Raw genomic sequence first — 71,482 nt, 5'->3', positions numbered from 1 at the left:
TGGAATTTTTGTTTTTACCGGAATTCGAATCTTGCGGTATTGAAGTTTTGTTTTGAGGAGCATTTCTCCCGGTAAGTTCAAAGCTCGTTTTCTCAAAACGAGTTTTATTTGCCTTTGAGAAAAGATATCTCAAGAAGGATTTAAGTTTTTGACCTCAAATTTTCAGGATTGCTGGGTCTGACTGAGTTAATTGTTGCGAATAAGGGAATTCGCCATAGAATTCCTAGGATAGAAGTTGTCAAATAAATGTTTCACAATTTAGATTGCGCAACTTAAGATGGTTGTAAGAGCACAGCTGGAGCTCCGCATTTTCAAATTTCGCAAAATCCCTCATTCATTACAGCTGGACATTTGTTTACGCTAGAATACAAGTAAAAGGACAAGGAGTCTCCCCTCCTCCCTCAAGGCTCGACCACGCTCCCTCCTCTCCTATTATACACTATTCGTGCTTACCTTATAATAGATTAGACTTTTTAAGGCGCAACTAATTCTGATACTCAACAGCTCACATCTGTAGAAATAGTGGTGCGTACAAAGAGCTCCTATGATAGAATTTATGCACAAAGCAAGTGTACAACCGTACAGAAGATTATCTTTTTGTGGCTCAGATGACATCAGTATGGAAATAAGATATCCCAATAGCAATGGTTGAAGAAGGGTAGAAATTGAACGCAAAGCATCCGTGGATACAATAATTATGGCATCTTTTACCGAGATCAAATTTATGACGCATTTCCAAAGTCTAGGCTTTTTGTGATTTCTGTTGCACTTTGCTTTTTCTTTGTTCCAGTTTGCTTGAAGCTGATCGGTCAGAAAAGTGGAAGAATTCTCTTTTGAAAGGGGTAAAAGATCATTCTCATCTAATGGTCGTTCACTGCCTATCTTGAAGATACTATTCATCCATTGAAAGAAAAGAAGAGACACGAAGCTGACTTCTTCTTTATCTTCACTGGGAGATATCTTGTTGTATCCTTTTCTTGCCATAACAGTTAATCTGAAAACTAACAAAGATCCGCATCAGTAGAGAAGAAAATTCAAGTTTGACAACAAGATAAATTTGTCTTATTGAGTTCGCCGGCTTACTCAAAGTTGTCAAATTTATGCTGCGAATGCTACAATAGTTATCGGCTTGGCTATTGTTACTACCAGACGTCAGTAAACCTTGTCGAATGTAGCGCACAAGCTCCACCTGTTCAGTGGTACCAAGAAGCACAATTTTCAGAATCCATTAAGGAACTAAATTTTTTAAGAAGTAAAGTAAATGTCTTCTTTTTAGACTATTTGCCGGGAACGTTTTGCTGTTCCGCTCTCCATGCAGAAACCTATTCATAGCTTAACTTTCCAGGATAATCTTTTAAAATTTCCTAGCGAGCCAGCAACAAAAGCATCAGTTTATTTCCTAAGCCTTTAATAGGGCGTGGCAGGGCATGATATGATATGTGGAACCGTCGAGGTAAGACGTGCGTTAATACGTTCTACAGAGTATTTGTTTGTCGACGGGAAGTAAAGGAACGGAATAGCGAGTGTCGTTCATCAGAAGACCACTTCTCCTCGATTTATAGACTTAAGTAAGCTCCATTTTCAAAACATTCATTTTGGGTCCTATAGACTGCCAGCAGTCCCTTTCCTTTCCTAGCGTGGGACGGATGTGTTCATATATGCATAGGTAGTAGCCGGTAATATCGGCCTAGATGAAACGAGATGCATTGTCGCATTCTCGTGTCTAGAGCCTTCGTGTTAAATTTAGAGGATCTAAGTTGCTCATAGCCAGCAAGCAGGGTCGGCACGTACGGCAAAGCCGTGAGAGACGGGCTGGCGAGGGGCCTGGCGCGAGCCGGATGGCTTTGCTGGCTAGTTCAGTCTCTGAACTATACAGTCGACTCCCGATAACTTGAACCTTCAACGGAAATGAGAGGGTTAAAAGTATTCCTGCCTATACCAAATCACCTCTCCCCCCCCCCCTAAAACGTCAAATGGTCCACTCCTTACTCTATTTCTATTCATACAATGTACATTTCAATCAGATTTGATTAAATAGAGTAGTCGAAAGAAAATGGATTGCATAAATCAGAACATACGTAACGCGAAACAAAAAGCAAATCAGAAGTCAAAATAATGCGAACTTCGCAGCTTTCAAAGGAGGTTTATTATGCCCCATTTCAAAAACATTCATTGTTTTTCCTGTAGACTGCGAGAAGTCCCTTTCCTTTTCTAGCGTGCGACGCTAAGAATGCGAAGGATAAGAAGAACGCTCAAGCGGCGAGAAGTGCGAGTCCATTTCCTTCAAGTTTCTTTCCCTACTTTGCAGAAAGTATTTCAGAAACAGAAAGCGTCTGCTGTAGTCTATGGGTCCGGCACTCCTAAATGTTGGCACATGAGTGGATAGGTTAGGGTAGAGCCGCTTTATTTTTACCGTGTAAATTAAAACTTTTTGGCACATGTGGATTCTGCCGAATGCGGGACACTCTTATTTCGAATTTTCTTCCAGCTAAAGTCTGGAATGCGGACTAACTATTGGTGCTGTTTGATTTCTTTTCAGTGGTACCTTTCGAGGGAAAATTTTCGTATCATCTGATCGATTGCCAGACATCAAAACCTATTCCCGGACGCCTAAACATTTGTCTACGGAGTGACGTATTTCCAGGTGCAGTCAATCGATAAACCGATAATCGATATTAATCGATAACAACATATATTAATCGAGGAGTGAAATTGATTGCCAATGGGAATCGATAACGATTGATTCCTCGAGTAGTATCGATTTTTATCGATTGTTATCGGAAATTATTTTTGTCCTTTTACAATTTGCACTGATAAAATGTTTGACAAAATTTGCCTGTAATGGCTTTGTTGAGTAATTTTATCAACCATCAACCATCAACAAAATCACAACAACAGCAACAACTAACAGAAACTTTTGTGGGCTTTACATCTTTCTTTGCTTGTTTGCGACACCGGATAAAGCTCAGGCTATAGTAGCAGTGTAAAACCCTCCAGTCTCATGGTAGCATCGGAATTTAGATGAAGCAAAATAAACAACAGAGTCAGTCTTCTAGTGATTTCAATTATTTGCGTCTTGGAAACAAACGTGAGAATAGATCTCGGAGTAGGCCAGAAGGAAAATATAATCTGTAGTAGGATAGCAGTAATCACTTTGCCGCCATAAATATTGACCACGAACAGTACAGAAGAAGTTGTTTTCTGTGTTTCTCGTTCTCCTAAAACAAGGGTTCGACTTGTGAAGTATGCTTCTAGCTAGTTTGCCCCTCTCCTTCCCCTTTGAACGCCGGCTAGACGGGCTATTTCCTTGTGAAATAACAGCTTCTGCTGAACCAAGTTTAACCAAGTGTGTTTACGAAATTGAGGTAGACTCTGATTTACGCGAAATTGTCGATAAAGATATTCAGGATACAGTCAATAGCGCGGCGATGAACAGAAATGCCAAGATCCTGCTTTAGACCCCAGAGGACCTGGAGAAGAGGTCACTCCACCTGGACTTTGAATCCTTAGGTTTTAAACATCGTCATGTCATGTTAAGATGAACTCCTGTCTCGTGTAGTTCCAGGTATTATTTTACACAATAGCAAGGCCATCTGTAGTGTTTGTAAGGTACATTTCGGTGCATCATACATATTATACTTAAGCGCGCAATGTAAGTTGGGAAGTTGATTATTAAAGCAGCATGGCGGACTTCTAGATTGGATTCGTGTGTCGTATCCGTTCATTGCAATAATCCAGTTCCATCGGCTGTGGAACGTGACATCTGGCGACGAGGATTGAAGTTGCAACTGCCCAGACCATGGCGTCAATAAAGATAGACGATTTGACGAGTGTAAAACCCTTCGACCCACATGGTGAACCTTCAGGCGTGGGAAGGCGATGGCAGCGTTGGTTGAAAAGTTTCTCGATGTATGCCGACAGCAAAGGCCTGCTCATCGAAGCGGATAAAGCGGATAATAAAATCCAGAGGAGAGCTTTACTCCTTCATTCTGCCGGCGAAGCTGTTCAAGAAATTTTCGAAACGTTGGCTGACACAGGCGAGGCGAAAGATTACGAAAAAGCGGTGAAGGCTTTGAACGATTATTTCATTCCAAAGGTAAATTCGACATACCAAAATCACCTGTTCCGCGGCATGGAACAACAGGACGGCGAAACTGTGGCTCAGTTCGTGACGCGATTGAGGCAAGTGGCGAAGGACTGTGACTACGGCGAACAAGCCGAAAACCAGATTCGTGATCAAGTCGTGCAGAGATGTAAATCACATGAATTAAGGAAGAAACTACTGGAAAAAGGTGAGAAACTAACCTTAGAGCTGTTACTTTCGACGGCAGCAAATCACGAGCGAGTTCAATCACAGCTGGAGAATATGGAAGGCAGAAAGGATATGAATTTGGTCCGCGACAAGCAGGAAGACAAAGAGAAGGAGTCTGTAAAGCGAGCATGCTACAGATGTGGAAAATTAGGACATTTTGGACGAGACTCTGAATGCCCTGCGAAAGGAAAAACTTGCTATAAGTGTGGAGGAGCTGACCATTTTGGTTCGCAGTGTAGAACGAAAACAACCAAACCTCTCAAACCTAGACGGGAAGAGAAGACAAAAGGAAAGAAAAAGAAGTTAGTAAGGTATGTGGGAAGTGAAAGAGATGAAGATGAGTATGCATTTACTGTGAATTCCGCTACATCTCCTGAGAAAATAGATGTGACTGTGGGCGGAGTTGTAGTTGCAATGCTGATCGATTCGGGCGCGAGCACCAATGTGATTGACAGAAATCTGTGGTCAAAGTTAAAGCAAGACAAGATTAAGTGTGTGTCGAGAAAGAGTGATAAGAAGCTTTATGCGTATGGCAGTAAACAGCCGCTGAACGTTCTAGGAACATTCTCAGCACTGGCAAGAGTAGAGGAGAAAGAAACCGAAGCCGAATTTGTTGTTATTAATGGTGAGGGGGCGGCACTGCTTGGAAGAGAAACTGCCATACAGCTAGGCGTGTTGAAATTAGGAACCCGGATCTGCACTGTGACATCTAATGAGACAATCATGTCCGATTACAAAGAAATCTTTGAAGGTGTGGGAAAGTTAAAGAATTACCAAGTTAAGCTGCATGTGAATCCAGATGTACCTCCTGTGGCGCAACTAGTCAGGCGCACCCCATTTAGTCTTCGAGACAAGGTTAAGGAAAAGATTGAAGAACTGGTAGCCATGGACATAATTGAACCGGTAGAGGGCCCGACCTCGTGGGTTAGTCCAGTTGTAGTAGTCCCAAAGCAGAATGACGAAATACGCCTTTGTGTAGACATGCGAAGGGCTAATGAAGCCATTATCAGAGAACGTTATCCTATACCCACAGTGGACGAAGTGCTCCAAAACCTCAACCAAAGCACAGTGTTCAGTAAACTGGATTTAAAATGGGGTTATCACCAATTAGAACTCCATCCAGATTCCAGAAGTATCACAACGTTCACTACACATTGTGGTCTATACCAGTACAAGCGCCTTATGTTTGGGATAAGCTCAGCTCCAGAAGTGTACCAGCATGTCATTCAGCAATCATTACAAGGCTGTGAAGGTATTGCCAACATCTCAGATGACATCATTATTCTTGGGAAGAACACTGAAGAACATGACAGAAGATTGCAGCGAGTTTTGGAGAGGCTGAAAGAGACGAATCTCACGCTGAATGCAGAGAAGTGCAGGTTCCACATGACCCAGATGGTGTTCTTGGGACTGGTGTTAAGCGACAATGGTATTGGCCCTGCGGAAGACAAGGTAAAAGCGATCGTTGATGCAAGAGAACCGCAGAGTGCACCAGAAGTCAGAAGCTTTCTGGGACTGGCAAACTACAATGCTCGTTTCATTCCGGACTTTGGTACGGTCGCAGAGCCATTGCGCAGATTAACCAAAAAGGGTGTCCGTTTCGAGTTTGGAGAAGAGCAGAAGAGCGCGTTCAATGAGCTTAAGAGGAGGCTATCAAGTGCAGAAACTCTTGGTTACTTTGATAAAAATGCCAAGACACTAATCATGACAGACGCAAGCCCGGTAGGCCTCGGTGCAATCCTCATCCAGGAGCAGCAAGGCAGGAAAAGAGTCATTAGTTACGCAAGCAAGAGGCTAAGCGATGTGGAAAAGCGTTATTCGCAAACGGAAAAAGAAGCCTTGGCTGTTGTATGGGCATGTGAACGATTCCATGTGTACCTTTACGGCATTGAATTTGAACTGTACACTGATCACAAACCGTTGGAAACAATCTACTCAAGCAGATCAAAGCCGTGTGCACGAATCGAAAGATGGATCTTGCGATTACAGCCATACAAGTTCCAAGTCAAATACCTACCTGGAGAGCAGAACATTGCCGATCCGTTGTCACGCTTACTGCATGCGAACGAGCAAGCAGAATCTTCATCAGCGCACAAGGTGTCAGATGAATTTGTCAGGTTTGTCGCAGTAACTGCCACTCCTCAAGCGATGACAACACGTGAAATTGAAGAAGCCTCATCAAAGGACAGAGAGTTCGTGGAATTGCGTCAGCATATTAAAGATGGAAACTGGAAAGGTGATCAGCACAAGCAGTACATACCAGTATGTGGCGAACTGTGTGTTATTGGCAAGTTAATTCTTCGAGGTACCAGGATTGTCATTCCGAGCAAGTTGAGACCTCGAGTACTGAGCCTTGCCCATGAAGGACATCCAAGAATTGTCAGTATGAAGCAGAGATTGCGATCAAAGGTATGGTGGCCTGGGATTGACAAGGAAGCCGAGAAGTTTTGCAGAACCTGTCATGGCTGTCAGCTTGTAAGTAGTCCGGCAAACCCAGAGCCAATCAAGTCAACCCTATTACCAAGTAGCCCATGGCAAGATTTCGCCATAGACCTATTAGGTCCATTACCATCAGGAGAATCTGTCTTAGTCATCGTTGATTACTTCAGCAGGTACTATGAAGTGGAAGTCATGCGTTCGACAACATCAGAGAAAGTCATAGAGTGTTTGGAGAAAATCTTCACCACACATGGACTACCTCAATTACTTCGAAGCGACAATGGTCCACAGTTCAGATCAGAAGTGTTTGAGCGGTATTTGGAGGATAACGGCATAGAACACAGGAAGACCACACCATTGTGGCCACAAGCGAACGGCGAGGTGGAAAGACAAAACAAGTCCCTCCTCAAGAGAATGAAAATAGCTCAAGCTGAGGGAAAAGAATGGAAGAAGGAAGTTCGCAAGTATTTGGTAGCATATAGGTCAACCCCTCATACTACCACAAGTGTGAGTCCAGCAGAACTCTTGTTTGGCAGAAAGATGCGTACTAAACTACCTGAATTGAGAGAGGAGAGTACAGAGAGTGAGATGCGAGACCGAGATGGCGAAATGAAAGCCAAAGCTAAACACTGTGCGGACAAGAAGAGGAATTCCCAGGAGTCAGACCTAGCTCCAGGTGACAAAGTCTTAGTGAAACAAGAGCGCAAAAACAAGTTGTCAACACCATTTGCTCCTGAGCCTTATGATGTTGTAACCAAAACTGGGAACAGTGTTGTCGTTGAATCACCAGAAGGCGTTTAACTTATGCGAAACACAACCCATGTAAAGAAGTGCGAGGAAGCATCACAGAATCCGCAGGAAACAGCTCCATTGCTTGATGTTGCTGATCCTGTGGAACCGGAAGCAGAACAAGAAAAACTGAACAGCCCGGTTATGACGAGACCAACAAGGGCCAGGAAACTGCCGGAAAGATTTAAAGACTTTGTTATGACCTGAGCGTCATTTTTAAGGACTCTGTTTTGACTTGAATGCTATTGTTAGAGACTCTGTTATGAGTTTATGTCATTATTGACTATTACGGTTCAAAATAGGAGAATTAATTATTTTTAGGGCCAGCCGTTTTGTGAGTTTAAGTCGTACTAGGTTTTTAGTTGACTTTCAATTGTGTTGACATTTCCCTAAGATCATAGTGGTTATACAAAAAAAGGAAGGGATGTAGTGTTTGTAAGGTACATTTCGGTGCATCATACATAATATACTTAAGCGTGCAATGTAAGTTGGGAAGTTGATTATTAAAGCAGCATGGCGGACTTCTAGATTGGATTCGTGTGTCGTATCCGTTCATTGCAATAATCCAGTTCCATCGGCTGTGGAACGTGACACCATCTTTGACTAGTTCGGGTGGTTATTGTCGAGTTTTTCAATCAATAACAATTGATATTCCTGAAGACAGGGATTATCAATTTTTATCGATAGCTGCCAATCGATAGCAATCGATAAAAAATTTTTTCTGTGAGTTCGATTCTTATCGATTGCGGTTATCAATCGATAGCAATCGGTGATTGATATCGATTGAATCATTTTATTTCCGATATCGATTTTTATCGATTGACTTCGATTGACTGGTTTATTTCGGCTAACGATGTCAACAAAGAAATGCACTGGAGCTCGTCTGAACTGACCAAATACAACAGTGATGACCACCAATGCATCCTGCCGTATTGGGTGAAGTCACGTTAAACCATATCTACCAACTATGTTTCCCATTTCAGTTTGCTATTGAAGAGAGTCTCACTGAACTGCTGATCATGAGGGGAAAGAAACTAGACTTGAAAACTGTGCAGAAGGCTTTCACTAGTGCATCATTCTATATCGTCTGTGACTTGCGACTGTGTAAAATTCATATCTCCCGCAAAATATATGGTAGGATGCAAAATTCTATATTCCTAGGGTGTGAAGGAGTCTCAAGCTTGAAATTCTGTCTGTGATACACAATTCCTTACTGTTAAGTAAATTCGCTGCTAAAAAGATAAGACATACTATAAAGATAAGACAAATATACCAGGCTGTAGCTCCATAGCAATGGAGTTTGCTTTAGTTACATTTACACACGACTTTGATTAGCAGACATGCATATTACATGTTTAATCATGCACACCAGACCATTAAGTTTGCGTTCCCTTGTGGCCTTTTTACCAAAAGATTCATGGATACATTGCATACAAAATGGAATGGTCTACTTTGATTAGCTCCTATAAGGTTTTGAAGATAATGAACAAGGTCACGCAAAAAAGTCAAAATAACTCTGCTCTTCTAAAACAATATTTCTAGCTTTGTTTATTATAAGTTAAACGTTTATCCACCCCCGAAAATTGAATTCTTGAAATTTTTTTTTTTTGACACCTTGGCGGTCTTTACGAATTTCTCGGAGCACCTATTGCGGCCCATCAGGGACTTTCTGCGTTACCCTACCGTAGATAATTTTGTTGCTATAGTTTTCTGACTGCATTTCGTGCTTCTGGCTACAAGAGTGTTTTGTTCAGTTGGATGGACTGTTAAGTTGTGCTACTGACCTTTCCGATAGCTTTGTTTATGTTTGATTTAAAGACTCTTAGCTTCATATTCAATCTCTACACACAAAGTTACACCTTTTAGTCTTTCACTAGCAATGACTCGGTTACATACGATGTGCTGAATACAACGAGAATCAATCGAGGAAAGCCGAGGTGTACTTGAACGGGAGCGCAAGAAACCACGACGGCGACGCCGAGGACAACGTCGATTATAAAATTAGTTCATATTTTACCTTCGAATCTCGCCCCCTAAAGTCATTTACTATGTTTAATGTTTATCACTGTCAAAGCTATCACGAAGTAAATTTAAAAATTTACAAAGTTAGCTGTCGTGGTTCACGTTCTCCAGACAACACAGACAACACAGAATTTGGTCATTTCACCCGGAGTACCAAGAATTGTAACGCACGTGTACAGCCATTGTTCTCGTCATTAAACTGGCCTTTTGTTTAGCGACATTGCCGTTGCGGTTGCCGTCGTGATTTTCTTAAGCTCCCTATTGGTACGTTGGAAAATCTATATTGGTCGTTGACATATCGATTTGTTTACATCTAAGTGAGTGACAAATTGGCATGTTGTGAACAAATCTATATTGGTCGTTGTCATATCGACTGATTTGTTTACATCTTAGTGAGTGAAAAATTTGCATATTCTGACGCGTATCCACGACTAAAAATGCGAAAAAGACAAGTCCTTCGTGATAATGTGCACAGACCCGGAGACGTGAGGAATGCCTTGCTACAAGAAATATTTTAGTTTATAAGGTGGTAACACTTAATTAACTGAAACTTTCCACACCTCGGGATATTGATAATCCCTTTAGCACATTTATTGGAAGGCTTCGCGCGGAAAGTTAACAGCAAAGGATAAGGTGATAACTTTGACTTATTAGTTTACCGAACTTTCCTTAAGATATTTTAGTCGATTAACCAGCGGGTCAACGGAATAAGTGCGCGAGAGAAACCCTTTCTGTACCAACTTTTTCTGATCCAAACGGGCGAGATTTTTATTGTGAGGGCCTGAAATTCCCAAGACGTGAGATAAGGGAAGCTATGCATGTAAAAAATAAATCAATCTCAAAGAAGCGTTCTTTCTGTTACTTTCTTAGTAAAAATATTAGTCTGTCGACGGTCAACCACAAATATCTCATAGCTGTCAACTGGAACAATAGGGTTAAAAATGGCAATATGCTGAACTTGTCCATCGTTGTCTTATAACTGATTTCCCATTGGCTGAATATGAATGCAGCTGTCCTGTAGCACGAGTGTAGAAAAGTGTAACATGAGTGAAAAGTCGTTTACGAGGGCAGATTACAATTAAAGATATCCGAAGTTAATTCGGTGTAGCTCGAAAACTGCCGACGGCCATTTGAGGTCAGTTTCAAAGCAGGTCGAAAATAAATGAAAGATTTCCGAACACTTTGGAAGATCACGCCAACTCTTCAAACAAAACAACTCTATAGCTACCGACGGAGATTGTCGTGCTCAAAGAAGAATGCGCTTGTCAGTCAACCGAAACACAAACTAATAAGTGGAGGACTCCCGGGTTATTAGCGTGCGTAAAATGGGCATTTCATTCAAAATAAGAGTGAAGTAGAAATGTATTCATTTAACTGAAAGTATACTGAACCTCTTTTCAAGATCTTGCCGAAGGATTTCCATGATTTCACTAGTACGAAATATGCAAATTTGCGTAGCTTGTGTTCGTACACAGTAATTGACTATGCATATAACTACGTTCGGTCGACCATAACGAAGCGAAAAGTGACCTCACTTTCGAATATTGTTTGCCGACATCTCTGCTTATCTCTTATGTTAAAACTATTTTTAATCATTGATCTGGAGAAGTAGCCAGGAGTGGAGTACGACTGCATCGCATTTTAACTTATATTTCGGGGGAAATTGATGTTTGAATGTAAAAATGTTTTGACACTCCGAAATTTGTACGTTCCGTAAAGTCAAATTACCACAGTTCACTCGAAGTTGCCGGCATTATCGGAAGTAATATATCAAACACGAGAGACAGTGGTTCATCGGGATATCCAAACACCGAGAAGAGAGTTGAAAATACGACGCGTAGCGGAGTGTCAGTTTTTGACGAAATTCGAGGTGTTTGGATAGCCGATGAAACACTGTCTCGAGTGTTTGATATATCTTCTCAATCGAAACTAAAACTAACAAGTAAACGCAGAAGTAAAATCGTCAAAATCTATGCTAATTAAGACCGGGTATCCAAACCTCCTTCACGGTTGATGAATTATCAATGAGTTTGAGAACGTTTGTTAATACCTTCGAAACTTGCAGAAAATAAATGAAAGACCAAGGGTAATTGGTCTAAGTAATCAGTGAGTAGCGAAAGACGACATAGTTTTCTTTTTTAAACATGTAATCACATATGTTTTTCCCGTGCAAATTTCAATAAATAAGCACTTGTTAATTTTCCACATTATCCTTTGAAATTGCACTCGAAATTGTGTTATTGCGTATGCAAAATAAAATAATAAGACTCCTCTGATATTGATTATAACGCTCGCCGATGGAATTCACGACTGAAAGTAGCGTGAATGTTGATTAAAACTAAGATGGTTACGTTTTCTTAAAGAATGCCACTGAAACTTACACGAAGGCAATTTTGTTTTCTTGATTTCTCTCTGTTATGGTTCAGTGAGGATGCCGTGGGCGATGGAATGAATATTCCTGAAATCCTTTCGCAGTTTCTTGTGTCAAGTTTTCATTAACACAAGAACATCTTTGATGAAAGACATCAATTTTCGAAGGACTTCAACAATTCAACGACTGACCATTGTGAATATTAAAACATCAGATGTGAACAAAACGCCCTTCACAGTACATGTCTGATTTACATTACGTTTGACACCAATCAAGCGTAGCGCCGTTCTCTGTAAGAATTTCCATTCTACCAGACTTGATTCCAAGCTTGTTACGAATTTAGTTCTGAAGAGACGTTGAGAGACGTTGAGTACTTTGTCTGTTTATAATGGTGCCCTTAATGGAGTACCACAGTCTAGCTGATAGGACTTCAAGATCGATGTTGTCAGCAGCAAATAAGGGAATCGTTTACGCAATATCGCACTCGCTATTGTAATTCCCCTCTAAGTATGAAGATTATTTTTTTCTGATAATGGTAGATAATGAAAACCTCTCGTGTTAACTTTGGATTAGATATCAGGGCACGAATGATGCACTTGGATGCTAATAACTCCTTTCGCTCTTCCCTTCTTTGCTCTATCTTCTCCCTGTGCCCCGAGGAAATAGGAAAGCTTGAGATAGTCTAGATCTAAGTTGTACACTGGTTGGCTAGTTGGGTTTAGAGTTTTACGGCAAATTAAAAAAGGCTCGAGCTCTGATGCATTTCGTGAAGGGACCGTCCACGGGGCAGCAAATAAAAGCGGCTTCTAGCACGGAATCCTCGTCAGAGCTCAAGATTCCCTGCCGGACACAATGGCTTTTCTGGCACATTGTAGCAATCATCCTACCAATATGGAAATTTCATTTCGTAACGTAGAAGTGCTTTCCTTGATATCTTATTTCACTGAGATAGCAATACATTTAGTTACCTTAGTAGACGGCCTTTCAGACCTCATCTACAGTTTCGGTCAAGATCATCCGCAAAGCTTGCATGGCCAACACAGTTTCAAGAGATCTTCAAGGAATTTAAGATCATGAACATAAACAATAATGTTTATGGTTTATTGACCAAGCGTGAGGCCAAGATTGCTTGATATAAGCCAAGATCATTTGCGTGTTTATGAACCGAGACGCAGTCACGTACCCATATAACACGAAAAATAATAATAATAATAATAATAATAATAATAATAATAATAATAATAATAATAAGTTGAATTTTTTTTTCTTCATCCCGGCAAAAAATTGGTCAGCCTAAATTAAAGAAAACTGCTACATATGTATCCCTGTTAACTTTCTTTCTCAATCTTTTCACAGTCCGGCTGAGTTCAAACTCGTTCCCAGAGTCTTCGTTGCCCTTGGCCAGCGTCGGAAAACGAGAGCTCTGGGATCAACCATTTTAAAATAACCGAATTCTGCCCGTCCGGTTTCACTGCGCAGTCTGCATGTATGGCGCACGCCTGAAATGGTTGCTCCCAGAGCTGTTATTTTCCGACCGCTGGTCAAGGGAAACGAAGACTCTGGGAACGAGATTGGGTTGAGTTCTATACATCTTGGCGGATTTATGTGTTCACTTTTTTTATTTGGCGAGCGCGGGTTGCCGTGGTTTTGTAGGGAGAAATTATCTTACGGGTTCCCTGAAACGCTCTCGTTAGCGGAATTTGGCATGCAAGGAGTTTGAATTTCCTTTGTACCAACTCAGTTTGCATTGAGGGTGGTGTAATTGAACATGCTGGTTGAAAAAAAACTCGGCATGAAAACTGGAAAACTGTGGATATAAAGGCTTTCATTTTTCATCCTGTACAGTTTGTGACTTCCAACACAATATTAATTTCAATCTGTTTAGTTAACCATGTTTGCATCCCCCACCAGACTAGCCCTTTTCACGGTTAACTTTGCTCATTTGCATTACAATAAAATCTAGCATGTATGTGAGGCAATTTCGGGCTATTTTGTAATTTTAGCCCGAAATTGCCTCGCATCCACGTTGGATTACATTGTAATGCAAATGAGAAAAATTAACCATGAAAAGGGCTATTCCCTCGAGGTACCTATTGTTAAGGACGTTCGCGCCCAAAATGTTCCCACGCACAGATTTTTTAAAAAAAAACTTGCGATGTAGCGAGGTAAGGACAACCTTTTGTCAAAATAGCTGGAAAAAAACAAACAAACAAACAAAAAACAAAACAGGGGTTCACCGTGCTCGTTTTCAAAACAAGGCGCATTCAAGACCATGCGTTTTTAGACGCTTTTGTTATTTCTGAAGACGATCTTAGTTTACAACTATCACTGAGCAATGAAAGACGCTACATTATAACACCCCAACCACCTGAAATGAACGATATCATATGTCGTAGTATAGAAAAATATGGCTTTAGTTGTATTAGTTAATTTTCTGATCATAATGAAAGGGGAATGAATGTTTCTCTCCTTGACCTAGAAGAAGGCTAACATGGGTTTCCCGTTTCTTGCTAGCTTCCTTCCCCCAGTCCAGCTCGTTTTATTGGACATTGGGTAATTTGGAAAACAATCCTTCTTAAGGTTAACTGTAGCTACACCTATACTGTATACAGAACCAATCTCTCCCAGGTTTGGTCTGCTAACAGCTTTTTTGATCGCCTGTTGCGCTCACCATCATGACACTTTAAATATGTTTAATGAGAGTGAGATTGGACTTTAGCTTGCACACGTGCACCCTGCCCGCTACTATAAGTTCCAGAATCAGTCCATTTATGATCGCTGCTCCCCAACCTACCCATCGTAATGAAAATAAGAAAAGTGCCTTTCTTGTACGACAGTAACCGTTCACGTCTAGTTTCACCGGGAGAGTATCACCACTGACTGTTAAGAAGGTAAACTAGTATGAGGGCTGTGGCTACCGTTTCGTTTCCGGTTTATTTATATCCGGTTTAAGTCTCATCACGTCACGTGCCCCTTTGCACGTTGGTAAGATTAGTTCCTGTTTTTGTACCTTTTTGTGCGTTGGCAACGGCAGTGCCTCTGGTTGCACGTTGTGGGTCTGATGAAATTAAATCAGCTGGCGACTACCTAAGCTGCAAGGGCTTTAATATTCAGTCAACTTTTTTAGGAACAGTGGAACTAGTGGAACTATGAAACGAAACACGTTTTATGAACCGAGCAACGTCATGAAGCTGGTTGTACATTACTGTGAACTTTTGGGGCATAAGAGCATGGCGTGTAGGAACCGACCACTCAAATTTTCGTGGAAAATTAATTGCCTTCATTTTCTTTACACAACTCAAGTAACAATTGCCATGAACGGAAAATGGGCTTTATTTTGGCAGGTTTGGTTTCCGGCTTTATTATTGAGAAAGTTTTTTGTAGGCACCTCGAAAATCACACAAAATGGAAATTGAAACTCCGAATTTTGGGGATTACGGTATGTTTACTTAAAATTCGATTCGCACATTTAATGAAACGTTCAAATTCTTTCAGAATTACTGCGTAGTGTTTTCCTCTTTTCACACAGCTAAAAACTATTTGCTTATCTCAAACACAAGCAAAGTTATGACGTTTTTGCCTTATCCTCTAAAAACGTTTTTGTCAATGTTGCACGCTGACATAGCCTCCAAACAAAGAGATTTTGTTCAAAAGCGAGACCTCTACATGAATGATGACTGTTATCATCTTATTATACGAAGTCTAAGCTACAAATATCTGTATTAAAAGTTGTGGGCACTCTTAATTTTGGAGATCAAAAAACTCGAGCAAATAGCTGAAAATTCAACATTTTTTTGTAGAAATGACGAACCTCGTCCTTTTTCAGAAACGCGTTTTAAGTTTTCTCAGGGAATTTTTTTGACATTTAGAGTTATTGGTTATTAACGTTCGGAGAACTCAATGATACTTATATTACACCAAAAATATAAATATCGGAAAATCTTTTAAGCCTAGCCTGCGAACAGCTGGCTCCCGGCGAGCCCGAACGTCCCCCGTCTCGACCCGATCGCTTCGCTCTCCGAATTTGTCTGTTTTGAGCTCGCTTTGCTCGGCGAAATTTTTCCTTCATCGCCGGGAACCTGTTCCAGGCTATTCAAACCTAGCCTTGCTTTTGACCTCTAGCACTGATCACTAATCTTCGTCATTCCGTCACGCATCACACATGCTTGGTCGAAGAAGAAGTTGACTGAAAAATCTCGTATTGCCATGGAAATGAGCTGCCTACAAAGGTTTTTTTTGATAGCTTTATTTTACAACTTTTCTTTTCATTTTCTTTGTTTTTGTAAGTTTGCTATAATTTGAGTTGAGTAGAAGGACATAAACTGGCAATTTCGTATCAATGAATTTCTGGCAAAACTCAGTATAAAACTTAACTGCAAAACTACGATTGTAACAAAGCCGGTAAATCCGCGATCTACATCAGAAGCGCGATCGGGCATCCCTAACTCAGTAGACGCACGTCCGTGCTCCATAGTATGACGTGCGCAAATCTCCTCACTAAGATCGTTTTATTCTGCTCAAATTTTAGGAAAGACACTGCAACTGCAGCCGCAACCCTCTGCAACTTTGATGGGTTTCAAACTTTTGTGGAACTACTGTTTGTATCTATCAGCCCCAACTGAATATATATAAATTATTACATACAGTCGAACTTCCCGTGAGCGACCACCAAACTTTTAGCTCTAAAAGTGGTCGCAGTCGCTTACGAGAGGCGGTCGCTTACAATAGGTTCGAAATATAGAGAATTGACTTAGAAACTTTTGGTATTTTGGAAAACTGGTCGACGAGGAGAGGTGGTCGTTTACGAGAGGTGGTCGCAACCGGAGGTTCAACTGTATTAAGAGCCTGGTATAGTTTTTATTCACGAATTTTTAATACTATATCGCGATCGAGCGAGTCTTCGAGCGAGTGAGCACACATTTTTTGATTGATGATTCATCAAGTTAAAATAAAAGGAAATCAAAATAGTGAGAGTGCTCTGGATATCTGATTTTCAAATTAACCATAGAATTTGACCATCTCATCTCTCCGTTCACTTTTTAGGTCGGGTATTGGATGAAAAAAAAGTCAAGCAAAAGAGACAGTGTTTCATCAGATTTCCAAACGTCTCGAATTCGTAAAAAAATACTCGGAGATCGCTGTTTATATGGCGGCGTATCAAAAGCTGATAAGACGCTGTCTTTCGTGTTTGATATACTACATAAATCAAGGCGCAACATCGGTAAACGCCGGTGATCTTGTAACCCAGAGTTGCAAACAACTCGTTAACCAATCAGAGCGTCTATAATCAAGCTGTTGGTACAACGAAAAAAATCGTCATTGTGCCTACCTTCATAACTTTTGAAACGGAGAGATAAGACGGTAAAATTCTATGGTTAATCTGAAAATCAGATATCCAGAGCACTCTCACTATTTTGATTTCCTTTTATTTTTCCTTATTGCTTATCATTATTATTGTTGTTGTTGTTGTTGTTATTATTATTATTATTATTATTATTATTATTATTATTATTAACTTAACTGTATCATGGATAAATATTTTCTGTAATAATGTTACCAGCTGTGTTCTGAATAACGGTAATGCTTCAACTTTTTTCTCCCTACAGCGGGGAGTCAGACAAGGTTGTCCGTTCTCTGGCGTCCTCTTCGTTCTTGGCATAGAACTCCTCTCTAGATCCATAAAAAGTGATCCTACTATTAAAGGTATCCAAGTCAACAAGTATGAGCTTAAAATAAGTCAATATGCCGACGACACAACAGTATTTGTTCGTGACCTCGACTCCGTTACGAGTCTATTAAGGGTGCTAAATGATTTCAAAGGGCATTCTGGTCTAGAAATAAACACCACTAAAACCGAAGCAATGCGGTTAAGCGAATGGAAAAGCAGAACAGATGAACCTTTTGGTTTTAAATGGCCAAAAGAACCTATCAACGCCCTCGGTGTCTTCTTTTCTTACAACCAAGAAAGTACTAACAGACTGAACTTCGGTGAAAAAATACTTAACCTAGAGAAAACGCTAAGCACTTGGCAACGGAGAAATCTAGCTCTTTATGGAAAGATTAACATAGTCAAAACACTTGGGATATCTAAATTAATTTACTCAGCTTTCGTGCTCCCTGTTCCAGATCACTTCATCCAAGAAATAAATAAGATAATTTCCAAATTCATTTGTGTAGGGAAGCCCCTTAAAATGAAAAGAAACACCATAATTGGAGAAAAGCTTAAGAAAAACGGCGGATTGAAAATGTGTGATTTTAAGATCATGGAAAAAGCGCTTAAAATAACTTGGGTCAACAGAATTCAAGACGAGTCACAAGCCTCCTGGAAAATAATTCCTAACCAGCTCTTACACAAACATGGTGGTCTAGCCTTCCTAACAAAATGCAACTTTGCAACAAGTATATTTGACCTAGATGATGCGCTTCCCACATTTTATAAAAAAATGTTAAATTATTGTTGCGAGTTCAAAATCTTAACGGGCATCGATTCCAAAACAAATCCTGAAACAAAATACTGTGGAATAACAGGAAAATTCCTGTGGGAAAGAAACCTGTTTTTTATCAAAATTGTTATGACGCCGGTATTACCAAGATAAGCGACATATTAAACCAAAATCAGGATTTTTTGAAGTGGCACGAACTTGCAATAAAATTCAATTTGAAGGTTCCTTTCACCATATACTATGGCCTGGTTAACGCAATCCCAAAAAATTGGAAAGCTCGTCTTAAAAACCCTATTCCGAACGTCACACACGATACCACAGTCAACACCCTAAGAACCAGTTCTATTTATTCCTGTCCTTTAAACACCATCTTCGTTCCTCCCACTGCTGAAACCAAAATTCTACGCCACGGATTTACAGAAAATACCATCCAGAAGGTTTATCTTATGCCATTTGCTGTCACAAATGAAGTAAAAATGATAATGTTTCAGCATAAAGTGATTCATAACGTGCTTCCAACCCGTGTTACACTTCATCGAGACGGCATTTCAGAAAGCACCATATGCAACTTATGCAACGCGGAAGAACAAACGTTGCATCAGCTGCTAATAAACTGCACACAAACAGTCGATTTCTGGATTCTGTTTCAAGACTGGTGGTATCAAACTGAAACAATAACGTTATCCATAAGCCATATACTCTAAGGCTGGCAATATAGGACAAAGCATTGGCAAGTCCTAAATTACTGTCTACTGATAGGCAAATGTTGTGTTTTCTGCTCAAGCCTTCGCGGAGATGTTTTAGATTTTCAAAACTTTCTATCGTTCATTCCCAGAAAACTTGAAATTCTTAAAGAGATTGCGACTGCAAAAAAAGCACTTCCAAAATGTTATCGCACGTTGGCCTTTTTACTTTAATTTTATATGCTGCCGATGTTTATGGTTAATTAATATTTAATTTCATATTTATTATTTAACCGTAAGTTTGTACATATAAGGAAAAAAAAAACTACATGTTTATATTAGGTGTCACTGTAATATAATAACAATTAAGAAAAGAAAAAGGATGCAAATAGTGTAAGAATAGTATTGTAATTGACAGTGGTGTAAGTAACCAGTATTGCAAGTACCGTAAGTAAGTTATGTAATTAGCCGTATGTGACATAGTGTATTGTTATAAGGGTAAGTATGTAGTATTGTAAGTAATGTATTTTATTGTACTGTTAAAAACAAATAAAATGTCAAAAAAAAAAAAAGTAGCTAGTTATTACTTAACACTTGGTGCTCTAAAAAACATATGCTAGCGAGCTGCAATTGATCTTGGTGGCACAAGATTTTTAAGCCAATCATTTGTACGTAGTAATGCAAAATCAAAGCAGAAGCGTTTCATGTTGAAAACTCTAGTGGAAAGCGCCCTAAAGACTGTTAAGACTAAACCAAATCATCTGTAAAACTGATCCACGAAATCCGTTTGTCTTCGTCTGGTTCGAATCGTGTCCAGTCCATTTAGGGTCTCGGAAAAGTGAGAGAAGACTGGACTGCGGCATATTGACTCTAACCTTTTGAGATCTCTTGACGTCTTCAGGTAATACTTTGAGATATACAAGACTAGCACAATCAACGGAGTAACAAGAAATAGAAGCCAAGGATTTGTAACAGTTGGTACAATCATTGACGCAAACACCACCAACACTTGCTGGATAGATACTAGAAAAGTCTTGGGCAACAGCTCGTCAAGGCAGACTACATCTTTAGAAAATCGATTGAGTATTCTTCCCACGGGATTTGAATCAAAGAATAGAACCGGTGCTTGTAAAATTGCCAAAACCATTTTGTCATGAAGGCGTTCTGAAGATCTTAAGGAAACGAGAAAGAATCCATAAGTTCGAATGACGGCAAAGATGAGGGACGCACTGACGAGACAGCCATAGATAATGAGGTTTATGTTGTCTTTCTGATCTTCTGGAAGTTTCTTTGTTAATAATGACAAGCAGACATTGGGAGCAATTATCATCGCTGAGAAAAGAAAGAGGTGAAATAAATATAAGATCAAAACCCCTTGACAAGAAGCAAATCATCCATTTATCAGCTACTGAAGAAATACAAAACAAAGTTGGGTACATGAATGTTGGGTTTGAAGAACTAGTTAAAATATAAAGTCTTACCTTGCGCTATGAAGCAAAAACAAATTACTGCACAAATTGTTGACCAATGTACTCCGCTTCTAAAGTAGTTCCAATAAAGCTGCCATGAAACCACTCCGATGGAACGATCTTCTTGTGATATTTCCAGACCCCTAGCTTCATTGGGTAGTGGATAAACCGAACCATTGTTTCACAGCCATCAACACCTTTGTTTTTCTGTTCAATCTCCCAGGCAAAGCTCCTAGTAAAATTGCTATCTTTCCCAATTGTCTGATAGAGCGGATCAACAGTTGTGTTTAGGATACCTTTTTCTCGTAGTTCAGTGAAACTTCCCTTTTCCAAAACGCGGCCTTTGTACATCACAATCACCTGATCAGCTTCTTTCATGTGCTGTTCTTGATGTGATGCCAACACTTGGGTTTTATCGCCCAGTAGGTCGTTGATACATGTTTCAAAGATATGTTGGCCAACTTTAAAGTCCACAACACTCAGAGGATCGTCTAACAAGTAAAGGTCTGCATCAGCGTAAACTGCGCGTGCTAAACTAACTCTGGCCTTCTGACCTCCACTTAGAATTTCACCGCGTTCTCCAACAACTGTTTGGTCATAGTTAGGAAACCACTGGACGTCTTCCGTGAGCGCGCATGCTTCAATTACTCTGCTGTACTTCGGTTCATCGTATGGTTGAACAAACAGAATGTTTTCTCTTATTGTTCCAGAGAAGATCCAAGCTGCTTGGAGAACATAAACAAAAGAACCTTGGAAGGTTATTGTCCTGCTAACTTCAGAGATCTCTCCAGCGATGGCTGAGAGAAGAGTAGATTTTCCGCTGCCCACTGGTCCAGTTATGACTGTTAGACTTTGTTACTCTGTGGAAAATTCAATACCCTGCAGAATAAATTCATCTTGTCGCTGGATTTGTCTGTGCGTCGTATTCGACACACATAAAATACTGGGCTTGTCTTGCAGATTCTGTACAAGGTCAGCACTGAATACTTTTTCCATTTTCGCCTTCTGATCTGACAGAGTATTCGTTAATTTGCTTGAACTGCTCTCTGTATTACTGGTGTCCCCTTTGGACTGACTACGTGAGATGGAGGGAAGGTTTTCTAAAAGCAGAAAATCTTCTATTCTTCCTAGCGATGCATATGCTTCATATGTTTCTAGGAAAGCAGAAGAAATGAAACAGCATGTTTGATCTCTTGCCAAATGCATAAAACCTAGCAGCATAAAGATATTAACAGGTGTGATGGGTTGACCAGTAAGCACAAGAGTAACGACAGACAACAGGGTCGCCACTGATACTGAATTGTCCCACAAGGCAAGAACCCCTGACAGAACTGGCACTTTTCTTACGGATGGTGTTAATTTCACCTCTGAAAACAAAACGCAAAAGAACTATGAGGATATATCACTCAACAATGCTACAAGTGGCAAGTGGTATAAAGTAGTACAATAGAGTCTCTTACAACCGAGATTTACATGAGCAAATTGTAACGAAGCAGTTGCCGATAAATAAGGGTAAACAGTACCAGTACAATTGTTTTAGTGGACACTGAGAACAATAGCAGTCAGAAACCTACAATTTGAATAGTGTTTGCCAAAAACCAACAACGCTAATCCTTTTTAGTAAAATTCTACCTGAACACTAATGCAAATGCTGCAATCTGATTGGCTGAGCCATTGCACACTATCAGCCATTAGAGTAGAGTGGCTGGAGGTGGTCTTCGAAATGGCGACGTTTTTTCGTTGTTCCAAAGTTTTGAAAGAATATTTTGATGCAAATGGATAATTAAAATTCCTGAAACGACTAAACGAGTGACATTCACGGTTTCGAGACGTTAAAAAACTTGGCATTACTGAAAACATGATGCGCTCGTGCACACAACTGCAAGTTCAAATGACAATTCATTCCAAGCGATCTTTCTAAGGCACGAAGTTTATTAATACAACGAGAAATAGCTGGAAACAGTTATCTGAAATAAATTTCAGTTAGAATTCTACTAAAACAATTAGATTATTCGCTCTCGATTCCTATGAGGTGATAGTTGATGAGGCCAAAGTCAGAATTTTACTAAAAAGGATTAGTGTTGTTGGCCGAAATCTCGAGCTCATAATCTAATTGTTAAATAGGAGAACTGGCGTGATCGTGTTCTATAAGCAAAACGTGATCGACAAGGTAACTGATTAAACTCGCAAGTTGGCAATAGAAGACGATCAGTTGTGACTGAAATTTATTTTACAACTGCAGTGAATCCAATTGCACACGATCTGAGTCAACGTTAAGCACCACATTTGTTTTACCTACCTTCGTGTGTGCTCAATTTTTTTTCGGTATTCATCCTCCCACGTACGCGTTTTGATGGCACGAATTCCAGAAACCATCTGGTTCATTATGGAGATGCGCTGGTCGGACGCCACTGCTGTACGTAAGCGAAGTGCGGCGCTTATATAAGAGAATCCAGTGAAATATGGCACAAGAAAACACAGGTATGATGCTGCCATAAGAGATTGCCAGCCAATCGAAAACACAAGTAATACTGCTAGCACTACCAGAAAAAAGCACGAAAATATCGAAAAAGACATCCACATAACAGTGTGTTCCTCCAATCGCTGAACATCGTTTGATATAAGGTCGATCACGTGGCCAGTTGTAACTTTTAACAATGCATCCTTGCTGAGATGTAGCGTCTGTGAAACAAGTAATGCTAAATGTTAGGGTTTTTCACAAAACGAGGATTAAAGTAGCTCAGTCGCTGTCTTATGTTAATACTACTTTATCTTACGCTGCTTCAACTTTGCGAACAATCGATGTAAAGGAATTTTCCTCTTAATGCTATAGGTATATACATATTTGCCACCCCAGAGGGTAAGGTCTTTTGGCTGTTTTGTTCAGATAATAGGTCACTGATTTTTCCGTTTTGGTTTGAAGATGCGTATGATTTTGAGGGAAACCAGAGAGGCGTGGTTAAGTAATTTACTAAATATAAGATAAAAAGAGCAAACTAAGTAACCAAGAATGTAATTGGAGCAATACGCAAACGACCAGTTCTAGGGACCAGAATAGTCACCTCTTAAAGTCAATAAGCAAAATAGTCTAGATAGGGTCAGGATTCCTAGAACAGGGCATACCCCTTGGGACCTAAAAATGAGAGTATTGATTGTTTTACTGCCAAACGCCATTAGAGAATATTAAAATCAAGAAAGCAGAGTATATATACTAACAAAGTTCCTTCAGATGAAATTCCACGGCCTATGAAAAAGCATCAAGGTAAATAACTATTTCTCGTGGAAACAGGATCTATCCCTCTGTGTGGCTACTCCTACCTACGATCACTAGGATTGCTTTTTCCTGCGCTGTTAAGCTATTCTAGACTATTCGTGCTTACCTTATGGTAGACTAGACCTTTTAAGGCACAACTCATTCTGATACCCAACACCTTACATCTATAGTCGTGATGGTGCATACTAAAAGCTCCGATGAAGGAATTTATACACAAAGCCAGTGTACAACCATAAAGAAGATTATCTTTCTGTGGCTCAGCTGACATCAGTACGGAAATAAGAGATCCCAATAGCAATGGTTGAAGAAGGCGAGAAATCGAATAGCAAGCATTCGTGAATACAATAATCAGGATATCTTTAACCGAGATTAACTTTATGACGTTTTTCCAAACTTTAGGCCCTTTTCGATTACTTTTGCACTTTGTTTTTTCTTTGTTCCAGTTTGCTTGAAGCTGATCGGTCAGAAATGAGGCAGAGTTCTCTTTTGAAAGCGGTGAAAAATCGTTCTCATCTAATGGTCTTTCATTGCCTATCTTGACGATACGATTCATCCATTGAAAGAAAAGAAGAGACATAAAGCTGACTGCTTCTTTCTCTTCATTCGTGGAGATCTTTTTGTATCCATTCTTTGCCATAACAGTTAATCTGAAAACTGACGAAGATCAACATCTATAGATCAAAATTCATGGTCACAATGTTTGCTAGCTCATAGTGTTTAAATTAACGCAAATTCAGACGTCAGAGAACCTTGTCGAGTTTAGCGCGCAAGGCCTCAAAGGTTCAGTGGCATCCGACAAACAAACATTTTAGACTCCACCAGAGAAAAAACATTTTAAAGAAGTAAAAGAAAAAAACAATTAGTCTTCCTTAAGCTATTGCTATTTTCTGGAGGTTATTTGCTGTTCGGCAGTCCCAGCAGAAACCTACCTCTGGTTTTATCTTCCAGCGTGGTTTTTCAAACTTAAATAGCCAGAGAGTAGCAAAATCTAAACCTTCAATAGCGGCTTGGCATCAGGGCCATATCTAGATATTTATTTGTGGGGGAGAAGGAAGGGGGGTCCGTGAAATACCACAGTGGTGACCTATACATTTTATCCAGTGGAAGTCACATTATTAGAACCTCTTTAAACCATATCTACAAACAAAACATCCTCGCAACAGTGTCCTTTTCAACCCAACTGAAACCATTCTCATCAATAATTTCACTAGCTTTAGCTACAGCAACCCTGTACGGCTCCGGAAATAATTCCGGACTGCAAATAGGCCATATTTGTATTCCGGTATTGCACTCCGGTGTTTTAAGATGCAAAGTCCAAAATGTACCTGCTAGTTGTTTATGTTCTTGTTATTTTGTTGATGATTGTATAAGATACGCAGGCTATGAAAACATGACTCAATAAAACCACTAATGACAAATTTGTCAAACATTTTATCAGTGTAACTTGTGAAAGGACAAAAATAATTTCCGATGACAATCGATAATAATCGATACCAATCGATGATCGATCGTTATCGATTACTGTCGGCCATCGATAACTCACAACTGTCTTCTTCGATTTTCATCGATCGCTATCGACAATCGATAGCAATCTTCGCGGTGGTTTAGAGGAGGTAATATTATTCGAACTAATGTTTCCCGGTTTGATAAATAAAACAGCTGCGAGCATAATCAGTATTATGAGTTACAGCCTTTTCCAGGCGTTTACTTTTCGCGCTGCGCCCCAACTAAATGAACGCCTGGAAGAGGCTATATGAGTTGTCACTCTCATCCCAATGACAAATGGGTCAAGCCTAAAGTAAAGAAAACCGTTACACATCCTACTCCTCTGTAACAGACCAGGTTAAACTGAACCCGGTGGGTTATTTTGCCCTCCCTGGTGGACTTTTGACCTCCTTGGTCTATTTTATTTGTTCTTGGTGTAGAATTTAGTTTCCCTGCAAGAAAAAAGTCACGAGTTTGGAATTGCTGTCTTGTTCTTTCAATTAAATGGAACACACGGTAGACAATTGTCGTCTTGGAACGCTAGAAGTGACGTTTCAGAGCAACAAGATTTCAAAAGTTTATGTGGGGAGCATGCTTCCAGACCAGAACCCCTACCGGCTCGTGCCTCTTTGAATTTATCCGGATCGTTGCTGCTCTAAACGTCGGACAGTCAATCCATGTGATCATGAAGATTGTGATAACGGACAAAGGCTTTATTGGAGAATGCTGCTTAGTTCAATGGCTTTGACCGGTGATAAATTTGCTTTAGTTGACTTGTGAAGAATCACCGCAAATGGGCCATCCCCAAATTGACAGGGATCTCGTCTTTTATTAAATCTATTCATACCCTTTATTGTACATATCTTACTTTTTATTGTCTACATTCAGCTTTAATAATTTTCTAATGATTTTTTATTTTTATTGTTTTATTAACATTTTTTACACGGCCCCATAAGCTATATTAGCTTTAAAACCCACCGTGTTTAAATAAAAGATGTTGTTGTTGTTGTTGTGATTTACCCGTTTAACAATTCATTTAAACGAGGACAAGGACTAATCCCAAGAGAATTCAGGATCTTTTGAATACGCCCTTTAATCTCTAGTAAAGATTAGATCATTGTGTAAACTCGACGCGAATTAATTGCGGAGTACACGAACATTGCAGGACCCCAAGAGCGGACCAGAACTTTTGACTTTTTTCATAATATAAAGTGCAAACATTGATTTTTTTTCCATTTCATGCGTCGACGGCTGGCCTTCAATTTCTTCACTTCGACCGGCCCAAGCTTGAAACAACTTGCTTTCAAAGTCTAGGACAATACGCTTGCATTTATAAACATATCTGGTTAGATTTTATATGTTATTGGCATTTTTGTCTGCCCTGATAGAGATTTTGTTGAAACCTCATGAGCAACCATCGTTTTATACATAGTTAGTAAATAGCTTTATACATATAATGATATCCGTCACCACGGTTACTCAAATTTTTAACAGTCTGTTCCTATGCGTTCATTCTGATTGGACTTGTTTGTTTCACGAGTGTGGTATGACGCGGTTGCAGTAAATTGCATTTGTAAGGTAAAATTCTCTTCGGACCTTTTATGACAACTCTGAAAAACCCTCGCCCTAAACCCCAAACGTTTACTGTTAGATATAAATTTAAGCTGGAATGTCAAGTAAACTATTCACTGTTAAATTGAATGGACAATCCTAATACTTATACAAAATAATTATGAGGGGACACCTCCTGAGCGTAATGATTTGGCGTGCAGTGAGTTTCACTTTTCTTACCAGCTTATGATGTGCTGTTGAAGACAGTCCAACTGCTGGCTGGAAAAAACTTAGCTTGGAGACTGTACCTAAGGCTTTCACGTATCATTTTGTATGGTTGTTGACCATCGACTTAAATTTGAAGCATTGCTTATCTCCCACCTGAATTCCATTTTTAATTGAGATTCGAAATTCTCTATTGATGGTTTGCAACTAATCTCTAGAGAGTGAAATGACAAAAGTCTGGCGGCCATGTTTGATGATAAAAACAAAAGAAGCTTGGTACATGTACAAATCTTTTGTTAAAGTATGTCACCATGTTGGCGGCGATTATCAGTTACGTGAAAACTAAGGATTGCTCGACTGCGAAGGAAACTAGTAAATTCGCTGGTAACTTTTAAGGCAAATCACTAGGGTATGATGCAAAGTCGATCCCACGAAGATACTTTTATACCTGTTGGAACCATCTCAGTGGAGTTCTCTCCAGTTTAATACATTGCTGAAGGAAATTTAGTTTACGCTCGCGGCTTTAATTTACATACATACCTATTACACTTAATCAGGTGCCCTAGACCATAAAGTTTGCGTTCCCCTGTGGCCTTGTCACCGAAAGAAAAATGCATCAATAAAGATCTATCGTGGCATTAGACTTGCCACAAGTCGACCTTTTCTTAATCCTTGACTTATTTATCTCCCTTGAGCGAAGCGCGAGTGTAATCTTCCAGCGAAGAAATCGCGAGGGCGAGCGCGAGCGACGTAAGTCGCGAGAGGTCGACTTGTTTCGTTTGCAGGGATGTGAATCAAAGCGTAAATTTTTGGCGCGAAAAACACAAAATGGCGCGAAAACACAAAATGATTTCCATCAAAACGTTAACGAGTACTGTTCCTTTCATGTAACTCAAATGAAGTTTTTTGTGTACAGTGCAGTATGTAGTCAGCAATATTGACAAACGGCAAAAGCTTTTCCATTGAGTAACGCTTCCTGAAAACAAAAAACCGTGTTTAAACCGATCGGGAATTATTTGTTTTAGTCTAGATTAACCAGCGATCGACCAGAGAGCTGCCTGACAAATGCTATAAACTTATGTACATCTAGCTTGTACCGACAAGAATCGGAATAAACTAAAGAAGATGGAATTAGTCGGGGAGAACTTTAATTCTGTTAAGCTCTCTCGATTAAATAACGTTGAGAATCGAAGTTGCAACGAACGGCAGAAAATAAAAGGTCTTAAAGCGCTCTTCCTAAAAGTCCTTCATCGATCGACAAAATCATCGACGACTGTTTTCAACACGGTAAAATGGCCAAGGAAATTTGCTGCGATGCCCTTTCTTTATTGAGAAGAAACTTGGTCTTTCATTCAATCAACATAAAGTAAAACAATTACACAAATTGCAGGAACGGCTCTGTTCTTTTTGGAAAGGTCCAAACTTAATTCTCTCAAACGATCCGGATCACGCAGGAGCTCAGATCGCGTCCGTAAGTAAACAAACACGTATTGGTCGGGTAAATAACCTTCCACTGCTTTACCCTCAAAGACTTAAAATTAAGTTTGATAGACCATATTCAATTGCTTCCATAAAATTCATATCCTTTAGTATATCCGAGAACAAAAGCAAGATGAAAAAGATTTTTATAGTAGTTGAACTCAGCATGCATTTGCTCTGCAAGTCGTGTCGTTGATCGCGCGCGACGTCATGACGTATAGTCAATACTTGTTTGTTCACTGGCTAATGTATATTTACGTCACCGGTGGAAAATTGGTGCTCTGCAAGTGGGAAAAGTCCTTTCCAACGGCGAAACCAACAGGCCAGGGAAGAATTATTGGAAAGGACTTTTAGAAAATCCTTTCCAATAAACCGGGTTACCCTAGTACTTACTCTTCGCGTGTTTACAAGTCAGCTAGGGTTACCTCGAGCCGAGTAGGCGGGTTACCCTATCTGCGTGCTAGGGTTACCCTGGCAGGCGGGTTAACTTTCTCCCTGCTTGTTAACACTCCAGCTAGGATTAAGCCGCCTACCCGGGTTACCTTTCTAATTGTTTCCACTGAGACCCTTTGAGTGTAGCCGCGCGTCAAGTTGTCCCGGGTTGTAAGGTTACCCTACCTGCGAAATTTTGCTTGTAAACCCGGGCTATCTTTTCCCCTCCAGTTAGGGTTAACCCGCTTGCTAGGGTAACCCTACCTCCTTGTAAACAGGCCGTAAGTACACATGCAGTGTCATAGAGTCGAAGAACGACACGCTACAAGTAATATTTTAGTTGATGCGATGGAACTTCCTTGTAGTCATTTAACTGTAATCTCTGAGTACACAAAAGTGACAAGGAACACTTAAATAACTGAAACCATTTGCTGGTGTTAGGGATATTATACTGAAGAATAATCAATATACTGAAGAACATAGACAACAACAACCATTTTATTTTGCATAATACAGAGAATATCATTCAGCAAAAGAATACATTAAACTTAAATAAGCAAAAAAACTACTCAAAATAGTAAAATTAAACGACTAACCTGTCTAATAACTGAATTCTGATTGGCTAAAGAAGCAGAGTAGCTCTCGTGTGCGAATGTAGAAAACTGCAACATGAGTGCAAAGTTGTCTATGAAGGCACATTACAATGAAGATTTCTGAAGTTAGTACGGAGTAGCATGAAAACTGGCGACCGTCATTCGAGGTCAGTTTCGAAGCTGGTCGAACATAAAGGAAAGATTACTTAACATTTCCGAAGACCGCCCGAATACTTCCGAAAATTAATCGAAGTTTTTTGAAGAGTTGTCAGCATTATCAGATGGACTGCTAATACTGTCGAAACTTTCAGAAGATATTTAGCAGATCGTGAAAACAGCAGAGAAACAGCAATTTTCAAAAAGGAAACAACATTTTTCATTTTACAAAACATGTTTCCACATTCCTATGTCCTTCAGTTGCAAATGTTCGACGGTTGTACAGTTGAATTTTCACCGTATACATGATTACGTAATCGTGTATAATCATACAAAATTTAGCAGATCATATTTACAGAAAAGCAAAAGACGACATTACTTGCTTTTCCAAAGAACTAACCAGGAGGTTTTATTTTTCTAGCCTGCGAGCAGGCTCCAAATGTTCAAAAATGTTCAAAATGTTGTTCTTTATAGTGGTGAATGTTCTTAGCTACACCTAGCTAGTTCACAGGCATGAAGAAACAAATATACCAACTTAACATAATATTACAAGCATAACCGAGGAGTTGAATTAGGGTCTACCGAGAAACAACTCCAGCTTGTGGTCAGAGCGAGACTTGGACCCGCGACGTCCGGATTTCAACTTCGGCGCCCTATATAGAGTCTAAGAGTAAAAACTGAACTCGTCCTTCGGGCTCGTGCAATTTTGTCAGCCTCCGAGGAATTTCCTCATGTTTATTCATTCCAAATTGCACTCGAAATCGTGTGATTACCTATGCAAATTTGAGCATGGATGAAATAATACAAATCTCTTGAATAATAAACGCCCGCCGATAGAATTCATGACTGACAGAAGCTTGAATGACGATTAAAACTAAGATGGTTACATTAACCAAGCAAGTTTGATCAAAAAGGGTGTATTACGTGATACAACTGATTGAAGAAACGCCAGCTGTCAGAGCAAACTTATAAACCATAAACTATACGACTTTATAGACTAATGGGAAGACTGAAGAAGCATGCCGGCACGATAATGATTAATCAAGATTTTTTCCTCGTGGCATTTAATGATCAGCAGTAGTATAGGACGTTAATAGGGGTCGTAGCCAATCAGAAGGCCGTGCATATCATTAAAAAAGGCTCTCGACCAATCAGAGGGCAGTATTTTCGATTTGCATAAACAAGATGGTGGACGTGTTTTTAAATATGCGCCTGCAGTGGCGTCAGCAGTCTTTTGCATCCAGGTCATGCGCGTGCTCAAATAAGGCGCTAGCCAATGCCTGAAATCGAGGTTCGGAGGTGGAAAATAAAAGGGTGGTGAGTGTGTGAGTTTGTCATTGTTGTTTTTGAGATCGGCGACTAGAAGATGTCTTCAGAGGAGAGCAAGACGAAGGTGAATAGTGTTTCTGAAGAGGAGAAGATAGAAGAACTTGCCGCGAGGGTGATGGATGCTGTTCATGACGGTATTCTTGGAAAGATAATGAAATGCGCCGTTTCTCACGCTATGGATGCCCTCCTGAAGAAAGAGGTGACGAAGCTGACGGATGAGGTGATGAGGTTCAGAAAAATGCTGTCTGAGAAGATGCTTGCTGACCAGTCCATCTCGTTTAAAGACCCTGTGTGTTTGGAGAAGTTGCCGGAGGGATTTGAGGACGGATGGGAAGCGTGGAAGAGCAGTTGGGAGGACCGAGACGAGTTGGCGTACCGAGCATTTGTCAAACAAATTGTAAAAACACCACCACCAGAATCAGAGGAGTGAAAAAACATTTTTATTCATGCCTGTAACAAAAACTAATAAAGATCCTTTAACGAGAGAATGTACATGGTTTGTTGCGTGATTTTTTCATCGTCTCTATAGGGAATAAAAAAGAAAAAATTTAATGCCCCGACCAGGAATCGAACCTGGGTCTTTGAGGCCACAACTCAACGTCTTAACCATTAGACCATCGAAGCGCTTACCTCTTTAGGACTTGGTTTTGGGGTTGTCATCGGGAGGCAGTCCGAAATTCACGGCTTTGCAATGAGGGCAGAGTCTTTCCGAGGGTTTCAACCGCTCAGTGTGGAGGGCTTTACAGGTTCCGTGAAAGAATTGGTCGCAACAGGGTGTCAGGAAGTAGTCTCTGATACTGTGTTTGAAAGTGTATCCTTCCTTGCACCATAGACATTGAGGGTTAGGAAATCGAGACATGGAGTCTGAAAATAGAACAAAAACAACTTTTATTGGTCATTCCACTTATTACAGGGTGGGACGTGTGCACGGTCCTATTGACCGGCGCCCTCTTTTTCTTCGGGATATCAATCAATAAACGATTATTATAGTACTTTCAACCATTGTGATCAAGTAACGATGCGAACCATGATCGACGCGGAGGACAAATTACCCATCGTGTAAAAAAGAAATGTGAATTAAAAATGGGCGGGGCGAGGTTTCGATCCTCGGACCTCTGGGTTATGAGCCCAACGCGCTTCCACTGCGCCACCCTGCCTTTCTTAGAAACTGAAAAAATAATGTGAAATAAAAATCGGAGTGTGTTTTTTACAAAAACTGTGTCTGTCTTTTTCTTAGTTTGGGGTCTGTCCATGAATCAGTATGGCTTCGGCGACTCCTCGTGGGTATTCGTCGATCCATTGAAAGAACTTGCAGGTACGCTTGGGACACTTGAGATAGAGCCTGTCTGGGTTGGACTGGGAGTGGGAGGTGGCTAAGACCAGGGACTTGCTGCATAGACATCGGAAACGAGCCGGGTCGATGTTCCTGTAGCAGGGGTGGGTCTGTTCTTCGACGCGTCTCAGGTAAGTGCCCACCTCTTTGACGCCACAGGTCACATAACACTTGGTGTAGAATCTGGAAGAGGGGCATCGGTAATATTCCCAGGTACCACCGTCTGGGGTTCGCACGCTTCCGTATGTCAGGGGTACCATGCAACGTGGGCAGATGGAATCTTGTGGTTTCAGTTGGTTCAGGAACTGATCGGGGTCGAATTCCTTCAACACTTGGACTTCGGTGAATTCTCCTCGGTCGTCCACTTCAGGGGGTACTTCTACGAGGTCGTCTTTCTTGAATTTGTCGAGTCCCAGGGGTTCCAGGACTTGCATGGTTCGAGGAGGTGAGTCTCTGATCACGGTCATGCATCCGCCTTGAATGGCAGGTAGCTTTGAGTCTGTGAAGATAGAGAACGAGTTAGTATCCCAACAAGGTGTTTTCACGTCGCATGGTTTCTAGGATGTGGGTGGTTTTTCGCACGTTCTTGGGGGTCGGTCTTTGCCTTCGCTTGTCATGGTTACTTTTCATTTGGCTTTTGACTTCTTGGCGTTGGATCGAAAAGGCGCTCCAGGGTCGCGAGAAGCCTTTGAGAGGGACGGTGGTCCAACTGACCGAGTCCGGGGTGATTTCTTTGAAGAGGACGCGTTCGTTGAAACGGAGTCTGGCACGAGGTTTTTTGAATAACTATCTATCTAAAGTGGATTGTAGTTGTTTACCTCCTACTTCTCTTTCCACTCTCTTGGGTAAGAGCAGTTCCAGTTTCTTTTTGGACAATTTTTTCTTTTTCCTGACGGGTTCGACGTGTGAATCCATGACGACTTCTACTGAAAAGTGACTCGTGACGGAATACGCGGTGCTACTTTATAGGCAATTTTGGTTATCCAATCAGAGTCGTGTCATGTGATTGTCTTCATTTCGATTGGTTTAAAAAATGAGCGTGTGATCCGTGAAAGTACGCGTACTGAGTGAATGTGGAGGTGACGCGCTGGGTATAAAAGGAGCACGCACGACGCAGTGAAATCATTCGCGGTGATGAATCCTAGGATTTTGGATGAGAGAGACTTGCAAGAGATCCTTGAAGATCTTAGACAACAGTTGAATCGAGCTTCTGACGTAGTGGATACAATCGAAAAAAGAAGGCGAAAGACCGTTACACGCTAGGATAATTGAATTGGAATTACGTCTTGTCTCTCCTTTGTACTATAGGCTCCAGAGGCACTTGATTGACTGGGGCGTCCGTAGTTGCTATCCTCATTTGTCGGGCTTGGAGATCACGAAGCGAGCGGATCGAGAAGGAAAGAAGTTTAACGAGTTTGTCTGAGGGTGTCAAGATGACTTACTATAGCAACTCGAACCAGATTCGGGACCTCGTGGAACAGATCGTGGATCTGAAGGTACACACTTTAAGAGATCTCGACGCCATTCCAGATGCCAAGGTGGACCTGTACATTTTTGACAATCTCTTCGAACCGTTAGGTCAAATACCTGATAGTCTGTGGTCTTTTGAGCTCTTGATGAGACGTCGTCCTGACTGGGGGTGGTACGATTTTGGAGATGATGAAGAAGAACGAACACGTGTTTTTGTTCTGTGGTGAGTGGTGTCGCGTGATGTACAGAAGTGGTAGCGGTCAATTCAAATTCGTTCCTTGTCGTGATCCCATCCTGGACGCTGAGCGTGTCTGTTTGATCGCCACGAATCACCTCACGTATAGGATGAGCGAGGTCATCCGTGATCTGTTTGAACCCTTGCGTTTCTCTCGTGACCTATCACGACGGGTGTTGGAGTCAGACGAGAGTCCCAGGGTGGCAGAGTTACTGACTTTCAGAAAGGGAGATTACAGGGAAACGTGTCTGAAGTTGGAAGAGTTGATCTACGATCTCATGCGTCAGCGTGATCTGTGGAAGGATCGGTTTTTCTTTAGTGCCCTTGAAGCGGAGGAGGATGACCTGTGTGGTGAGTGTAAGGAGAGTATGCGACAAGCATTCTATGTGAAGGGGAACGAGGCTGAAGCCCTGAAGTGGAGACCCGGTGAATGTGATTGGAGAAATTGTAGATATTATGTCATGGATACCTACGAGGAAGACTGTGATAATGAGTACGGACGAGATCTTAAGATCAAGGAACACGTTGATTCAGATTCAGACTAAGTCTTTTTCGCCTTCTTTTTCGTGTTATCCAATCAGAGTCGATTTTTCGTAAGAACCAATCAGGCACGACGTTTTTTGTACATATAAGAAAGTGTGAATAAAGAATTGGATTCAAATCATTATGTCTCATGCTTTGAGTTGGTTGATCTCGAGAATGTGTACGACCATAGCCGATCGATGGTGTTGGACGACCTTGTGTTCCAAGTGCACTAGTGTCTACGAGCGATACGGTCAGGGTGAACCCATCCCCGACCATTTCAGCGATTCGCCCTTGGAGGTGTTTGACTATACCGACGTCGAACCCAACGTGATGCGTTTTGTGGTTTATATCTTGTGGTTGAAACGGCAACCCGATTCATTTAAGAAGTATCTCGAGGTACGGGAGCAACGTTTCGAGTTGTGGAGACAGTGCGTGTACAAACTTTATCGACTATGAAGAAGAAAGGTCAAAAGAAGAAGAAGCAAAAGCCGCTTTCGACCGGAAGGTTACTGGGACGGTATCGGGATCCTTCCAGACCCGGTAGTCTGGGCGGTCTGACGCGATTCGCCCAGGCCAATAAGATCTCGGTACGACGTGCTCGCGAGGTCCTGCAACGGGATTTGGGGTACACGTTGCACAAACCCAGACGTCGTCGTTTTCCCACAGCACCTGTGGTGGTGTTCGGCATCGACGAGCAGTGGACGGCCGACCTGATCGAGGTGATCAATATTTCGAGGTACAATCGAGGGTATCGTTACCTCTTGACGGTGGTGGACGTGTTTTCCAAGCACGCCTGGGTCCAGCCCTTGAAGAGCAAGACGGGTAAAGCGGTGACGGAGGCCATGGCTAAGATCCTGAAAGGAGGTAGAAAACCCCTCAATCTCCAGACGGACGACGGGAAGGAATTCTACAACAAGACGTTTCAGGATTTGATGAAGCAGAAAGGCATTCATCATTTTTCGACGCGTGGGGATACGAAATCCAGTGTAGTGGAACGGTTCAATCGGACCCTGAAAGAACGTTTGTACCGGTACTTCACCGTGAAGAATACGATGACGTATGTGCCCGTGTTACAAGATCTAGTCCGAGGGTACAATCGATCGTATCATCGCAGTATCAAGATGGCTCCCGATCAAGTGACTTTAGCCAATAGCGAGGACGTCTGGGAGACTCTTTACGGAAAAAAGAAAAAAGGGAAATTGAAGAAACCGCAACTCAAAGTCGGGGATCGTGTGAGACTGAACAAGAAGTTCCGTCAGTTCAAGAAAGGGTATTTACCCGGTTGGACCGAAGAGGTGTTTGTGATACGTCGAGTGCGTCCTGGGAAGGTCACCACGTACAAGGTGGAAGAATGGGACGGCACGGCGGTCGAGGGCACGTTTTACGCGCAAGATTTGCAAAAGGTGGACGTGAAAGACGACGATCTGTTTCGCATCGACAAGATCGTCAAACGAAAAGGGGATAAAGTCTTGGTGCGATGGAAAGGTTGGCCAGTCAAGTACGACAGTTGGGTGGATAAAAAGGGACTGTACGTGACCCAAAAGCCCAAGACGAAAAAATGAAAGACTTTTACGTGCAGTTGATGAGCAATGCCAGCACGAGCGAGTTCACGGACAACAAGGCCAACAGTTTCAAGAATCGTCTGCCGTATCCGCTCCTGTTTGAATCCGACAAGGAATGGAAAGTGGGATTGGCGAGCGTGTCTTACCCGATTCCTCCGTCACGACCGCATCAAGTACCCGTCACTCAAGCGCACGACTTTGAAGACGACGACTACGTGTTCGGTATGGATTGGACCATTGAAACGTTCAGGTTGCTAGACGACGGGATTACGTGGCGTCCTTATCGATACCCCGTCACATTTTACGTCAGCGGAAAGGAACTGAACCGTGACCGACACAAAGTGACGAGTGGCAGATCTCTCATGCAATACCTCATCCATCGTTTTCACGAACGGCTGTATCATTACATGGATCATGCGGGTGAAAGTCTGCGAGCACCGAACGGGAAAAAATACTACCCCGTGTTCCGATGGGAGGGGAACGATTTGATTATCGACAACACCGACACGTTCCTCGACGAGTCCGGAGACAGACATCGTCCCAGAGTGTATTTTGGTACTAAACTGGTCAAGAAGTTGGGTTTGATTCGCGAGGAATCGTATTACTCCGTTCACTTGAACGTAAATATGATCAAGGTCTTTCCCAACGACAAAGTCCCGTCTGATTTCAAGAAAGACTGGACCAACCATGACAGCAATCGATCTCGTGAATTTTGGAATTTGGACAGCCACGGGACGTTACAGCTCAGTCCCTATTGCAACTGGCGCTTCAGTTACTTGGACGAGGAATACGCCAAGACCTACAATCGTGGAGTCGTCGTTCATCCGAACCTCCCTCCGCCTCGCAGTCCCATGTACCTGTATTCGAATGTGGGTCGTAGCACCATCACGGGGAATCGAGTCACGGATCTCTTGAGAGAAGTCCCCCACGACTCGCTCAAGACGACGTACGAACCGACTCAGATTCAATATAAACCCGTGCGCAGCAACGTCTTGGATATAGTGGAGGTGCAATTGGCCGAGAACGACGGACGCTTGGTGGACTTTACCTCGGGCGTGACGACGGTGACATTGCACTTCAAGTATGAATGAGTCTGTCGACGACTTTTACGTGCAGCTGATGAGCAATGCCAGCACGAGCGAGTTCCCGGACAACAAGGCCCACAGTTTCAAGAACCGTCTGCCGAACCCGTTGCAGTTGAGAGAGTCGGGATGGAAAGTGGGTATCAGCGACCTCTCGTTTCCGTCCGCGACGCGTAAGATGGACTTGAAATATTCTCTTCTGTTTGAAATCTGGTGGATCAACATGGTGAACGCCTCCATAAACCTATACAGCCGGGTCTCTTCAGCGACGCGAGAGGGCGATTTAGAGTTCACGCCGAGGACCGGTACCGAGTTAATGAACATGATACGAGATCGATACCTGCGTAGGATGAGAGATCGAACGGATGCCGACGTGACGATGTACAAGAAAAAGAGTAAACCCGACGATCCCACCGAATTGCTGTACACGGTCATGCATCGGGCCGAGCATGGAGAATGCGTCCTGGACAATTCGAGAACGTGCCTCAGCCTCCTGATCAACGGTAAACGCGTCTACCCGCAAATGAACATCGGCATCGAATTGGCCAAGAAGATGAAATGGGTCAAGATGGGAACCTTGCCAAACGGTCGACCGGGTTACGTCTTGGGACCTCACTTGAGGAAAGAATTTCCCAAGGAAGTCGTACCCACGGCCACGGACTTGATCATAGCTCAGAATGACGGAGACGAGACGTTTTACAAGATCGACCCCGACACCTTACATTTGAGTTGTTTCATCAATTGGGTGTTCACGGATTTGGATCGCAGTTACGAAGAGGCGTTCGGTCACGAGCGTCGTTCCTTGTTCGTGTATTCGAATGTGGGACAGAGTATGGTGACGGGGAATCAAGTCACGGACCTGTTGAAACAGGTTCGTTACGATCCGGACGTGATCGACCTTCAACCGAGACACATCCTATATCTACCGGTGCGCACGACCTTTTTGGACATTGTCGAGACGCAGGTATCTGAGAACGACGGACGACTGGTGGACTTTGCGTCGGGCGTGACCACGATCACGTTGCATTTCAAGAAAGGATGAGTAATTTTTACGTCAGCTTACCCAGTCACAGTGGTAAGAGCGAGTTCCCGGACAACAAGGCGAACCATTTCAAGATCAGGTTACCACGTCCCCTACGCCTGAATGGAGAAGGAGGGTGGAAAGTGGGAATGAGTAGCATCGCCATGCCGGATGCGCACGTGACGTTGCCTTCTTTCACCGCTTCTGAGGATAAATCCATCTTGTCCTCCTTCTCATGGAGACGCATAGAATCGAGTAGTTTCTACACGTTTGGAGAAGCTTACTTCGACACGGATGACCTCAAAGAGGTATTTTACAACGTGGACGGTGTCGGATTCATGAAATCCATGATCTCCTTTTTCACGCGACAACGCATCTTCAAGAACTCTGGACCTAAATTGGGAGCCAAATATGTCACGAATGATGGGAAGAGAAGCTACGTCAAGTTCAAGTGGGAAGGTGATGAACTGGTCACGGACAATGAAAACACCTTTCGTCCGGTCACGCATTTCCCCACGTTCCACGTCAATGTTGAACTGGCTTTAAAAATGGGATGGCTCAAAAAGAACAGCAGTGGTTACGAACTGGGACCTAATTTGCAGTTGGAACTTTTTGACGATGTCGTTCCGGACATCAGCGTCGTCGGGGACGTCCACGACAAGGACGGATCACCTGTCTTTTGGGGTGTCATCACGGATAAAGGAGGAAATGGAGATTTTTTAAAACTCAGCATCTATTGCAATTGGCGTTTTCTAAACCTGAACAAGGCTTTCGAGGTGGTGGTGGGAAGCAGTTCGCGTTCCTTGTTCGTCTACTCGGACGTGGCTAGAAGTGGCGTGGTGGGAAATCAAGTCACGGATGTACTGAGAGAGGTCAACTTGATTAGAACAGGTGCGGGTGTTCAGTATTTCGAGCCTTACCACATTCAATATATTCCCGTGCGCAAAGACGTCATTGACATAATAGAGGTGCAAGTGGCTGAGACAACTGGAGAACTGGTGAGATTTGGACCTGGCAATACGATCGTGACGTTACACTTTAAGAAAGAATGATCGGTGGAACGTTGGTACGATTTCATCCCGATAAAATGAGGCAATCCGGAGACGGATTCGGCATGGCTTGGAGAGGTGTCAAGAAACGAGGTCCCGGCATTCTACGAGACTTTATCACCGAGACGGCCACGGAAGGTCTGAAAGGTTTAAATTCGGGCGGCAAGGGAGGAAAGCCCAATTGGAGAGGAGGTCTCGCCGGGGTCAAGAGAGGAGCGAAACGAGCCGTGAAACGTAAAGCAACGCAAGAGATCAAACGGGCGTTGTCGAAAAAAGTGAGAAAAGATCTCTTTGGAGTATGAATCCCATTTACTCGAGGCGCGTGAGACTTATTCCGATACGACGAACGTATAAAGGCGGATCGATCTTCCCGTCCCGATCAAAACGTCCGAACTATCGTTGGGTGCAGTCGGCCCTGAGAAGGAGACGAAGACGACGACGACGTAGACGATGACGGACCTCGTGGCTCATGCCCGTTCGGCGGGGGTTCGTAACCCTCGTCTGAACATGTTCAGTACCCCTCCCACAGATGTCAGCATGTCGTCTCGACGGTTGGTGAGAATCAACCCGTTCAATACGGGGATCAACCCCGTGACCTTCCAAGTCGATCCGCAAGAAGACTTTATCGACTTGAACGAGAGTTTCTTCGAAGTGGAATTGACCGTTAAGAAAAGTGACGCGACGAATCTGCTGACGGCGGATGTCATGGGACTCGCCAACAATCTGGCCCACACCCTCTTCAAACAGATCAATGTGAGATTGAATGGGACTCTCATCAGCCCCCAGACGGATACTTACCACCTCAAAGCCTACATCGAGACCCTGTTGAACCACGACCGAGACGACGGTGAATCGATCCTAACACCCAGCGGATGGTACAACTGTCTCGGTGTACCCGACGACGGAGATGCCGATGAATTGACAGCCAACGCGCTGGATTTTACTACTCCTCACGCTGAATATACTGCTTTAACCCAAGATCTCAAGAATTTGGTCCAGGGACGAGCCCAGTTTCTGGACGGAGAAGCCGTGACTTTGAGGTTCAAACCTTTCCTGGAAGTGTTTCATCTCAGCAAATTACTGTTACCTGGCGTGCAGATCCAGATCGACATGTACTTCAATGCCCCAGCCCTGTGGACCATCCGATGGCATGGTGCTAGTACTCTGAGACTGACTGAAGCCGACGTGAAAGTGAGATTGTTCCTGTCTCAAGTGAGAGTGACTCCCTCGGTGTACCGAGAGATCATGACCAGCCTGAAAGGAGGAAGAGTGGCCACTTACCCCACGGTGAGAGGTGAAATTCGCACTTACTCGCATCCCAACGACAATCGTCATTTCGAGTGCAGCAATCCTTTCCACAATAAATTGCCTAATCGGTTAGTGGTGTTGTTGATGAAACAAACTGCCTTCAACGGAATTGTGACGATCAATCCGTTCAATTTTGGAAAATTCAATCTGGCTTCCATCAAACAATTGGTGAGAGGTGAAGAATACCCCTACGAGACCTTGGAGCTCGATCACGATGGGGACAGTAAAGATCAGAGAGGTTACTACAGATTCCTCCAAGCCTCAGGAGCGTTGTGCAGGGGAAAAGGAAACATGGTCCGAAAAGTGGATTGGGGGGACGGCAAGAGATGCAACATGTTTGTATTTGACAACACGGCCAATGGATGTTTGGACAGTCCAGTGTTGAACCCCAAGCAAGAAGGTGAACTGCGTCTGGTGATCGATTTCGGAGCCAATCCGGGAGAAAACCTGACTATCTTGTTGTACGGCGAATTCGAGAATTTGCTGGAGATCAACGAGAACCGAGTCGTCATCTACGACGTGTACCAATGAGAAGAAAAAAAATGGAGAAAGTAGCCTTGAATAATATACAATTGGATCATTTGGCCCGGACGAATCCGTCCCTACGCTGTGTCTTTTACGGCACGGTCCCTTGCGATCGGCTTCCCAGGACAGTCCCTCAAGAAGGACCGACCGCTTACATCGTGAACACGGACCCTCACGACAAACCGGGCGTGCATTGGATCGCTTTGTGGGCCGACAAGAACAAGTGCGAGATCCTGGACAGTTACGGTCTACCGTTGGACGCGTACGGAACCGCCGAACCGATCCAAGCATGGTTGGATCGTCATTTCAAGTACCAGATTCACAACGGCAAGAGTCTGCAGTCCCTGTTCAGCCAGAGTTGCGGCGGTTACGCCCTGATGTTCCTGATCGACCGAGCCGAAGGTCGTGACATGAACGAGTTCTTGAATCGTTTTAAGAAAAACGAGTTTGTGGAGAACGATCGTAAAGTAGGACACATGGTAGAACGTCTGATCGTGGACGAGTTGGCCTGGCGCAAGATTTGTAAAACCCCGTGTCACCAGGACACGAGCGGTTCCTCCCGAGGAGTGCGTCATTTGTTATAAAGTAAGCTGTTCGAAATAAAAGAGGTTCATTTTTGAAAAAGAGGTTGTGTGGTAGTCATGGCTCTTCAGTTTCAAGGGCATAGACATTTGGACGACGTGATAGCCAGGTTAGAAAAACGCTATGGAAAAGCGGGTGGAAAGACGCCTCAACCCAGTGAGGCTCATTTCAAGAAAAACGAACCGCCAAAACGACAACTCAATCTGAAAATACTTCAACCCGCCAAAAGACAAGTGTCTTTTCAACCGCCGTCCGTCCTGGACACCGGTGCATTACCGGCGACGGTGACCACGCGTAGGAAACGCAAGAGAGCCGCCCCTGCCATGCCGAAGCTTTCCGAGAAGGAAGATAGGAAAAGAAGAATGAAAAAGAGGCATTGGTACGAGGACAAGTTCGGAGATTTGAGTAAATTCGCCAAGAAAAAACCTCGAAAAAAGAGATCGGCGCCTGCCAAGAAAAAAGGACGTCCCAAGAGAGCCGCTGCCAAGAGGGCCATGGCCAAGATCAGGAGTAGGGCCAAGAAAAAACCCATCTGTTTCAATCGTAAGGTCACCCTATTGGGTCTGTTGAAACGCATCCCGGCCGTCAAGACCCCATTGGCCAAGTTGTTCAGATAAAAACGGAACGTCTCGAGACCCTGTGCCATTTCATGATCATGGAACGACGCAAAGCGTTTCAATTTCACACGCCGTCGAGTTTGTTGATAGCGGGTCCGTCGGGGTGCGGCAAGACGGTGTTCACCACCAAACTGCTCTTGGAGAACGGCGACTTGTTCCAACAGACACCGAAGAGTATTCATTACTGCTACGGCTCGTGGCAAGACGGTTTCCAAAAGCTCAAGAAGGGTGGAGTCAAGTTTTACGAAGGCATCCCCGACAGCGAACAGTTACCCCGATGGTTTCCCGGAGGGGGTGTGTTGGTCTTGGACGATCTGATGGACGAGGGTGGTAACGACAAGCGCGTGTTGGATCTCTTCACCAAACATTCGCATCATCGGAACATCACGGTGATCTACCTGTGTCAGGATCTATTCCCCAACGGAAAATTCGCCAAGACCATTTCCAGAAACGCGCATTACATCGCGGCCTTCAAGAACCCTCGGGATCAGTTGGGGATACGAAATTTACTTCTGCAATCGTTTCCCACGCAATGGCAGGAGGTGTTGGACACGTTTCGCAAGGTCACCGATCGACCTTACGGTTACATGCTATTGGATCTTCATCCAGCCAGTCAGGACGATCAACGTGTCCTCAGCCATGTGTTAAAAGACGAAGGATTCGTCCGATGCCATCAGTTTGCAACCCCATCATGTTGAGGAGCGAGGTCGAGTGGTTTCCGCTATTCATTCACCTATGTAAAAACAGGCTCAAATACATCATGAACCCCCACGAGCTGGACTACGAACCGATGAGACAGGTCACGGAATGCGAGAGTTACCGTCAAGTACGGTCCATCATCAACGCATATAACGGTGAAGGTTTCGATTATTTGGTTCATAAACAACGAGAACTCGCCGAGAAGAAGATAGAAAGAGAAAGGTACATGGATAAAAATGAGCTCTTATGGTAGTGACGATTTCAACTTCTCGGCTCTGGAAGAATATTCGCCTTGGGGGACACCGGCTCGGACGAGTACTCCGATTCCGCCTGCCGCGGGTGTGGGTGCGAGTCTGCACACGCCTCCTTCACCGCGATCGTCACTGGCAACACCGCCCCTGCCCAATGTCTCGCCCGTCGGAGTGGGCACCGCTGGCTCGGGTGCACCGCAGACTAACGTCACGGTGGGTGTCGGCAGTGCTGGATCGGTGTCGCGCGCCAATGTCACGGCAGGTGTCGGGGCACCCAGGATAACAATGTCCACCCCTTTGGCACGAGCCGTTCGAGGAGGGAAACGACCGAGACGCGTCCCACGTCAAAACACACCAACGTCCTCCAGTGATTCCGGCAGCCGCAGACGAAGTAGCGCTAGTGGTAGCGACGGTGGAAGAGGCAGAGGCAGAGGCAGAGGCGGAGGCGGAGGCGGAGGAAGTGGTAGTGACTCCACTCCGCCTTCGTCGATTCGATCGGGTCGAGGAGACCGTGTTCTCGACCAAGCCCAGATGCAACAACAATTGGAAGAGATTTTGCGCCAACAACAACAACAGACGGCCGCGGGTCGTCGCATTGCGGGCATCACGACCACCAACACGATTACGACCACCTATAAAAACGGACAACGTCCTACCGTCACACGCAATTCGACCAGTGTACGTAACTGAGAACAACAACAACCATGAGAAGACGCCGTCGTCGACCGAAAAGGAGAAAGCAATGGGGCGGTGCTCTTGCGAATGCCCTGTCTGCGATGTTACCCATTGGTAAAGGGGCTGCCTTGGGATTGGCCAAAGCGTTGTGTGGTCGCGCCGTGAAAACAGGCATCCGAGCTGGAACCGCCGCTGCCATTGGTGGTGTGGGAGTGGGCGTGGGTCGCGGGATCCGAAGACTCGTGAGACTTAAGAAAAGACGACCCCCTCGTCGATGAAAAACCATTCGAATCAAGATGTTGAGGAGTGAAGTCGAGTGGTTCCCCTACTTTTTGCATCTATGTCGATGCTCTCGCTCTTACTGGGATGCGACCAGCATGGATCACGAAGACATGAAACGGATTGCGGACGAGTGCGATAGTTACCGACAAGTCCAGGACATCCTGAACCAATCCGTGGAAACCGCCTTCAAGGACGAGATCTGGGAATACAAGCAACAAGCTAAAAGGATCGAACGTCCCGACAGAAAGTCAGACTACGTTTGGCACTGGTTGGAAAAGAGTCATGAGTACTTCTGTCTGTTTATTGGATGAACCTTTCAACACCGTGGTGGATTTGGATTCCCTGAAACGTTTGGACGTCTTGTACGCTTTCTACCACAAGTATTGGTGGTGTCGAAGGCAGATGTTCGGTTACTACAAGTTGTGTAACGCCATTCTCAACGGACTGGCCTTACTGACGGTGGCCGTGAGTATCGTCTTGGGATCCGTGTGGAAAGATGGGTACACGGTGGTAGGATTGACGGCTTTCGCCACCTTACTGAAAGGATGGAACGATTTCAAGAAGTATTCGTTCAAGATGGACATGGCCCAATTCGCTTACACGACGTACGAAAAGACGCTGACAGAACTCAGGAACTACGCTCTGGGTGGCGTGGAGGAATTGGATGGGTTTTTGACCAAGATGCAAACGTTGGACGACGTGGTGACGGATTTTACATCTCCCACGTACGACCGATACGTTCGAGACTACGCCCTACGATTTAGGCACGTGCCGCTATAAAAAATGACATCACGGCCAACCTCTTCATTCAGAACCAACATGCCCAAGAGGTCGAGGAGAAAGAAAGCGTCTTCGAGAAGGCGTAAAACCGCTAAAACCACTAAAAGAAGACGGTACCAAAGGGGAGAAGGGATCGGCACTGTGGTGGCGGGTTTACCCAAGGCGGCTTGGGGTATCACCAAAGGCATAGAAAGCCTGAGAGCCAAACAAGAACGGGCGCATACCAAAAGGATGCAGGAACGAATGAGACGAGGTGAAAAAATTCCACACAAGGGCGAAGAGTTCCGATGCTCCATCATGTGAAAATAAAAGGACGAGACTAGCCGACGTACACCTCACTCGTCACCATGACAGCCCGAAGGAGGAGTAGGAGACGAAGAAGGAGACAGAAAGGGGGTGATTTGGCGAGTATGATGAGAGCCGCGGGTATGGGTGCTCTGGCTGGACCCTTCGGTTTAATGGACAGACATATCCATAAGAACAGGGGAAAGATCGAAAGAGTCTTACGCAGGATACCCTTTCAAACGGCCTTCAGGCGTCGAGGAAAGCGATAAAAGGAGTACGTCAATCCACTCGTGTGCATAAGTCCACGATGAAGCGGTTACGACGACAACGTCCTTTCCTGACGCGCGTCCTGAAAGAAGCCAATCGGAACAAACGTCAACGGATGTTACAAATCGCCGACAAAGATCAGATCAACGCCATCAGCGAGATGGTTCTCAATTTGCTGAAAAAGAGGATACCCATCAACGCAACGACTTATGGGAAACTGAAAAGACATAAAAGGGTTCTGCGCGAAGTGGGTAGACGCAAAAATTCTCTCAAGCGTCGAAGAGAACATCTCCTCACCCAAAACGGAGCGGGGTTCTGGAGCGGTTTGCACGGTTGTTTCAAAGCATGTTGTGTACGGTGAAAGGACGCAGTGAGGACGGTTACCCGCTGGAGGGGATCGACGTCATACCCAATTTCCCACCGAGAGAAGACGAGTCTCACAATACCATTCCTAAACTCGTGCAGTTGTTGCAAGACGCCAATCGTCGCGAAGCCCGATGGAAAGACTCGTACGAGTACTTGAACAAGAGGTACCACGACCTGTATCAAGAATACATGGCTTTAAAGTTCGGTGACTTCTGCCAAACCTGTCAAACGAAACGAGATACCACGCCGCCCGGTGGGTGCATCGAGTTGTGCAGGGAGTGCGGTAAAGGCAAGCGAACCGTTCGAAGTCTCGAACTCGAGTTGGAAAAGAAAGACGAATCCATACGGTACTGGCAAGACTGTTACGATACGGCCTTGAGAGAATTGTCCGAGTTTCCTGACACGACCTTGAGTCAGAAGGTATGAACGAAGTCATGATGGTGCCCGTTCAAGAATTCAATCGTCTGCAAGATTATTACAAGGGGAAGATCAGCCAGAATGCCTTGTTGAACAAAGCCGGACGTCTGGCCGCAGAAGAACATCTCATCCTGAACGACAAACGCATCCCCGACAGCATGGCCGTTAAGATGACCAAACCCATCGCCTCCGAGGAAGGGAAACTGGTGAAACGTATACGGACGGGTAAAAGCGGTCCCATCTCGTACCAGGGAACGACAGAACCCGAAGGCATGGTCGACGCACCCGTCGAAACTCTGTTGAAACAGATCCTCAAGGGAGTCAACCAACCAGCCGCAGCCCCCGTGATCATCCCGCCACAACCCCTTTCTACGACAGGACTGAAAAAGGAGCTGAAAACCCCCATACCCTCCACGTCGGGTTTTAAAAAGGAGAAGAAAACCCCCAAACCTACCATTCCACCCAAACCAGTCACGCTAGGTAAAACTCCCCTACCGTCCAAGAAAAAAGCACCCATCTCCGATAGAGCTAGACGTGTACTGAAATCACTCGGTATCGACTACGACGACGGTGGTTACAGTCCCAAAGGCAAGGCAAAGAAGTACAAGAAGGTCAAACCGTCAGCCGCAGAAAAGTTACAAGCAGGGTGGGAAGATTTCGAAGACCCCTGGAGAAGGGGACTGGACTATGACTCGGATTAAGAAGAGGAAAAAGGCACCTCCACCCCCGAGGAGAAGTACCCGACGTCGCCGTCGCCAACGAGGGTATGGGATCGACATCCAAAAATGGTTGGCCAAGACTGGGATCGAGTTTCATTGGCCCGGTTATCAGTACATGGGACCTGGTACCAAACTGAAGAAACGTCTGGCGCGTGGAGACCCCGGGATCAATCGTCTGGACAAACTGGCCAAACAACACGACATTGACTATTCCAGGGCCAAGAACTTACAGGACAAATGGAACGCCGACACCAAGATGATCCAGGCCATCGACAAATTACCCGGACGTAAAACCATGACAGAACGCATTGTTAAGAAAATCATGCAGACCAAGAAACGTTGGAAATTGTAAAACCTTTTATTGTTGTTGTTGTAATTAAAGTTACACACGCTTTGTTGTTTTTCAAAAAGAGTCTCTTTTGTCCTATAAATAGTGTTCCAACTGATTCATAAGTTCGGCGGTAATGTATACATTGCGCGAATATTCAAACTGAGTAGCCTGCTCTACCTTATCCTCGCGTTCAAATTGTTGAAACCATTTACCCATGTCGTGTAACATAAACGACATCTTATCAAGCTCAGCAGCTATTTCAGTTATCATTTTTTCTGTTTTCCGTCTTTCTTGCATTCGTCTTACTCTGTTTTCTTCTGCTTCCTTCCTATTTTTTCCTGATTTCCGAAAGTCTCCGTTTTACAGGATCCTCGGGTTCCGCTAACATGCGTTCTAACTCTGCTACCAACCCTTCATCAGGCTCAGAGTCAGAGTCAGAGGAGGAGGAATAAGACAACCACCTCCCACGGCGTTGCGGTGGGGGTAATGCCTGTGGTGCTGCAGTGGTATTGGTGGTCGTGCTCTTAGCGGCGGTGGTCGTGCTCTTAGCGGCTGTGGGGGAATAAGACACCACCCTCCCACGGCGTTGCGGTGAGGGTAATGCCTGTGGTGCTGCAGTGGTAATGGTGGTACTAGTGTTGGTTAGTGGTAGTGTTGCAGTGGTAATGGTGGTACTGGTGTTGGTTGGTGGTAGTGTTGCAGTGGTAATGGTGATCGTGTTCTTAGCGGCGATGGTCGTGGTGTTGGATGGCGTTAGTGTTCCCCTGAAATCCCTCAGCTCAACCCGACCTCCAAACAAACCCCGAAGAATTTCATCCGGATCGTAATCATGCTCTTCCCACTGTCGTGTTGCAGTGGTAGTGCTCTTAGCGGCGGTGGTCGTGGTGTTGGACGGTGGTATTGTTTTCCTGAAATCCGTCAGCTCAACCCGAGCTCCCAACAAACCCCGAAGAATTTCATCCGGATCGTAATCATGCTCTTCCCACTGTCGTGTTGCAGGTAAACGGGAGCGACGTTTGCGTTCCCTATAACGATTCAACGCGTCGCGCACCATGTCACGCATCTTGTACCGTGCACGATACCGTCTTTTCTGCTCGCGAACTTTCTCCGGATTTCTTTTCTTCCACTCTCGCACGAACTCTCTTCTTCTCACTCTCTGTCGTTTCAATGCTTCAGCGGAGCGGGCAGGCATGGTCTTCCGTAATGGACGCTCATACAAGTTCTAAAATGGGCGTGGAGAATAATCGTGCTCTATCTATCTACTATATCTCTCTATATCTCTATATCTCTATATCTCTATATATCTCTATATCTACTATATCTCATTTAAAAGAGCATAAAAAATACTCTCTAGAAAAAAAAAAAAAATCTCGCAAAAAAAAATCTCGCAAAAAAATAAATCTCGCAAAAAAAAAAAAAAATCTCACAAAAAAATCTCGCAAAAAAAAAAAAAAAAAAAAAAAAATCTCGCAAAAAATCTCGCAAAAAAAAAAAAAAAAAAAATCTCGCAAAAAAAAAAGAAATCTCGCAAAAAAAAAAAAATCTCGCAAAAAAAAAAAAAAAAATCTCGCAAAAAAAAAAAAAAAAAAAAAAAATCTCGCAAAAAAAAAAAAAAAAAAAAAATCTCGCAAAAAAATCTCGCAAAAAAAAATCTCGCAAAAAAAAAAAATCTCGCAAAAAAAAAAAAAAAAAAAAAAAATCTCGCAAAAAAATCTCGCAAAAAAAAAAAAAAAAAAAAAAAAATCTCGCAAAAAAAAAAAAAAGAATCTCGCAAAAAAAAAAAAAAAAAAAAAATCTCGCAAAAAAAATCTCGCCAAAAAAAAAAAAAAAAAAAAAAAAAAAAAAAAATCTCGCAAAAAAAAAAAAAAAAAATCTCGCAAAAAAAAAAAAAAAAAAAAAAAAAAAAAATCTCGCAAAAAAAATCTCGCCAAAAAAAAAAAAAAAAAAAAAAAAAAAAATAAATCTCGCAAAAAATCTCGCATTTCCGTCACCATGGCAACAGCCAGTTGAATATTAACTCGAATCGAGTTACGCGTCAGAGTAGTATAGGACGTTAATAGGGCACGTAGCCAATCAGGAGCCAGGGATTGTACCACGTGACCAACTTTTTCCCATACATTCTCTTAAATTTGAAAATCCAAGATGGCGCCTATTTATCAAAACATGGCGCCCGTGACGTCACACAGTTCGCGCTAACATTACTACTGTACTGTAGTAGTTTTTAAACAATTTAAATAAATTAAACTTCACAAAAAACAAAAAAACAAAAACAAAAAAAAAAAAAATCAGTATTTTCGATTTGCATAAACAAGGTGGTGCCTTTGGTAGCAAAACAAGGTGGTGCCTTTGGTAGCAAAACATAGCGTCCATGCCCAAATAAGGGTAACATGTCCAAATAAGGAGAAATATGAAATCGAGGTTGTGACGCGCATGTCCAAATAAGGCGATAGCCAATCCATGAGATCGAGACCAAGTCACGTGTTACCACCGACCCAGGGGATAGGTGGATATACCCCACACTCGGTCGGAGACTGGACACCATTATACCGTGTGTATAAAAAATCGAGTCGAACCGTTCAAGTCACTCTGAGTTTTGAACTTGTATCGAGCGCTGGAAAGAAGAAACCATGGCACAGGAGCTGACCGACGAGGAGATGAACCAACAGATGGATCAATATGAATCAGTGACCGATGAAGAGATGAACCAACTGATGGATCAATATGAAGCAGTGAGTATGACGTGTACCCTATGTAAGAAAGTCATCTTTAGAACTCTAACCCTAATCTTTTTTCATAGAGTTACTGGGATTGGTTACCGGAAGAACTAAAGCGTTACGTACTTGACTTGGCAACTTGGCAACACATACGCGATAGAAGAAAAAATTATCGACTGAGAAACCTTCACAGAGAAATCTCGAAATATAACCAACTGAAAAGCCAATGGTTTTACGGGCACATAGAACTACAACCGTCTAAAAGCTGCAAAAACTTCTGTACTTGTCGCGTGGATCCTGACATATATGGATTTTGTGACGTGGACACTGTAATATTTAGGCATTGTAAGGAGGATTATGAAATATATGGCCATTGTACCAACAAGCGTGGCGAGAAAAGGAGTTTCTATCTAGGAAGTAATTTCAGGAACGCATTACACAACTTAAAAAAATCAACCCGCGAAGTTGTCCGCTTCTTTTCGGAGACCCGACAATAAAAACTACCTAATTAAAAAACGTTGTGTTTGTTGTCTTTTACAGAACAGACGGACCTACGACGAAGCCTTCCCCTTCGACGACGACAATGACGACCGAGCGATGCTCCAAACCGGAGGTGGTGCAAGACCACCTCTAGAATTCGAATTAAGACCCATAGGCGCTCGACGTCACTGGAGAAACGTCCTCCACAAACAACGGTACGAAGCCACGCTCAGGCAACACAGAGACTTGACTCGCGATGACAATCTAGGCCAAGAATTGACTCGTGCCCTTCAACGATCCATCGAGCAACAAATCGCTCAGGATCCTACCCTGACACCCCACTCCACGGTCCATTTCACCATGCAGTCCCGTGCCTTCACGCACGCCTTTCAGTCCACCACCTTCACCGTGCAAGAATTCGAAGAAGGGAGTGAAAGACTAACCACTTATCTCCAGTCTCTCGCGGCCAAACTCAACTCCAACGAAGAATTCACCCCCGACGACACGTTTACCATGGAAACCACTTTCATACGTACCCCAGGTCCTGGCAGTGGAAAAAAACGATACAGGCCGAGTTGCGCCGCCGTGCGGAACATCGTCAAACGGTCGCGCGTGACCATCCGAAACAAAGACACTCTCTGCTGCGCCCGAGCCATCGTCACCATGAAAGCCTGGGTAGACGCGAACGAGAATTCACGTGACCAAGATTACTACAATCTCAAACAGGGTTATCCTGTCCAAGAGCGATTGGCCAAAGACCTCCACCGTCGAGCCAACGTTCCCGAAGGACCTTGCGGCATTCACGAACTGCAACAATTTCAAAAAGCGTTACCTGGTTACCAGCTCAAAGTCATGTCCATCGACCCACCCCACATGATCATCTACGCGGGACCCGAACCCTCGACCAAGATCATTCGTCTCATCAAAGAAGACGATCACTACGACGGATGCAATTCGTTCAAGGGATTCATCGGCAAATCCTACTTCTGCGACGAATGCAATCGAGGCTACGATCACGACGACTTTCATCATCATCCCTGCCTCGGTCAATGGTGTCCCGCCTGCAAACGAAAAGACTGCCCCGATTTCATCGAGAAAAAACGACCCCTAGCGCCAGGCAAGTTTCCCGAACCCACTGAGATCTGCCGATTGTGCCACAGACAATTCTTCGGTGACCGATGCTACAACGACCACTTGCAACGGCAGAGTCTCAGCATCCCCTCCATCTGCAACACTCACAAAAAGTGTGAGAAGTGTTGTCACGTCTACGAGCTTAAACGCAAGAACAAGCGAGGAAGATGTCCCCGTGGTCACAAGTGCGGATGGGGCGAATGCCGCATCTGCGAAAAACAAGTCCATCTGCCGAAGCACCAATGTTACATCCAACGCGTCCCCAGAGACGAAGACGAGCCCGAAAGGATACGCGTCCCCCGCGACCAAGTCAACGGGCGACCCTTCGAAGAACCCGGACCCAACGATCCAGACACGAGCGTCTGGGTAGACAAAGACCCTCCCCTTCAAGTGTACTGCGACTACGAAGCCATCACCGACGCCGAAGGGAATCAGACCCCCATTCTACTCTGCCTGGAAGACGACGAAGATGAGATATGTCACTCCTTCTACGGGCCCAACTGCACCGCCGACATGTTCGAACACCTCGAATCCCTCACCGTCGACCAGGACAATAAGGAACGGAACGTCATCGTCATCTTTCACAATCTCAAAGGCTACGACGGGATGTTCATCCTGCAACACTGTTACGCCACCCATCGAGAAGTCACGGACCAAATCCCCATAGGCACCAAGATACTGTCCCTGAAATCCGACAGACTGACTTTCAAAGATTCCCTCTGCTTTCTCCCGTTCCCGCTGGCCAACTTTCCCGCCACCTTCGGAATCACCGAACTGCGTAAAGGATTCTTCCCGCACAAATTCAACACCCTAGAAAACCAAGCGTACGAAGGACCCATGCCTCCGAGAGACATGTACGATCCCGACGGCAAGTCCGCCAAAAAGAAAGCCGAGTTCGAACAGTGGTACCAAGAGAAAGTCGACAACGACTACCATTTCGTACTAAGGGAAGAAATGGAAGCCTACTGCGAGTCGGACGTCAAACTCCTCAAAGCGGGCTGTCAAAAGTTCCGGCAAGAATTCAAACAAAAAGCCGACTTTGACCCCATGGAGAAATGCCTCACCATCGCCTCCGCCTGCCAACGATTCTGGCGCAAGAAACTCGTCCCGCTCAACACCATCGCCTCCAGACCCCCGCGAGGATGGCACGGCGCCCGATCCAATCAGTCCGTCGAAGCCCTGAAATGGCTAGCCTGGCAAGAACACTCGTTGCAACGCACGGGTCAAGGTGATCGTATCCTCACGGTACGAAACGGCGGCGAAGTACGACTAGCCAATCAGCTCGTGGACGGATACGATCCGACCACTCGAACCGTCTACGAATTCCACGGATGTCTATGGCACGGATGTCCTCGCTGTTTCCCGACCCATCGAGATCGATATCCCATCTATCACGCCGATCGCACCATGCAGGAAGTCTACGAGGCCACACTCCGCAAACACGACCTTCTCAGTCGCCAAGGTTACCAGCTCTGCGTCAAGTGGGAATGCGACTGGGCCCTAGAAGTTAAAACCGACCCTGATCTCAGCCAGTTTCTAGACACGTTCGAAATCGTCCAACCGCTCGAACCCCGAGACGCTTTCTTCGGAGGACGCACGAACGCTGTCAAACTGCAACACGTGGCCGACGTGGCTCAAGGAGAGAAAATCAAGTACATCGACGTGACGTCGCTCTACCCCTGGGTCAACAAGGGAAGCAAATACCCCATAGGACACCCGCAAGTCATCGTCAACCCCGACGACCAAGACATCCATCACTACTTCGGTATGGCCAAAGTGGACATACTACCACCTCACGAACTTTACCATCCCGTTCTACCTTTTCGGCACGAGAAAAAACTCACCTTCCCACTCTGTCGATCGTGCGTGGAACACGAAATGAACAAACCCCTCCTCGAGAAATCACATCGATGCTCTCACACGGCCGAGCAACGCACGCTACGAGGGACCTGGTGCACCCCCGAAATCGAGAAAGCCGTTGCCATGGGATACACACTCATCAAGATCCACGAAGTCTACCATTTCCCGGAAAGACAACGCCGTACAGGACTCTTCGCCGATTACGTGAACACCTGGCTAAAAATCAAACAGGAATCCGCCGGCTACCCTAACTGGTGTCACACCCCCCAAGACAGGGTACAGTACGTGCAACAATACCGCCAGAAAGAAGGCATCGCTCTCGATCCGGACATGATCCAGAAAAATCCCGGACGCAAAGCCACGGCCAAACTCATGCTCAACTCCTTCTGGGGCAAGTTCGGCGAAAACCTACACAAACCCACTACCGAAGTCGTCTACACCGCAGCGCACCTCTTCGAACTCGTTTCCAATCCCTTCCACGAGATAAAACAAGTCAGAATCCCCAACGACGAAGCCCTAGAGGTCGTCCACGCCGAACTCGAAGACAATCAACCCGATAACGGACGAATCAACATCTTCGTCGCCGCTTTCACCACCTGCTGGGCTCGACTCAAATTATACAGCTACCTGGAACAATTAAAACAACAAGTCCTCTACTTTGACACCGATTCCGTCATCTACTCGCACAAACCAGGTCAAGCCGACGTTCCGCTAGGCGATTACCTCGGAGAGATGACCAACGAGCTCGACGACGGTGATTACATCATCGATTTCACCTCAGCAGGACCCAAGAATTACGGGTACAAGACAAAAAATGGAAAAGTGTGCTGTAAGGTGCGTGGCTTCTCCCTCAATGTACGAGGATCCAGGCAACTCAACTATGACGTCATGAAACAAAATCTACTCGACGAACTCGAACAACCTCTCGAGGACGGTGAACGACGCAACATCCCCGTCGTCAACCCCAACTTCTTCTACAGAAACCCAGCCACCAAACATCTCAAGGTCATCACACACACCAAACACTACGGACTCGTCTTCGACAAACGCGTCGTAGACACGAACACTTACATGTCGTTTCCATACGGATACGCACCATTGTAATTTTTTACTTCCTGTAAAATCAATAAAAAAATCAATTGTTAAAACTCATTTCCTGTCTATCGCCTTATTTGAGCACGCGCATGACCTGGATGCAAAAGACTGCTGACGCCACTGCAGGCGCATATTTAAAAACACGTCCACCATCTTGTTTATGCAAATCGAAAATACTGCCCTCTGATTGGTCGAGAGCCTTTTTTAATGATATGCACGGCCTTCTGATTGGCTACGACCCCTATTAACGTCCTATACTACTATCAGCTAAAGTGGGGATTTAGGAAAACAAAGAAACTACCCACGCATGCCTTCCTAAAGGTAGCTAAGCTAGAAAACAAAAGAAAATTAGAACGCTAAGAGCTTCAAGATATGCCCAAATTTACAACAGTACGGTTAGCGAGATCCGTTTTAATCAAGAGACGATCACCGTCTCTTGGTTTTATGGCATGTACACGATGCGTAAGAATGCAAATATGACATTAGTCCGCAAGTTTCTCAGAAAACCACTGTGTCGTATCGTTCATGGCTTTTGCCTTTTCCATGACAACGTTTTTTCAATTAAGTGTACATATTCTTGCGAGATATGGAGGGCACTTCCGCGCGGGGGCAAGTTAGCTCCATTTTGCCGGCTAACTTAAAAATCTGGCCGTTTCTGCGGCCAGATTTTTGTGGCCCGTTGGTGGGCCGGATTAACGGGGTTTCACTGTGATAGCGTTCAAGTTTTATAAGAAATTCCGGGAGGTATATAAGCTAATTTACTCAGAGATATTATTTTGACAGCCGAACATACAATAAAGTTCGATTAAAGTTTGACTTGAGAATTTTGTCCCGCAACCGTAAAATATCCACGTACGGATTATTAAACAGATGGAGCATCGTAAAATGACGATCACAAGCCCTCGGTTTATACAGCTTCGCAGTCTTTTTGAAGTCTTTTTCTTAAATGGATAACTTATATTAGAGTGAGGCCTTGAGAAGCGTCATAAAAAACGTTCTGAATGGAACTATTTAGTGAATTGAAGCACAGTGGTCTGTGAGGACGTTAGAAGTGTGGAAAACCGTGGCGACGAAGGGCTTATAAAACACATTTAATAACCTGGACGGCTTCATGAAGCTGGGGTACGGTTGTACATTACTCCACGGATTACTTGATTCGTGACCTGTCATTAATTACCCACTGAATATGTTTGAGGATTTTGGGGGCGACTTGAAATTTTACCAAGTTTTATGACCAAAAAAGGTTTGATACCTGAATTTTTTGTCTCTGCAAATTGATAAATTTCAAAATAAAAGTTTTAGATACATTTCCAGCGATTTTGCAAGACGCTAATATAAACATTTCTAAGAGGAAGTTAAATCTGGATTCCTCTTCTGCCCTAGACGGTTTGGGAACAGGTATAGTTCTAATAAGAAAACTATTATGTAACAAAGCTATCAACTGGATCAGAATTACTGTTTTTCGGTCTGGTATAAGATGTTATCCACACTCTGAATAAAAACACACCCAGATAAAAAAGGGCAGGAGGCAACGAAATATAAACTATAATATACCACAATATATTTCACTTGAGTCCAGCTTTTAAATGTCGTAGAAAGGCTGAATTCCCATTAGGTAATTAAATGTTCAATTTTTAAAAGTTTTATTTTGTGACAAATTGGAATACAACAGAAACACAGTTCTCTCACTGGAGGAAATTCTGTACCGAGTAAGTGATACGTGATGCTCCATTTTTTTTCCCGGTCTAATCACGATTACATGGATAACAATGTAATGTTAATGCTCGCCTTACTTCATAATAACGCGTTATATTTTCGTACAGACTATAGTCAACTTTCAAGGCCTGTTTAATGACATTCCACCCCCTTAAATTCAAATCTTAATTCTCAAAGTGTAAAAGATAAGTGATTATATAAAACGAAGCAAAGTGCACGAGTAGTGACAAGGAACGTTATACAAATAGAGTTGAGCTAGTGTTTTCGCTTCTTTTTACAATGTTCCTCGGTAACATCATTAGCAGCATTTTTTAATTCTGATTTTAAATGATACTTGCTACTACTTATTTTAGGTCGGCTACCAGCCGGCTCTCGTAAGGTCTCACATTGAGAGGACAATAAAATAAAAAACAGAAACAATGCCCCCAAAAACAATATCAGCTGCTAACAAACAAATAAATTACAAGCTTACGAGAGCTGCTACACTTCTGATTTTTTTGCGATAAGCAAGAAGTAAACAGCCGCAAAAACTGATTTAAATTGAAAATGGTCTGTAAATTAACAAAGAGAGACCTGGCCTATCTTGATACCTGCAACTCGAGCCATTTCACTCAAAGCACCTCCTGTCTTATGTACTAAAGCGTCAAATTTGTCAAATTCATCAACCTCTCCATCTTTCAAAACCAAAATCATGTCACAGTCTTTGATGGTGCTTAAACGATGAGCTATAGTGATAACTGTGGATTCCTTTAGTTTCTCACGCACTACGTTCCAAATTGTTTGTTCTGTTTCTGGATCCACATGTGCAGTGGGCTCATCCAAGATGACGATGTTGTTTTGCTGTAACAGCACACGAGCCAAACAAATTAACTGTCGTTCGCCTACACTGACATTTGCTCCATGCTCTAAAAGCTCGTGATCCAGCTTTCCATCTAGACTTTCTACCAACGCTTTCAGTTGCACATCCTCTAAAGCTCGCCACAAATCTGCATCTTGCAGCAGCTCCAAGAGATCAAGATTTTTTCTGAACGATCCACTAAACAGGACAGGTCTTTGGCCAAGAACGGATATACATTGTCGAGCCTCTTGGAGATTGATCTGTTTGATTGGAATATCATCGACCAGTATGTCTCCATCAGAGTCAGGCATGCGCATGAGCGCTGCCACAAAAGATGACTTGCCTGCACCTGTGCGGCCTGCAACACCGATCTTTGTTCCTCCTTTGATGTTAACATTGATTCTCTTCAGTACTTGAAGTCCCCCCGGATAGTACTTCAATGACACATCTTGGAATGTGATATTTCCTTTGTGTGGCCAGTGTTCCGGAGGAAGCCTATGCACTTTGTATCCAGGCTCTGCGTCAAGTTTGGTGTACGTCATCACTCGTTCAACTGAGGTCATGAAATTCTCGACATCCGAGGTTTTTCTGACAGCGTGTTGAGTGCTAGACGAAGTCTGGATGACATAAACAAGCGCAAGGCCGGCCCAAGCTGATTAAAACAAAGAAGAAAAAAAAAAGAGAGAGAAAAAGAGGTTATTTATTAGTCATATACCAAGCCAGTGGATAATGTTTATCTCCCATTCTGATTGGCTGTTCGAACGCGGGATAGTGTGTGGTATCCACTACCAAGCTCAGGAGGGTCAAACTGGTTTCTCACGAGGGTCAAACTGGTTTCTTGTTTTCTAACCGTGAAAGGAGAAGACATTTTAGCAGTCTATGAAATTAAACAGCTATCCTAACTTACACAGAGAAAACTACAAAATTTGGATTGGCAGTATATACAAGAACGGCTTTATTATTCTTAGCCGTGAAGTTAGTCACGAAGCGGGCTACGAGGCATGGCAGACCCTCAGATTTAGTATCCTTTTTGGCCCATTTTGATTTACCTTACAAATGCACCTACCGGCATCTTGAGACACCAAAACAGCTGCCAGAGACACGGCACCGATTAACATTGATGCGAGAAGGTCCAAGCGTACACCAAGCCATCGCCCACTGGCCATCACCATAATATATGATCGATTATGAACATCTTGATAAATAAAGGAATAAAACCTCATTAAGAAAATGAGGTAATAAATTAAATTAGTCCTAATTACAAAACGCCTTCAATCACATCAGGTGTAGCACGGGAAAACGTTGGCCCAACAAATCACATATGTGGAGGAGGTCTGGCCTAGTGGTTAGGGCGCTGCATTTGTAATTTGTCTCCACGGATTGAGAAACGGTCAGCCTCCAACCAGTTGGAATTTTCTCCAATTTTTTAGTTGTATTTACCATATTTTTTTCCTCAATTAGTGCAGCAGTGCTAAATACCATGACGATCAAATAAACTGACATATTTATTTACAAATTGTCTTGGTTTTACCTCTTATTGAGCGACAAAATGGGGCAGGATTTCTAAGCCAATCATTTAACCCAGTATTTCGAAAACAAAGTAAACGCAAAGCAGATGCGCTTTACGTTCAGAACTCTTGTGAAAACCGCTCTAAAGGTTGTAAAATCACCTGTAAAACTGATCCATGAAATCCCTTTGTCTGCCTCTTGTTCGAATCGTGTCCAGTCCATTCAGGGTCTCCGAAAAGTGAGAGAAGACTGGACTGCGGCATATTGACTCTAACCTTTTGAGCTCTCTGGAAGTCTTCAAGTAATACTTGGCGATGTACGCGACTAACACAATTAACGGAACAACAAGAAATAGAAGCCAAGGATTTGTAACAGTTGGTATGATTATTGATGCAAACACCAACCAGACTCGCTGGATAGATACTAGAAACGTCTTGGGTAACAACTCGTCAAGGCAGCCTACATCTTTAGAAAATCGATTGAGTATTCTTCCCGCGGGATTTGAATCAAAGAAATGAACCGGTGCTTGTAAAATAGCTAAAACCATTTGGTCATGAAGACTCTCTGAACATCTTAAAGAAACCAGAAGGAACCAATAAGCTCGAATGACGGCAAAGATAAGGGACGCACTGACGAAACAAGCATAGATAGTCAAGTTTGTGTTGTCTTTCTGTTCTTCTGGAAGTTTCTTTGTTAGCGACGAGAGCCAGACGTCAGGAGCAACTATCATTGCTGAGAAAAGAAACCGGCGATGTTAAAATAACATGACAAAAAAAATTGACAACAAGGAAATCATAATAAAATAGTCATTAATTAGCTTTTGTAATCTTGGAAAAAGTACAAAAAAAAAAACTTTATACGATTACTACGTATGTATGACTAGTAACAATATTGACTCTTACCTTGCGCTATGAAGCACAAACAAATTACTGCACAGATTGTTGACCAATGTATTCCGCTTCTAAAGAAGTTCCAGTAAAGCTTTGATGAAACCACTCCGATTGAACGATCTTCTTGTGACATTTGCAGACCCCTAGCTTCATTGGGCAGTGGAACGATTGTTTCAGCTCCACCGTTTTTCTGTTCGATCTTCCGTACAAATCTCTTAGTAAGCTTGCTGTCGTTCCCAACTGTCTGATAGATCGGGTGAACCGTTGTGTTTACGATACCTTTCTCTCGTAGTTCAGTGAAACTTCCCTTTTCTAACACACGGCCTTTGTGCATCACAATTACTTCATCAGCTTCCTTCATGTGCTGTTCTTGATGTGATGTTAACACTCGCGTTTTATCGCCCAGTAGGTCGTTGATACATGTCTTGAAGATACGTTGGCTAACTTTGAGGTCCACAGCACTCAGAGGATCGTCTAACAAGTAAAGGTCTGCATCAGCGTAAACTGCGCGTGCTAAACTAACTCTGGCCTTCTGACCTCCACTTAGAATTTCACCGCGTTCTCCAACAACTGTTTTGTCATAGTCAGGAAACCGTTGGATGTCTTCTGTGAGAGCGCACGCCTCGAGTACTGCGGTGTACTTTGGTTCATGGTATGGTTGACCAAACAAAATGTTTTCTCTTATGGTTCCAGAGAAGATCCAAGCTGTCTGCGGAACGTAAACAAGAGTCCCTTGGAAGGTTATGGTTCCACTGACATCAGAGATCTCACCAGCAATCGCCGAGAGAAGAGTAGATTTTCCACTACCCACTGGTCCAGTGATGACTGTTAGACTTTGAGACTGTAATGCAAATGTGACATTGTCTAGTATAAATTCATTTTTGCGATTCATTTCAGGTTTGTATATCAAATTCGAAACAATTAAAGCCGTCGTCTTGTCCTGATCTTTTATTCCAGCAAAAAGAGGAACTTCTTTCATTTGGTCTTGTTGATCTGTCAGCCTGCTAGTTAATTCACTCGTGATGGTCTCCGAGTAAATTTTGTCTTTTGTCTTATGATCACGAGAGATCGCGGACAAATTTTCAAAAAGCAGAAAGTCTTCCATTCTCCCAAGTTGTAAAAGAAACTCGTTGTCTCGTTTGCTTTGTCTTTGCGTCAGACTTGACACACATAAAGTGTTCTGTTTTTCCTGATTTTCTAATTGGGTCAAATTGAACACTTCTTCCATTTTCTTCACCGGATCTGAGGGACGACTGTTTATACCTTTTGCTGAGCTGCTTTCTTTGTTACCTGTGTCTTCTTTACTTTGACCACGTGAGATGGCGGGGATATTTTCTAAAAGAAGAAAATCTTCTATTCGTCCCAACGACGCATAAGCATCGTACGTTTGTAGTAAAGCAGAGGAAAAGTAACGACATGTTACTATTCTTGCGATATCCATAAAACCTAGCAGCATAAAGACATTAACAGGGTCGATGGGTTGACCAGTTAGCACAAGAGTAACGACAGACAACAGATTAGCCACTGATACTAAACTGTCCTGCAAGGCAAGAACTCCTGACAGAATGGCACTTTTCTTACGGATGATGTTAATTTCTTTTCTGAAAACAGAACAAAATAGGAATATGAGAATGTATCACATGCAATGCATAAGTGGCAAGTGTTAATTAACTTGGGAGTTGGTAGTAGAAGAGGAGCTGTTACTTAGATTTATGTCACTACAACAGTAAATCGAATTACTTGCAGATAGGTTCAAGTCGGGAATCTGGTTGGGGGTGTTGTAATTCTCAGTTAACAGTGACAATTTCAGGCAATGACTTTTTTAGCTTAGGTGGTTTGTTTTCTTTCAAAAACCACGTGATATTCTCTCGGGAATTCTCCTGTTATCCATCTAAAAATTATTCATTCATATATACGTGGCTATTTGAAAATTTGAAAGCAAGAATACTCAAGAGTATCACATGGTCTGAAATAGGGCAACAAACCGCCCAAGTTAAAAAGGTATATTTTTTCTCTCTATCAGTAAATTTCACAGACCTGAAATCTCAGCTATCTATTTAAAAAAACGTGTCATTTCACAGGTGACAGTTAGAATTTTGAACAATTCTCAGCTATTAGTTGAACTCCATATAGACAATCTGAGTCAATGTTAATCACCACATTTGTTTTCCGCCTACCTTCGCGTGTGTTTGATTTTTTTTCGATATTCGTCCTCCCACGCACGTGTTTTGATGGCACGAATCCCAGAAACCACCTGGTTCATTAAGGAGATGCGTCGGTCGCTCACCGCTGCTGTGCGCAAGCGCAGTGTAGCACTAATATTGGACAACCCAGCAAAAAACGGCACAAAAAAACACAGGAAAACGACTCCAATGAGAGACTGCCAGCCAATCAAATACACGAGTAAAACTGCTAACGCCACCAAGAGAAAGCACGAAGAAATCGATATGGAAAGCCACATGACCGTGTCTTCCTCCATTCGCTGAACATCATTTGATATAAGGTTGATCACGTTGCCTGTTGTGAATTTTAATAATGCATCCTTACTAAGAAGTAGCGTCTGCGAAGCAAGAAAAAATGTTAAATATTTCGGGTTCTTTTTTTTTAAATAAGAAACCAACATTAAATTTAAGGATCGTAATCGATGTCGTATATGAAAAAAAAAAATCATCAATATAAAAATACTACTTTATCTTATGCCATGAACAATTATGAACTAAAGAGATTTTCTTGTGGGAAAGAAATCGTTTTAATGTAAACTAAGTTAGGTTTATTACTATTAAGCGCTAGCCAGTAATCGAATAGGGCATACTTAGTATCAATATTTCCATGCATGGAAGGCCAGCGTGACCTTCAACCTTCACTCCAGGAAGTACTCTCCTATTAAAGTTATATAGATATGTGCCAACCTTAAAGTATGGTATCTGCACTCTTAACTGCACCGCCGCGTACGAAAAGAAAGCACGATCGCAGGCTAAGCTATTTAAGACCATTCGTGCTTACCTTTTGGTAAACTAGACCTTTTAAGGCGCAGCTCATTCTGATACCCAACAGCTCACATCTATAGTCATGTTGGTGCATACTGAGAGCTCTGATGAAAGCATTTGTAAACAAAGCAAGTGTACAACCATAGAGAAGATTATCTTTCTGTGGCTCAGCTGACATCAGTATGGAAATAAGAGATCCCAATAACAGTGGTTGGAGAAGTCGAGAAATTGATTTTAAAGCACTCGTGAATACGATAATCATGACATCCTTTACCGATATCAACTTTATGACGCTTTTCCAAAGTTTAGGTCTTTTTCTATTTCTGTTGCACTTTGTTTTTTCTTTATTCCAGTTTTGTTGAAGCTGATCGGTGAGAAAAGAGGCGGAGTTCTCTTTTGAAAGGGGTAAAAAATCATTCTCATCTAATGGTCGTTCACTGCCTATCTTGAGGATACTATTCATCCATTGAAAGAGTAGAAGAGACACGAAGCTGACTATTTTAGACTTTATCTTCTTTCGTGGAGATCTTCTTGTATCCATTCCTTGCCACAACAGTTAATCTGAAAACTAACAAAGATGACGTATAGAGATCAACATTCAAGTCAGACAACAAGATAAATTTGTTTTTTCGGAGTTCGCCGGCTGACTTACAGTTCTCAAATCAATGCAAAATCTACAATTCAAATCGACTGGGATGCTCGTTCTATCACACGTCGGAAAAACCTTGTCGAATAATTAGGGCCTCCACAGACTAGACACTTAATTGTCAACAACTATTTGTTATCGACAACTAAATGTTATCGAAAACTAAAAAACGTAGTTTGTGCGATGAGTTGTCGACTGACTAAACCCTACATGTTTAGTTGTCGACAACTAGGCAACTAAAGGGAAACTGCTTTAGTTGTCGACAACTACGTTTTGACCGTTTTTCACGTATGTGGGAATCATTGGTTTAGTTGGCAGATAATTCATGGTAGGCCACATATAGTCGCCTTCCCCTTTACTCCTTAAATGCTAACCGCAAGCAAACAGCAGTAATTAAATGTTAACCGCAAGCAAACAGTAGTAAATAAATGCCAACTGCAAGTAAACACAATATTTAAATGCTAACCGCAAGCAAACGGCAGTAAATAGAAGCAAACTGCAGGGAGACTATATGGGTGGCCTACCATGAATTATATCCCGTTTAGTTGCCGACAGCTATCCAAACATGACACCCATTCGAACGTGCGTATTGCGTTTTGAACATGCGTATTGTGTTTTGAACATGCGTAGTGAACGTTAGCTCCCATGCTCTCACTGGCCTGAATTAGTTGTCGACAACTAACACTCCAATGAGTGGAATGCTCGCATCGGACACAAGTAGTTATTGATGGCATTTAGTTGTCGATAACAAATAGTTATCGACTAATTAGCGTCTTGTCGGTGGAGGCCTAAGCATAGTAAAAGGTGGATTTCAACTTTCGCGTTGACGGGCATGAAGCTTATTTATACTTGTGTTAAATAAAACAGAACAGCTTGTGCCTGCAGAAAAATTGGACCATATCAGGAGCCATAATCGGGGACGGAGACCGTAAGCGCGCGCCATTTCTTGTATTGGGGCTGTCCCTATGATATGGGACAATTTTTCTATTTTTCGAACAAATTGTGCCATCATGTGCGACACACGCGCGTACATGCTGCGAGGATTTTTGCGGATGTAGCGCGGGGAAATGGCATCCGAAATTCCCGAAATGTTTGATGCTGTTGTGATGCCCACAACTCAATACGTTCATGTATGTTGGAATTTTACTTCAGTATTTTCGTCGTAAGCTGCTCCAGTTTGAGTGAAGTAAGACAGAGTTGAATTTAGTTATGTGCCGCTTTATATCACTGACCAAGTTGTGTTCCGTTGCTTCTTTGACAAGAGCTCTACATTACTCCACTCTAAGTTTCACATATGTTGAAGATTAACAGCTTTTCCAAAACACAGCAAAAAACTATTTGGAAATATTTGGATATAGCAGCGTTTCAGGATTTAAAAGTTTCCGTCCTCTTGCCACACGCTTGCGAGGATTTCGCCAGAGTCTGACTAACTAGACTGAAAAGTAAAAAAAAAAAAAATAACAATTGCAAATTTAAGTTTCGCCTGAATTGTAAGCAACGCTTGCTGTCTTATCAAGGCCCAATAAATGACAATTAAGTTTATGTCTGCAGATGCTGCTCAGTTTTGTTTGTGTAAAAATCCAATAAATTTGTAAATTGTCTGTTGTCGATGAATAAGAGCGGCCGCCGATGCGTGTTTTGTACAGTCAGTAAAACATGACAAATTGGAATTCCCCACTTTCGTGTGGAAACGTACATCGAACTCTAGTTTTTAAATCTGTTTAAGGTTGATAAATGTTTGAGAACATATTGAAAGCTTAGCTGAAAATATGCGAATACAGCAGAAGTAATCGGCAAAATTACGATGACGCTTTCTTTATGAACTCGAATAACGATGTCGATTTTGTTGGTTGAGTTATCAAAACTCCTTGTCTATTTTATTTTCGCAGTGTAAAATTTCACTGTGTTAAAGAAACACACATGATGTTAGTAGCCTTTTGGCGTTGGTGAAAATTGTTGCAGCACCTCAGCACAAAAGACAACGAAAGAAATCTTTGTCAAGATTTGTTGACACCGATGCGCGCGCTGCACCATGCAAATGAGCTACTTGTACGCCTCACACTTTCCTTTCAAAAACTTTTGTAAACTCGCCACACAAACAGAAACAATAAGAAACTATCAAAAACAGGGTTTAGTTATGATTAAGCATTGTTTGGGACACTCTCAAATTAACTCGATACCAGAGTAAAGAGTTTTCTCACATAACTTTTCTTTACAGAACAAACGCAAAAGATTACGCGTACAACTAGCACGAGCAGATATTATTCATTCACAGCGCGAAATTGAAGTCATGTTTTCGACCCTGAAAAACTCACCTTTCCCATTAGCTCAGAGCATAAAACTACATATGAGAGCCCTGGTTCTTTTCCCTGCCTTATTCCCTGCCATCGCTGAAAAAAAAAAACCGCCTGAGAATCTCGCAACTCTCACCATTTGATCACCCAACGTGACAACATCCACGCGAGAGCCCTCGACATGCGCGTGGATTCGCGCGGATATATGACGTCAGGATGGCGCAATTTGTTCTAAATATAGAAAAATTGTCCCATATCATAGGTGCGCGCGGATCCCAAGACTTACGGTCTCCGTCCCCGATTATGGCTCCCGACCATATTTAACTGCATACCCACGCCTTCCAGACATTTCCTCTATTTTCGTTTATCCATTAAAATTCACGACCGTTAACGCGCATAAATGAAAACTTAGCATTGGAGATCCACCTTAACAATGATTCAACTCTTTCCGCAGCATGGCAGTGGAAATTCATCTTGAAGGGGCTACGTCACGGTTTGCGCATATTGAAAAGGTTAGCCTCAATTTTTCAAATTCGTCGTTTGTAATCCGTGTTAATCTTCTCCATCCTTGGCCATCCTTGTTCCTTCATGGTTTATCATTATCTCTTTGGTGTTTTTCTATTTTATTAAACTGTTATTTTCAGGTTTCCTACCATGTAAAGGTAATTTTGCATGTGGCCAAAATAACTCAAAATACCGTGACTGACACTGCACGAAAAGCCAAATATTCGGGCCCGAATTCGCTCGAATACGGATCGGCGCACGCCGCGTATGCCGCAATGTTCTGACGTATTCGATTACGGCTGACTCGAAATACACCTGGAATATTCTATAGGAATCCGGCCTGTTTTTCCGTATTCAAATTAAATACTCGTGAATGACTCGAAGTGTTCGATAAATCATACGGGCCACGTTTTGGTAGATTAATGCTGCATTAGATGTTCTTCGAAGATATGGCGATCATTTATGACTCGAACATTTTCGAATACTCGCGGTTGTTCAAGAGTTTGCGACTGGAACACGCGATGCACGACGCCACTTCTGACGTGAACGTCTTCGAATACTAATGAATACGTCAAGTATGCTCTAATTTTCGAGAATCGCACGCTATGAATACGAAAGTTATGTCACATTTTTCACAGCCAAAGATGTGTTGCGTCATCAAGAACGGGTTTTATGCAGGTAATATACGCTACCGCGTAGTTCAGTCAGACAACACGCTGGTGCTCCGAAGCGTGCGACTGAAACACGAGACTCATGCGAAGTCTGAAACGTGTTCATGTTTGAATACTGAGGCATACGTGAGGTTTTAAGGTATTCTAAACGACACACTTCAAGTGTTCTGAAGTGTTCGACTGGAACACGAGACTCATGCGAAGTATGAAACGTGTTCATGTTTGAATACTGAGGCATACGTGAGGTTTTAAGGTATTCTAAACGACACACTTCAAGTGTTCTGAAGTGTTCGACTGGAACACGAGACTCATGCGAAGTATGAAACGTGTTCATGTTTGAATACTTAGGCATACGTGAGGTTCTAAGGTATTCTAAACGACACACCTCAAGTGTTCTGTGGTGTTCGACTGGGACACAATCACATATTCGAGTCTAGAATACTCTAGAATATTTTGGCTTTCACGCAGTGTGAGCCCCTTTAATACTGAAGCAAGGTATAATTTCCAGCTAGCTATTATATTACAAGCGGCCAAGGGGTCCCACTCTATTTATGTAGCGCGACTGTCCATATTTGAATGCTTCTTGTTTGGATTATGTTTAAGGAAAATAATTTCATTTCACCATCTAATTTCCCTTTATGAATAGCACCCGTCACCGCTACCAGCCATCCCAGTGTAACTATCTTCTACTAGTACCACCTTCCCTGGGGAGAATTTTCCTCTTCGGTCGTGCCGATGGTTTTCATTTCCCGCTTGTATGGTGGATCAGAAAATACAGTCGAACCTCTATTATTAAACGGTCACCCTTATTGTGAACTGAAATCCCTATTAACCTGCTACTTCTCTTCCCGGGATCCAACATTTACTACGCGCAGTTTTGTTTGGTTTTGTTTTGCAAATCGCGATGATAGCTAAGAGTCCGAGTTAGAGAGCGATGACTGGTGAAAACACTTTAAAAGCACATTTATAATGATTATCTTGACGTGATCCACGTTCACTGAGCCACTAACTCGATGGTAAAAAAATTTGTGATGGCGACTTTTAAAGGGGTAGTATTTTCATGACAATAGCATCAGAAAAACAATGAAAGGCTTTGTTAATTATCATGTGTAACAATAGTCACAAGCACTCACTCATTGTTGTATTTGAATAAATTGACGTTCCTACTAAGCCTATTGTTTTAAAAATTGTATTTCGAAAAGTCCCTATCGAAACTTTTAGAGCCGTGTTTTAAGAATAAGCCCGAGGCTGAGGTTTTGAAAAGAATATAATTTTGTGAGTTGAAAATTTGTAAACACAATATGATCATATGTTTTTAACTAATTATAAACTGTTTAAAATTTTTCCTTCCTCTAAAGCGAAAAGCTAACTAAAAAACAACAAAAACAGCGCTACCCGTATGTTCGATGCTAATATCATTGATGCAAGAAGTTATGTCTCATATCAAGCTTTATTTCCTACAGTCTGGCTTCAAAATTATACTTCAACGCCAGTAAAGTCGTGACAGGAGAGGTAGTCTGACGTTGTGTCGGCATAGTCCACTATGTTTTCCTATAATCTAAGAATTTACAACAATATTTTTAGCCTAAAATCGGCAGGAAAATAAGAAAATTGAGCCTGGGCCGGAAAAACAATATTCTGATTAAAAAGGAGTGTACCGTATTTAGAATATTCTAAATTGGTAATATATAGTTCGCTTGAACTGTCGATCATCTCCCGCACTGAGGGCCGGAGATGACCGACAGTTCAGACTTTCATTTAGGCTCATTTTGCAATCCTGTAACAAAACCTATTGTTATGAAATTTAGTCCGTTTTTAACTTGAAAAATCTAAGTTGTAGTCCCGGACGGGAGATCCAGTTGATCCTTCCTTCGCTTCTCCTTTGCTCCTTTGCCTCCTGTTAGACTTTTGTGAGTCGGCTGACCGATGTATTTTAAAAAGGTTTCTACCATAATGCATGATGTTTCCGCCAATTCTGCCACCGCAGAATATTTGTGGAACTCTTAACTCGCACATCTAACATTTATCTATACAATATCCGATTGTCTGCTGCAGAGAATTTATATGTTACAGTCAAACCAAGTGAAGCGTATCCCTCAAGATTACATTAATGAATTGGTTAGTTGAAAATTGAACCCGCTAGTCGTTCCAAGAATACGGCTAATGGGTTTAATGTTCAAAAATATCAATTTAGTATTGATTTTTGAAATGACTAGCGAGTTCAATATTCAAATAATCAAATCATTACTGCATTCTTGAAACGATTAGTGGGTTCAATATTCAACGATCGTGTTGAATTCAACGATCGTTCGGTTCGACTGTAACGCAGCGAGATTTAACGTTAATATAAAGTCTTTTTCTAGTTTTGGCACAGGATCATGGAATCCCTTACATTCTTACGGAAAGGCTGTTTAAAACGCTGTTTGTCATTAGTCCTACCTATCACTACTGAGTTCGACTCATTGCACTTGCTTACGTGTTTTTAAATTTAATGTTATTCTTTTTCTTTCTTCCTCAATGCATCATTTATTACATTGCCCGCCTCGATTAGCCTACGCAATACGCGAGTAGCGTAAGTTGTAATTTGATTTTGATTTTGAATAAATTAGAAAGTGTAGGAAGTGTAAAAAAAATTGTAAGGCTTTCGTAGTCGTAGCGAAGTTCCTTAACGCTTTGTCACATGGGGGTAATGGATGGGTTTAGTCGAAGATGAAGAAACAGCCAGAAAGTAAATGCAGGGGGAGGAAATCACTGATATTGGCAAGGAAATTGTAGAACAGAAAAAGATTGGAAAAAAATGACAGGCCCCAATACAGGGATTTTGTTACTTGGTCCCGCGTCCAGTACTACCTTAGCTATATTAGCATCTGTGATCGGATAAGAGGTGGTACTTTCTTCATGTAAGGTCTCGAACAAGGATCACCGATGACTTCATGAACGTTTTCATTGGTGTCACATCTCCTCGTGTATTCTCTTACCGTTGCGTTTTGCACTATTTGTTAACGATGCCAGTGGGCTTTAACTTCTTTAGTCCCTCTAGCTCGATAAGTAAATGATATAAGACCAAAGAATTAAGAACTCAGTTCTGTGGCATCAAATATTGCCACTGTTTACCGACGATCCACTTTCCAAGTCGAGTGGCTAATAGCCACTTTGATTCTTGATTCCGGTTTGTATTTATTTACCCTGGTTAGAGGTTTTTGCTGTCAATGCATATCTACAACGAAGCGACATAATCGGAAGCCGTCAATTTAAGAATATCTGTATTTCTAGCAAAGCAATAATGTTAATGATATTTCCTGTCGACTTTACGAAGTTCTACTATTGCTTACCAGCTCAGTTTACCATTGAAGGTATAGAAGTACCTGAACTCGGCTGGCTCAAAAACTCTTCGCTTGAAGACGGCGCATAAGATTTTCACGAATCATTCTGTATCGTCTGCGACAAAGTATAGATTTAAGGTGGCTCAACAGTTTCCAGCACTTTCCAAGACTGTGATTTTGATGGTTCATTATAACCACTCTTCGTCAGTTGATGCTACAATCATGGTATCAAAAAACTACCCAATCATTGGTGAACACGTTGTTGTCACTAATAGGTCAACATAGCAACAGTATCACCTGCTAAAAGCACCATTAAATTTAGCTTTATAATATGTAAATATATTTCACAAGGTACGTGCTCTAGTTAAGGATGATATCGTGCAAATTAGGAGGTTGGTCGTTCGTATGTTTAACTTCCCATTGCAATTCCATTGTTTCGAGGGTGCATATATCTTTGTCATCTCTAGGACAACGTGGTACCTAACTGCGAGTGTTACACTTAATATGGAACTGTTAGTTCAAATAACTCAAATGAAATCTGATGGTTGTTAAAACTTCTGTTTAATTTGTTGATCAGGGAAAGTGTTAATTGGCACCTTGTAATTGTTGTTAGTTCAAATAACACAGATTAATTATGAGTTAAAATTTACGGCTAATTAGTTGTCGACTGCAGAAATTGTTTATCTCAATCACTCCGGTGTACGCCAAGCAACGGTGACGTGAATGCTGCGAAAGGTTTAATTAAAGTCACCGAAAGGTTGGCTCTCTGCCCACGTTGTGTTACCGTGTTGTCAAGTAGTTTTTAAACAACCTTTTTGCTGTAGGCAGGAAGTCCGGAGAAAAGAACTTTGTGAAAGTTTACCTTAATTTTTCCTCTATAAAATTTAAGTTTTTTTTTATGAAAATAGTAATTTCATATTACGCAAAGGGTAGCTCATATCAATCCTTATTCACTGCGACAGATGTTTAATACCAGATAGGAGATTTTCCCTTCAGTGCTAGCATACGAAGCGCATATGTCGTTTGACATCTCCAGGACAACGTATTTCGTTACTGTGAGTGTTGCGCTAAGTGTTAGTTTGAATAACTCAAATATGAAATTCAAATATCTGACGTTGCCGATTTTATTGGGTTTTTAAATACAGTTGAACCTCTAGTAAGCGGCCACTCTCGGAGACGAGAAAACTGGCCGCTTGATAGAGGTGGCCGTTTAATAGAGGTTCACCCGAAAACAACGTTGGGCGACGTTCAGCTTTCAGTTAATTTATCAAATATAAGTACAAACGAATGCAATTGGAGAAAAAGCAGAAAAATGATGGATTTAAGACCTTCCATAACGTGCACAAAAGCCAAAGAAACAATTACGTTTCATTCTTTTACCTTCATCTGGC

General features: G+C 42.8%; 5 protein-coding genes, 2 non-coding genes and 1 pseudogene across 7 annotated transcripts in view; 2 read left to right on the top strand and 6 right to left on the bottom strand.

The window, feature by feature from the left end:
* Positions 1-13,028, bottom strand: part of LOC149112233 (ATP-binding cassette sub-family C member 4-like) — a 21,092-nt gene extending 8,064 nt beyond the window's left edge. The window contains exons 1-2 of the mRNA XM_089290015.1: positions 12,902-13,028; positions 454-1,001 (exon numbers count right to left, since the gene is read on the bottom strand). Coding sequence (XP_089146141.1) covers positions 454-984 — 531 coding nt within the window. The 5' untranslated portion in view covers positions 985-1,001; positions 12,902-13,028. The remainder of the gene's footprint in view (positions 1-453; positions 1,002-12,901) is intronic.
* Positions 13,029-19,569: 6,541 nt separating this feature from the next.
* On the bottom strand, positions 19,570-24,626 carry LOC110046378 (ATP-binding cassette sub-family C member 4-like; annotated as a pseudogene).
* Positions 24,627-31,604: 6,978 nt separating this feature from the next.
* On the bottom strand, positions 31,605-31,676 carry Trnah-gug (transfer RNA histidin (anticodon GUG)). Its single transcript has one exon. It is a non-coding gene; the product is annotated as a tRNA-His (tRNA).
* Positions 31,677-32,137: 461 nt separating this feature from the next.
* Positions 32,138-32,209, bottom strand: Trnam-cau (transfer RNA methionine (anticodon CAU)). Its single transcript has one exon. It is a non-coding gene; the product is annotated as a tRNA-Met (tRNA).
* Positions 32,210-36,050: 3,841 nt separating this feature from the next.
* On the top strand, positions 36,051-37,369 carry LOC149112230 (uncharacterized). Its single transcript, XM_089290014.1, has one exon. The coding sequence runs from the start codon at positions 36,174-36,176 to the stop codon at positions 37,266-37,268; it is 1,095 nt and encodes a 364-aa protein (XP_089146140.1). The 5' UTR covers positions 36,051-36,173; the 3' UTR covers positions 37,269-37,369.
* A 1,679-nt stretch (positions 37,370-39,048) lies between these two features.
* On the top strand, positions 39,049-42,087 carry LOC149112229 (uncharacterized protein F54H12.2-like). The gene has a single exon (XM_089290013.1). The coding sequence runs from the start codon at positions 39,780-39,782 to the stop codon at positions 41,166-41,168; it is 1,389 nt and encodes a 462-aa protein (XP_089146139.1). The 5' UTR covers positions 39,049-39,779; the 3' UTR covers positions 41,169-42,087.
* Positions 42,088-47,761: 5,674 nt separating this feature from the next.
* LOC149112228 (uncharacterized) lies at positions 47,762-48,625 on the bottom strand. Its single transcript, XM_089290012.1, has one exon. It carries the CDS (start codon positions 48,623-48,625, stop codon positions 47,762-47,764), a length of 864 nt encoding a protein of 287 aa, XP_089146138.1.
* A 7,707-nt stretch (positions 48,626-56,332) lies between these two features.
* On the bottom strand, positions 56,333-70,349 carry LOC149112227 (ATP-binding cassette sub-family C member 4-like). Its single transcript, XM_089290011.1, has 7 exons — positions 70,101-70,349; positions 62,670-63,221; positions 61,844-62,226; positions 59,679-61,267; positions 58,947-59,508; positions 58,334-58,485; positions 56,333-57,919 (listed from the first exon to the last, which is right to left on the bottom strand). The coding sequence occupies exons 2-7, from the start codon at positions 63,192-63,194 to the stop codon at positions 56,988-56,990; spliced, it is 4,143 nt and encodes a 1,380-aa protein (XP_089146137.1). The 5' UTR covers positions 63,195-63,221; positions 70,101-70,349; the 3' UTR covers positions 56,333-56,987.
* Between the last annotated feature and the right edge of the window lie 1,133 nt (positions 70,350-71,482).

The sequence above is a fragment of the Orbicella faveolata genome, unplaced genomic scaffold, assembly GCF_042242905.1.
Source record: "Orbicella faveolata isolate gen_17 unplaced genomic scaffold, um_ofav_v1 contig_2, whole genome shotgun sequence".
NCBI classification, from domain to species: domain Eukaryota; kingdom Metazoa; phylum Cnidaria; class Anthozoa; order Scleractinia; family Merulinidae; genus Orbicella; species Orbicella faveolata.
This window is presented reverse-complemented; position numbering and strand designations above follow the sequence as displayed.

What these genes read in the sequence shown, in the direction of transcription:
- LOC149112229 (XM_089290013.1), top strand. Translation starts at nt 39,780, where the DNA reads ATGACGGACCTCGTGGCTCATGCCCGTTCGGCGGGGGTTCGTAACCCT.
- LOC149112230 (XM_089290014.1), top strand. Translation starts at nt 36,174, where the DNA reads ATGAAAGACTTTTACGTGCAGTTGATGAGCAATGCCAGCACGAGCGAG.
- LOC149112227 (XM_089290011.1), bottom strand. Translation starts at nt 63,194, where the DNA reads ATGGATACAAGAAGATCTCCACGAAAGAAGATAAAGTCTAAAATAGTC. An exon ending in AAAATCAAACACACGCGAAG is followed by an intron (nt 61,268 to 61,843) that starts GTAGGCGGAAAA and finishes TTCTGTTTTCAG; the next exon opens with AAAAGAAATTAACATCATCC. An exon ending in TTTGGTGTCTCAAGATGCCG is followed by an intron (nt 57,920 to 58,333) that starts GTAGGTGCATTT and finishes TGTTTTAATCAG; the next exon opens with CTTGGGCCGGCCTTGCGCTT.
- LOC149112228 (XM_089290012.1), bottom strand. Translation starts at nt 48,625, where the DNA reads ATGCCTGCCCGCTCCGCTGAAGCATTGAAACGACAGAGAGTGAGAAGA.